The 72,089-nt window shown below is 37.8% G+C and overlaps 1 long non-coding RNA gene across 5 annotated transcripts; it reads right to left on the bottom strand.

Annotated features, from left to right (window-relative positions):
* Positions 1-14,843: 14,843 nt before the first annotated feature.
* Positions 14,844-48,821, bottom strand: LOC138744039 (uncharacterized). 5 transcript variants are annotated; one of them, XR_011345225.1, is made up of 5 exons: positions 48,735-48,821; positions 42,097-42,195; positions 22,095-22,203; positions 19,140-19,289; positions 14,844-16,386 (listed from the first exon to the last, which is right to left on the bottom strand). It is a non-coding gene; the product is annotated as an uncharacterized lncRNA (long non-coding RNA). The 5 variants fall into 5 exon arrangements; XR_011345222.1 differs by having other exon boundaries at positions 19,140-19,256; XR_011345223.1 differs by having other exon boundaries at positions 19,140-19,256; positions 22,100-22,203.
* Between the last annotated feature and the right edge of the window lie 23,268 nt (positions 48,822-72,089).

Raw genomic sequence — 72,089 nt, 5'->3', positions numbered from 1 at the left:
TTGTTTCCCATGGTAGGGGACTCCAGGACAAGAGGGCACAACTTCAGGATTGAAGTGCACCTATTTAAAACAGAGAAGTGGAAGCATTTCTTTATCTAGAGAGTGCTGAACTGTTTGGAATATTTTACCACAATTTGCTGTGGAGGTCAAGTCGTTGGGTGAATTTAAGCCAAAGATTGTTAGCTACCTGAATAGTCAGGATATCAAAGGTCATGGGGAGATGGCAGGGGAATGGGGCCGAGTGGGAGAATGGATCAGTTCATGATGGATTGGCGGAGTGAACTCGATGGACCAAGCTGCCTTCTTTTGCTCCTAAATCTTATAGTCTTACAACAAGTAATTGTTATAATTTTAATTTAAAATGCCTTTGACTTTTGGGAAGTACATATTTCCTAAGGCTCTGGTGGTTGACAATGAGAAGGGAGATCTAGAGTTGCTTTCATTGCGGAAGATTGAATGTACTAAATTTTATTGCTCTGTAGCAACACTATTCTGAAGAAAGGTTGTCAACTTGAAATGCTGAACTTATTTCTTCTTCTCACAGATGCTGCCTGATCTGTTGCATCCTACTTGTATTCCTTGTTTCCACTACAACTTTAAATGATTTTAGTGAGAAAGAGACTATTCAATCAATTGTTTTGAGTAGTATTAGGGGTAGTAGAATTTAAGAATGGAATTCCCCATTTTTTTTGAGTAAAGAAACCAATATTTCATCAAGCACAAGAGCAGATAACAAGACCTGAATCAATGGCATGAAAGAAAATTGATTTCCAGCTATAACTTGAGAAGGAACCCTATGTTTTTACATACAAAACCTCGCCACATGCTCTGTTCCATCACAAAGAGAAGTTGAAGGACAGACCTTTCAACTGGCTGATTATTTCAGTTTCTTATAGAAAAAGGGGCAGGGGTGGGGGTTGCAAGAAGATAACATAGACATTGTATTTATCATCAAACTTATTGGGAGGTAGAATGCCCTGAGCCTATTAAGAATAAACGTAATTGTGCTTGAAACAATATACACCACTGAAATAGTTCTCTGTCAGCTGTACCGTCGAAAATCAGTTTTGCTTTGAGTTCTCAGACCAAAGAGCCCTACAAAATGATGGTTTCACCCAGAAGCACTTTCACTACAGGCAGTAGGTATTTTTAGTCAGTTATCACAAGCCTGTGGCATTACCAAAATAGACTCAGGCAGCAAATCAGTCGACTGCAGATACTGTAATACAATCCCAACAGAGCCCTTTTAACAGCAGCGGGACTGGGATTCTTCATAGGAAACTGGTTCAGGGAAATAGTTGTGCAATATCAACCCCATACATCTCAAGCAGGCACAGTTGGTTGGCCGACGTCCACACTTACATGTGGCACATCCATTCTGAAATAGTACTGGTCCATTAATTTTCATGGTCCACCTTGATTTGTTTTTAATCATTGATTTCTGTAATGTGTAATATTCTCCTAAATATAGTTAAATAAAATTAATTTTCAAAACAATTTTCATAAAACTATCGCACATTTTCTCAGAGTTTCTTGAGTATATAAAAGTCAATACTAGTTGCCAATTTGCATCGTGCTCAAATATTTCCTCAAGGAATACAGAGGTAACCTGATTTAATTTACAGATCTTGAACAGAATAAAAATTAAAGTATGTTAGCAGACAGCTGAGAGAGGGAAAATTCCCTTTTGTTTTATTTACCATAGTTAATGGCAAGGCATGCCCATGAAAAACTTTCTTTGTCTGGAAGACAGTTATACCATTTTAGTTTAATACCGTGCCCTGTATTCTCTTTGAAGCCAATTTTTGAACTCTTATTGGTGACAAATTAAAATAAAACAAGTCTCTGTAGTAGCTGATCGGGGAAATTTATTTGTATTTATTAGTCTATTTTTGTCTGAGATGTCCACCTTGTCTTCATTCCATTTAGCTGTGATTCTAAGCTGGAAGAATAATTTCTCTTCACTTGTATTGCCTATCTTCTTTGGCTTGGCTTCGCGGACGAAGATTTATGGAGGGGGTAAAAAAGTCCACGTCAGCTGCAGGCTCGTTTGTGGCTGACCAGTCCGATGCGGGACAGGCAGACACGATTGCAGCGGTTGCAAGGGAAAATTGGTTGGTTGGGGTTGGGTGTTGGGTTTTTCCTCCTTTGCCTTTTGTCAGTGAGGTGGGCTCTGCGGTCTTCTTCAAAGGAGGCTGCTGCCCGCCAAACTGTGAGGCGCCAAGATGCACGGTTTGAGGCGTTATCAGCCCACTGGCGGTGGTCAATGTGGCAGGCACCAAGAGATTTCTTTAGGCAGTCCTTGTACCTTTTCTTTGGTGCACCTCTGTCACGGTGGCCAGTGGAGAGCTCGCCATATAATACGATCTTGGGAAGGCGATGGTCCTCCATTCTGGAGACGTGACCCATCCAGCGCAGCTGGATCTTCAGCAGCGTGGACTCGATGCTGTCGACCTCTGCCATCTCGAGTACCTCGACGTTAGGGGTGTGAGCGCTCCAATGGATGTTGAGGATGGAGCGGAGACAACGCTGGTGGAAGCGTTCTAGGAGCCGTAGGTGGTGCCGGTAGAGGACCCATGATTCGGAGCCGAACAGGAGTGTGGGTATGACAACGGCTCTGTATACGCTTATCTTTGTGAGGTTTTTCAGTTGGTTGTTTTTCCAGACTCTTTTGTGTAGTCTTCCAAAGGCGCTATTTGCCTTGGCGAGTCTGTTGTCTATCTCATTGTCGATCCTTGCATCTGATGAAATGGTGCAGCCGAGATAGGTAAACTGGTTGACCGTTTTGAGTTTTGTGTGCCCGATGGAGATGTGGGGGGGCTGGTAGTCATGGTGGGGAGCTGGCTGATGGAGGACCTCAGTTTTCTTCAGGCTGACTTCCAGGCCAAACATTTTGGCAGTTTCCGCAAAGCAGGACGTCAAGCGCTGAAGAGCTGGCTCTGAATGGGCAACTAAAGCGGCATCATCTGCAAAGAGTAGTTCACGGACAAGGAAAGGGCTTTGGCAAATACTAGAGCGCATCGGATGTCCCCCAAAGTTCCTCAACATGATTATCCAACTGCACGAAAACCAACAAGGTCGGGTCAGATACAGCAATGAGCTCTCTGAACCCTTCTCCATTAACAATGGCATGAAGCAAGGCTGTGTTCTCGCACCAACCCTCTTTTCAATCTTCTTCAGCATGATGCTGAACCAAGCCATGAAAGACCCCAACAATGAAGACGCTGTTTACATCCGGTACCGCACGGATGGCAGTCTCTTCAATCTGAGGCGCCTGCAAGCTCACACCAAGACACAAGAGAAACTTGTCCGTGTATTGCCTATAAAGAACAAACAATTCCACTGCCTGTGTCCTTAGGTTTCTAAAGATCTACAATTCCAACAGCCTGATCACTTTCATTTTAGAAGCCCAGTGTGTGTATGTATTTTGTTTTTCACCTGTTTTCACTGCTCTTTTCCTCCTGACAGATACGCAATCTATAACTTCACTGATGAGACCACAGTTGTTGACCAAATAATAGTGCACAATGTTTTTACAGCACCAATGAACCAGATTCAAATCCAGTGCTGTTTGTAAGGAGTTTGTACATTTTCCCTCTGTGTGGGTTTCCTCTGGCTCCTCTAATTTCTTCCCACATTCCAAGGACTTTCAGAATTGGAAGGTTAATTGGTCACATGGGCGTAGAGTGTTTGGGCAAGCACAGGCTCGTGGGCCAGAAGGGCCAGTTTCTGTATCTCTAAATTAAATTAAAATGAAACAAATGTAATTGAAATTAAAAATAAAATAGAATGGAAAATGAGGATCTAATTGTTTGGTGCCAGAACAATAACTGTGGTCTCAACATTAGTAAAGACCAAGGAGCTTATTGAGAACTTTTGCAAGAGAGGCTGAAGGACCAGGCACTCAACTCCACTGATGAGTTGGCGGTGGAGGGGGTTAGTACCTTCCAGTTCCTGGGAGTCCACACAAAAACACTTTCTGGCATCCATGAAGAAATAAATCACTTTCTAAGGTGTCTGAGGAGATTTGGCATGTCATCAAATACACTATCGGACTTCTGCAAGTATTTTGTATTACGGAAAGAATACTGACTGGTTGATCATGGTCTGGTATGGAAACTCGAGTGCCCAGGAACACAGAAGGTTGCAGAAAGTGGCAAAGTCCATCAGAGACACTGACATCCTGTCTATTGAACATATCTACATGAGACACTGCCTCAAGAAGGTCGACCGCATCACTAAGGATTTCCATCACCTTGGTTACAATCTCTTTTCACTGCTACCTTCAAGGCAAATGATATAGAAGTCCAGCACCTCAGGACCTTGCACTTCCCTGCACTATCTTAACCCTAACCATAAACTACTCCAGACTCACCTAAAGATCTATCTGCACCATTGAAAAAAGATCACAATTTTCTTTCACTAACTGCAACCGTGAATATTTATTTATCTATCCTTTTGTATTTATTACTACTTTTTATATATTAGCATAATGTGATCGTTTATTTTATACAAAGGAGGAAAAACCCAACACCCAACTCCAACCAACCAATTTTCCCTTGCAACCGCTGCAACTGTGTCTGCGTGTCCCGCATCGGACTTGTCAGCCACAAACGAGCCTGCAGCTGACGTGGACTTTTACCCCTCCATAAATCTTCGTCCGCGAAGGCAAGCCAAAGAATTCATATATCTAATGTTCATGTTTGGCCACAACAAGTAACAATTTTGGTGCATCTGTGCATTATACCTAGATATGAGAATGAACACTCATTTCATCCAACCATGTATATGCATTCATTTTGTAAATTGATGATCTCAATAAGTCTGTTTTGATTTTAATTACTGATTTGACATAATTCTCTGCAATCCTTTAATTCCATCTTTTATTTTTCGTCTTGTGCTCGGTGACCATGTTTCTGCTTAACAAAGCAATTTAAGATTTCTTTCTTGTGTGAGAAATGCTATATAAATGGAGTTAGATGAAAATAATATCATTACTGAATAACTAAGAAAATAAAGTAATGACTAATATGCCAAAATTTTTTTTAAATCCTGTGTATTAACACACCTGCTCAGTTTAAATAATTGAGGATCAATTAAGACATAGACCAACAAAATACAGATGAGCTCTCACAAACTTCCCATCCATTAGATTTACTGTATGAGTAACCTTCTGACGAATGTTATGCATGACAAAGTCTCTTTTTGGGACAAATTACTCTTTTCCAGGAGTGCAGATCCATGGAAATGTACAAATAAATATTTTTCTTCACATTGTCTGCTTTGGTTTGGTTCTTATTATATTGATTCAAACATTTACAACCGTGTACATACAAAGGGAAATACTCAAACTAATTTTTTACTTTATACTGCATATGGATGCAGGAGGTTTTCTTGCAAAGTATCAAAGATTTAAACTGCTTGAATTCAATGAAGAGCTGTGAACCACAGTTTAGTTGATATTGAAAATTGATATAAGGGTCAGGAAATTGCTCATGTGCCCATACAGAAACTTTGGCAAATTATCCTATTTAGTGGATGGATTAGTTTAAATAGGGCACACAAGTTGAACAGGATTCTCAGAGATGAGGGTTAGTTCCACAAGAATTCGGCAATTTTGATTAAAACCGAGTGCATTTCTCGCTTTGTCTAATGAAAAATTGATAATGTCAATTCATTGAAGTGTCCAGTTCGAATGATTACAATACCTTTCAAGCAGCAGAGATAAAATTAATGCATTGAATTCTAAATCCTATCTGATTAATAGTAATATTTCTTTTGACTTGTGCAAGCAGCATATTTATTGCTCAATCTGATGCACTTAACCTCTGAGCTCTTCTGAATTAACAACAAGGTTTCATATGCACACGTTAAAATATATTAAATGCAGACCCTCTCAGTATTTGAATTTAGATGTCTGTTTTGAGAGATTGAGCAAAGAACTACTGGGATTTAAGCAGTCATTGCATTTTGCTGATGACCAACTTTTACCGTTACATTGGTAATGACAACTCCGATTATCCAAAATCAGATGCTCCAAAGTCCTCAGTTATCCAAAAATTTTTTTGGAGCCAAACTGATGTCACAGGTTGAAAATTAAACATTATTTCATGCTTAAAAAGCCTTTCCTTGTTGTTTAAACGCTGTAACCAGTGATTTGCTGTAGCTACTGGGCTGTTTTTAAAAAATGACCAGTTATCCGAAAAGAGTTAATCTGAAATAGGCCCGGTCCCGACCATTTCAGATAAATCAGAGTTGTTCTGTACTTGATTTCTTCATTGACAAAGAATTTTGGAAGCATAACATTTGGCAAAGTTTTCCCAAGCTAGCAGCTGCGGTACATACTTAGCATTAGGAGTTAATCAGAGTATTATTCTTCAGTGAAGCGGCGGCCTATGCGTAACAGATGTCCTCCTGTTATGAAGAAAAACTGAAGGAACTGACTCACTAATGTATATGGCAGATTTGTGGTCCACATGTTAATGGTCAGAATAGATTCCGTGGCTCCACACTCTATTGGCAAATAAAATGTCAATAAGACTGGAATGTTAAGCCAGTTTGAGAAAGGCTGCCCGCGAATACTTCCATTGATCAATTTCCTTATTTTAGTTTATCTTAATAAAATAAGTACCCACATTGGCATCTTTCAGAAGTAACGTTCGTGTTCATGCAGTGCCCTCAGATGGACCTAAAGGAATTACTTTGGTAAAGGCCTCATTATTGGCTTTTTGTTGTGTGCAAATGAGAGACAGGCATCTCATTATTTGTGGATCACTTTAATGCTTTTAAATAAAATGCCAATGCTGGAAGAAGAATAACATGTGCTACTGTATTTTCATAAAGAGTTTATGGGTTTGTTTTCCAGATAATAAACCCTGGGTTTTAAAAGTAACCGTTGTCCATTATGTAATATGAAAGGATTCTAAATACATTTAGAATTTGTTGAATATATTAAGGGCTGATAGGAAATATTAAAATATTAAAAATGTGCTCAAGCAGCTTTGGCAAGTTTAAAGCCAAATTTTGTTTGCCAAAAAAACTGAAATATTATAAATATTACATTACTCCTGTTGAGTACTATAGTCCCCTTAGTCTAGAATGCATACCTAAGTGTCTAGCAGACTACACTCTTATAGGAAAAGCTATTATATAATACCATTTCAGATTAAATGAATGAAACTTTGTGTGGGTTTTTTATATAAATGGTATAAATGGTTTGGTTTATGTGCTGGTTAATAACCATGCATTCATTTAAATTCACTTTTCTAAAAGGTAAGAAAACCTTATGTTCTTAATATGGCAAATTTGGCTTCGAGTCAGTTATCCACATGCAGATTTATTTTCGCATATCAGCTAATTCATTTCTACATTTGTTTATATACTTCAGCAGGGCAAATACATCATGTTCATGCAGGGTAATGAAATGCCCTTGCAGTAGAATGATCCAGTTTATTGATATTAATCCACAATATAAATCAATTCCACAATACAATGACATCTTGGACCTGGTTCTGAATTTAACACAAACAGATGGGGTGAATCAAAGGTACCAGGTGAAGTGCCAAATGAAAAAAGAAAGTGCTTAAAATGCTCAGTTGCATCTGGATGTTAGATTCTTTTCCTTTTTCTGGTGCCTGGAGTGGCCCGGTCTAAGTTTGTGAAGTTGGATTCAAGCACATTAGCAGCACCTCCCAGCACCTTTTCCAGAAAGAACCATGTTCTAAAATAGGTCCTGTCCAGTCACCTCAGGAACTGCTTGACATACTCACTATAACTTCACAGTTGTGTTCACCACTGCTATCAATGACCTGAAAAGGCTCTCTCCTGTCAGTGCATAATACAATGAAAATTAGGAAATATGTGGCGAAGGAAATGGATTGTCTTTTCCTAACTTTCTGGGCATCCTCCATGGAATGTTCTGGCCTGATCAAATCTATCCAATGAGAGGCTCTATGCCCACATGGGATGAGGCAGACCTTGCAGCACACAGCTCATTGATTTTATACCAAATGGCTGTGACCTGTCAAGGGAGAACTCCTGATGCATTTTCGGTGGCTGTGACAAATGAAAACTGAAGTTGGCAGATGCCGTGTGAAAGATAACAAGGAAACAATGGCATCTCATTTTGCTCCTACATTGGCTGTAAACATTTGCCAGGTCTATTGAGCTGAATCCTGTGGAGTAGCCAGTCCAATGTTCAATTAAGTCTGATCACCAGTATGATCTCATCTAGATAAAGTTGATTTCATGGAAACCACACTCAAATGGATGTAATTTCTTGACCTTAGTTTGATATTAATTATGCAGTGAGAAGCAGTTAATGTTTCACATGATCATGGGATTCTGAACAGCTCCAAAAATTTTCTGTTTTAATTTCAGATTTCCAACATCAACAGTTGTTGCCAGTGAAGTGAGTTTTGGCAGTTGTATTCCAGATCTTGGTGGACTGTGTTACAAAAGTGGCCTCTAATTTTGTACAGTTATTGGAATCCAGCAGCATACTTTATAGAATCCAAAAGAAAATGCTATGTTCTGCCAAGGGCATTTCAGTGCAATTTGACAATTTATCAGGAGTTCGACATTACAGATCAGACTCCGATGTTAGAACCATTTGGTAGTTTAAACAAAACTATAATTCTAACAGGTGTTGAAACATGAAACTGAGTCAATAATCTGAGATCATCTCCATTAGGGAGAGAAGTGCAATTGTTTGGAACTTTCTGCCGGCATCATTAGGTTTATATTTCTGGATCAAAGGTATCAATGTCATTAAAGTTCATTTCAACTGGGCCAGCATTGGATCTCACCCTGTTATGACGTCTGAGGGAGTTGGCCAATTAGTGTAAAGTAATGAGATAGTTTTTGGTTTAAACTGGAAATCATTAGGAGTGAAACATGAAGTCTGTGATTGTAGTGAATACACAGAAATGCTGGGGGAACTCAGCAGGTCTTGCATCATCCAGAAGAGGTAAAGATAGTTAGACAAAGAAACTGCTGTTTCCATCAGTTAATTGACGGAAATTGATTTTGTTCTGAACATGGGTGCCTTGTCTTTTCAGACAGTGTGCACGGCAGGCAATGAGGTGAGGGCTGAGGATAATGCACCTCCCAGAGACAACAGTCCTGATTATGGTAGAGATTTGATGATACTCTGAGATCATGAGGGTTCATGGGATTCAATGGCCAGCAGAAGCCAATGATCCAGAGGCCAAGGATACCGCAAACCTACTAGTTCATAGTATCCTTAATCTGTTGATAGACACTCCCTGGTAGACATTTCCTTAAATATAAATTCCCAGAAGTGTTATTTTGAACATAAACACAAGAACCAGAGAGTACTACTGATAGAAATGAACATGTGACCAATGAAGTTTATGGATTGTGACCTTTGGATTCAATGTTAGATTATTTAATGTTAGAGTAAATAATCAAAAAAATTTGACATGTTTATGACATTGTCACAAACAAAAATAATGACCCATGAGTGATATTGTATCAGGGTGAATGATGACCAGAAAACCCTGGCCCATTTACCCAATGACTGGGACTTCTGTTGGATATGAGGCAAATGGTTACTCCTAAACACTCTCGCTACTCTCTTCTGAAGGTTCGGCTGCCCTCTATCTCCTTGACCACATTTTCATCAAGATTCCAACATCCTATTACCTCTCTTAGCTTTCCCCCCCACAATTTTCCACCTTAATATTAACATTTAAGTTTTATTTCTAGCGTAGTAGAAGCCGATTTCAGTATTTAAACTCGTGTCACCCAATGATGCGAATTAACCCCCAACCCCATACATATTGGAGGGTTGGAGGAAACTAGAGCACCCAGATGAAACTTATACAGACACGGGCAGAACATGCAAACTCCTTTCAGACTTTGATTTGAACACAGGATGCTGGTACTGTAATAGTATCGTGCTACTCACTACTCTAACCGTGGCGCCCTTGCTATTTAGGAGATAGACGTGATTTCATCCTTTCCTACTGGAGCCTCATTAAATGGTCATGACCTGAAATATTGCCAGAACATCTCTACCCATGATTGCTGCCTGATCTGCTGAGGGCCTCCGTCTTTTCAATTTATCCTCAAATCTTACAGCAGGAGTGGCATGTTCGATAGATTCAATGTCACACCATTAATGGATCCAGGAAATGATCAAAATGTGTGTTGAGAACTTTGTGATTGACTTATAGTTTTGGGATTCTTCGATCCCAATCTTGGTTTTACAATTTGAAAGTCAAATTTAATGTTAATATTTAATGACTTTGCTTTCAAATGCATATCTATTGTATATCCAAAGAATTTTATTTTGTAACTGGTGAAAGTATCCATTTATAGAGCCATCAATTTCTCCTGGAGACATCCAAATCTCTTGAATAACAATTTTTAAAATATCTGTAAGTCCCAAGTTTTATGTTCCCTTTAACCTCAACAATCTTATAGCATTTAGGAATGTGCACGCATGCACACACGAGAAAGATTTTCAAAAGTTATGCTTTAATCATGGATGTTTCATCTGGAGTTGCATACATTGGTCAGAGTAGTTATTTAAAATGCTTTAAAGCCATTTGTTTCTGATTGTAGCGCAACGTGAAAGATAATGCAATAGTGTCCAGATTTAATTCTTTTCCCCAAACTTCTATTCCTCTCAGTTTCACGCTTTGAATGTGCCCAATGCACAAATTGCCCAGAGAACGTGTAGACTTTTATTAGGCTTTTCTCTTGAGCTAGTCAGTGACCTGTGAAGTGCACAGGAATGAGGCAACGTTCCTAAACCTGTCTCATTTGATGCACTTTTGGGAATTGTCTTGCCATGTACTCGCATGGAGAAACTGAGTGGCACAGAGGATTACCAATTCTGGCACTATGAGGGAAGCTTTTGGTTTTTATCAACTACATGAACACATTTTAGCTGCATGGTGAGAAATGAGAACAAAGAAAGTAGTCAGAAATCGTAATGGTGCTGGCAACATTAACTTGATATTTTTATAATGATTCTTATTCCATTGGCTGAATAAAGTCTGAAATTGCATCCAATACATTGCAATTTTCACAAAAAATATGACATTCCTAAATCCTTGGGGTTAAAGTCTACAGATGCTGAATGTTGCCTTCAATTTGCTCTCATTTGTAAGTGGACTGGGAATTGATATACTTTCCAAATGCCATTTACTTGATAGATTTGTTTAACTGTTATCGTATGAAAATAGCAACAGCTTTGGAATTCTTTATTTCAGTTACAGTATTTTACCTTATTCATAAATATTTGTATACCGTGTTAGATTTATTTTCCTGTTTTCATAACTGAATAGTACCTGCTAGTTCTGTGTGTTTATGGAAACATATCCTGTAGTTTAATCAAATGTTTTACAACGAATATCTTTCCATATTATTATTATTTTTGCAAGGTTCACATTTTCCAATTACATTTAGACATACAGAATCATAACAGGCCTTTCTGACCCAATAGCTCATACCCCCCCCCACAAAACACCAATGAACCTACAAATTGTTGAAGGGTGATAGGAAACCAGGGGATCTAAAGGAAACCCACACAGACATGGGGAGGACTCATTACAGAGAGTTCAGGAATGGAAACCTGGTCATCGACGCTTTCATAGCATTGTGCTAACCGTTCACTAACCAGGTCAGCCTATTAAAAAATAACATTAGATTCCTCCACTGTCCAATCTTTGATAAAGAGAAATATGACTCAGTTCTACATCTTGGAAACAGACCGTTTGGCCCATCTTTTACCTGCTGATGAAACACGTTCCATTTGTCTGTATTCAACATACATCCCTTTAAAACTTTTGTATTCATGTATCTGTCTAAATATTCCAATGGTCCCCACCTCTATCATTCTATTCTACCTGCTCGATAGTATACAAACACCTATTCATCACAATTTGCTGCTGAACTGATCAGACTGGAGCATGATCTACTCATCCAATATTCTTGAATGACTTTGATTTCATTGCATTTTGGTTCCAAGATAAATCTCAAAGACACCAGAATCTTTTTAATTCATCTTTCAAGATCTATTATCAATCCTTAATGGGCATTGCCTACAATGGCCTGCTGGGATATCAAAGGGCTTTTAGAAGTCAACCAAATGATAGATCTGGAGTCACATTTTGGCCAGATCAGATCCTTAAGGATTTCTCTGGTCAACGTTAATAAGGCTAGTTGTTTATACCATACAGAGGATAGTGTTGGTGCAATAATTCCACAGTGAGGGTGACATGTTGTAAAAACAATGAATACTCAAGTGACTATTTGAAAATATATCCCTGGAAATTAGGTTACAGCACCAATTGTTTTTTATGTTAAAAAATCTAACTGAATGAAATAAATGAAATTTTGGAAATTCCAATGGAGATCATGAAGTGCATAATTTCAATTTCTGCTACCTCTGTGCACAAGGATCCCAGGAAAATGCCAATGTCTCATGAGTGGTACCCCTAGATGCCAACCTCATTGAAATAGCTCCATCTCAAACCCAGCTGTGATTCTGAACAACTTATTTCCTTCACACATCCCGCACTGAAGCAGAAAATGAAAGGCCAATTCATTAGCCCCCATCGACATGGATTGGGTTGGTGAGTTTCAAGCACTGAGCTATCAAGCAAACAGGTCATAGGCCATCTGTTTAATTTCAGGTACCAAGGAAATTTTTGGCCATAAAATTGACAAAATTCAATGGCCTGGAATTTTCAGTTAAATAAACCTGTTAATATTAGGAATACCATTACTAAAACATAAATCAGACCCACAGAGACAGAAGGGTTTAGATTTGGAATTGTTATCTATACCTACCTGACTAAATGCAGCAGGAAGCATTCAGGCTGTCCAGTCAACTGTCAGCAATGAGCCCAATTACGACCCCTCAGATGCTGGAAATATCTCTATGCATTGGAGTTTCATTCCTTCCAGATCAACTTCATTCTATTCCAGTTTACATTGTCCAATGAAATGAGAAGTTCTAACGATGTAACCACCATGATTATCAAGCCAACCCAAACATCATTTTTTTTTAAACAATAGTAAGATAGAAGGCTCTTCTGCCTTATGAAACCCATGCCACCCATTTGCACCTAATTAAGCACCAAAGCTATGCATTTTTTTGGAGGGTGGGAGGAAACCGAAGCACCCAGGGGAAATCCACACAGGTCACAGGGAGCGCAGACTAATTTGAACCAAGGTGCTGACAGTTAATAGCATTGAACTAACTATTGCAATTAAGCATACCAACCCATTTTCCCCTGCAACCGTGTCTGCCTGTCCCGCATCGGACTGGTCAGCCACAAACGAGCCTGCAGCTGACGTGGACATTTACCCCTCCATAAATCTTCGTCCGCGAAGCCAAGAGAAAGAGTAATTCCTTCTGATTTTGGACCGTTTGCTAATTTTAACTATTTCCAATGAACCTGAAGACAATTTCAACACAAAATAGTCCTGGAAGTGAATCCAGATATATTGCTGAATGTATGTTGATTATCTGTTTATTGGCCTGTTACTTTTTATAGGATCTTGCTCCACACAACATTGTTACGACATTTCCCGCAATATATTTCAAATGAGTACTTTGTATGACAAATGTACAGGTTCTGCTGAGATTGGAAAATGCTTTGTCAAAAAGTAAAGGTAAAGATTCCATTATTGTCACATAATTACTACATTTAGAATGCAACATAGATGAAATTCTTTAACTTTTTGTCTACCGTAAGGTAGACAGAGAGTCGGCACTTTGTCCAGCGCCCCTCACAGAAACCCTCAGCACCTGGTGTTCCCAGATGGTCTTCCCTCCAAGGACTGAACGGTCCTGAGGCTGCTTAGCTTCCAAGATCAGATTGCCTAGGAACACCAGGTAAAGTAAAACTGTTCCTTCTCTACTTGTAGAAAAATCCCATGATTCACTAATCTTGTTTTGATGAAAACAGAATGGAAACTTGTATTGAGCTTTGTTCTGGATAACAGGCTTTTTTTTTGTACATCAGTTTATTTTTCTGCCAGATAAAATAATTGACCAACATTGCTATGCAGGTAGAAAGCAAGAACATCTAGAAAAGTGACTGAAAGTTAATTGAGATGATTGATGCCTACCTGGGCATCTGTTGGAGGATGATTGATCAGCTCATTTCATGTTTGTCCACATGATTAGCCTATCAACAAGGTTCAATTTTAGTTGGAGGTAAGAGGCCAGTGCATCGGATTTCCTGGTACACAGCTGGTGGAATATGGACACGCAGGAGAGGGGCCAGGTACATTTCAAATCTGATTCCTCAGCATGGAGCTGAGGAAGACACGAGTGTTGATGGTGACTTATTCATTTAAATGTGTGGCTGATCCTGTGGATAAATGTGCAGGATGAAGGTTCACTTTTAATTTATGTTAATATATTCAATAATTTATGATTATTTTGTGGTGTTTGTAATTAAATTAATATTTTAAACATTTTTATATATGTTTTCATTAAAAGCTAATAAATGCATGGGAGTTTTTGCCGAATCTTTTTGACTGTGGGAGATATTTAAATGTGGATCTTAAGCTTTTGAGAGAGGTGAGCTGTGAATGTCAGGAGCTCAACAAATCATTGCCTGATGCCCACTCACTATGCTTCTGGTATACATATTGGGCATGGAGAGACAGCCTACTCAACGCTGGAGAAGGTAAGAGTGGGTGCATTCAGTGGATCCAATTTGACCCAGCTGAATGCCTCAAAAGCACATCTTAAATCCACTCAATGGTTAACAGAAATCAATCACAGTAGGAAACGGCATCTAATGCAAAGCACATTTAAATTTTTATTTGCATAACTTTGCAGTACCCTTCATTTCCAAATTCAAAATGGACGAGTCTATTAATCTCTCTGCAAATATAAACTACTGAGGCACTGATTTAAGCTACTATAATAATTTTGAAGTTCCAAACATACAATTTTAATTTAAGTTAGACAGCATGGTAAAAAGGCCTTCCGGCCCATGATATATAATAAAACAGCATTAAATGATAGCAGAGAGATTAATATCAAATCCACACGTTGATCAATGGATCCTTTACAATAAAAAAAATTTGCACAGGAAGTCCTTGAATTTAAGTTCCCATTCCTCTTCAGTGAACACTAATATTTGGTTTAGTATTTCTTAGAGTTCTGTGTCGTATTACTTGATAAATAACATTTTCTGGCATTTACAGGCATGCTTTCCTTTACACTGGAATTCTAACTTCTTAAATCAACTATGATTTTACTTCCTCCTCACAGACTCCTTCCAAATCAGTCTCTTAAAAAACTTAACATTGTGTCCTTCAATTACCTCTCATTGAAATTACAGAAAATAAACCATTGATATTTACACCTGAGGTTTTTATCTTTCAAAAGACCATTCAATTGATTTTAATTATTCCTAAAACTTTCCATACATGTTGTTAAACCAGCATTAACAGAAATCGAAGATCCTGCCCCATGATAAAACCATGGAGAATTATGGAATAATGGAATGTACTTGAAATTCCCCAGGAAATTGAAAACGAACTGATCAGCTACAGGGAGCACTGAACACTTGTAGAATCAAAGGAATGGACGCTGCAAGTGTTTTGCTTAAACCTTCTACATCTCAGCTTAAGACTGTTACCAACTTGCTAATTAACTAAACTAGGAAAGGTGACTACAAGTTCAAATGGGAATTAGGGAAATACTGTAAAACATTCACTGAATGAGTCAAATGTTTTTCAATGAGTCTGTGGGTAGATTGTTGAATGTCTGTTCTGTTGCATAGATGTCGAAAAAACTGTCTTTCAGAAATAAATATTTCAGTTGTTACTTACTTTCGAAACTAGAAATTCACTAAAATTATCCTTTATACCAGTGGCCTTATGTGTAGTACATTCAGAACTCTGTTATTTCTCCTCAATGTATGATTGAAGACCTAAATGTGCAAAGACAGACTGACGATTGTTACGAGAAGCAAACAAGCAGCTTGATGTTCATTTTAAAGAAGCTGCGGCATTTTGTGAGCCCCTAGATTTCAGTTCCAATTCCTGGGCTAACTGATGGTATCAATGCTCCATTATTAAGTTGGGTCCAGTGTCCGACAGACTATAGTGACGGTATAAAAGATTAGAATGTACAACACGAATAAAGCACATTTGCACAAGATTCATTGATACAGTTGATGGAGAGAATTGTGTGATTTGATACAGGCTAATTCTCCATTAGTGGAGCAGAGGACAAAGAAATATTACAGTTGCAAGTATTAATCACAATAGCAACTTCCAAATTTAATGTTTTCTCATGAACTTTGAATAGTCTGGTGCTCATTTTAAAACACCATGCAGAACTCCACAACACAAGACCTGGAGTTTGTTAATTCTCATCATCTGTGGAATGAATTAAATAATCAAAGTTCATTCTTCATTTCACCTTTATGAACAACATACATCTGATTTTTAATCCTTGCAAAGTCTGCTACTTCCCAATTCAGGTGGGGGAAAAAAAACAAGCATCTTTTCTCCATTAATGAAGACTGCATAATATTTAACAGTTGGATGCTTGAAACAATATTTTAAAATGTAGACATACAGCATGGTTACAGGCCCTTCCGGCCCATGAGCCCATACCACCCAAATAACCTATAACTGCATGCGCTTTGAGAGGTGAGAGGAACCAGAGACACAGGGAGAACGTACAAACTCCTTCGAGACAGCGGTGGATTCAAACCTGGGTCTTTGGTGCTGTAATAGCACTATCCACTAAGCTCTCAATACCTCTCCATTATGACTTGGAAATCAGACTTTTAGATTTATGTGATTTTTTAAAAATTTACTAACTCATGCAATTTATAGTTGATTCTTACATCTAGATGTAGAAAGGTCATTTGATTTCTTTCATCTCACAGGGAGACATGCAGCATGGAAACTGATCCTTCAGTCCACTGGGCTCACCAAGCTTCATGAACCCGTTTATAGTAATCCAATACTAATCCCATTCTATTCTCATCATGTGACCAATTTGAACCAATACAAAAATGAAACTATGATTTTGTGATCACTTTGGCATCCTGAAATTACATGGCTTGGCCTTCAGATGAAAATAAAATTTCAGTTGGGATATGTGTGGCACATTCATGTTGTTAACGGGGTTCCAGAAGACCCCCCTGTGATAGTACAGATTCTATCACCAATGTGTATATGTACATATGTACAGGTGGTAGTGTAGGATGACTGTGATTGGCTGAGAGTGTAGCCACACCTACTGGCAGGTCTTCAAGGATTGCGCCGAGCCAGACCAGGTCATTCTGGACTGGTCGACCTACTTGTGATAGGCTCCAGTCTTTTAGTTAATAAAAGCCTTGGTTTGGATCAACAAGTCTTTGGTTCTTTAGTTGTCTACTCATGATGGCCAATCCATTCCTTGTGTTATTATTATTCTTTGAGAGAAGGGATTGAAACAAAACATTTAGCAATCACAACAACTAAATAATTGGTTAATCTGAACAGTTTAGAAAATTATTCTAAATTCCAATCATTAAAGAAAGAGAAATCTTGTAGCTCTTTCTATTAGGATGGTGCTAATGAGGTCCATAAAGGGGCAGTCATGGAATGGTTCAGGACAGAGGTCTCCAGTCCATTGAAGTTACAATGGTCCTTTGGTTGAATGATTCATTTAAGCCTCTTCCCTATTCTTTCCCAAAACATTGTTTTTCCCTCATTTATCTGAATTACCCCTTCTACTCCTACCATATTTCAAAGCATAATGTTCTAATGGACAGGAAATTATTTTGGAATATATTAATGTAAGATGGGAAATAGTTATTTTGATATTACACATTTTCTATTGTTTGGTGACAGCCTATTTGCTTTTGGGACTAGGCTTCACTGACTGATTACCTCTTTCTCTAACCTCCCCTTCCCCTCTCCCCACCAGCTCTATCTGCCAATCTGATGTTTATCAATCATTGGAAATGGTTTCTTCTTTTTAATCAAATAATTTCGTGATTTTGAAAGCCTTAGCCTGAAATAAATGGCTGGAAATGCTCAACATCTCAGGAAGCATCTGTTGAGGGAGAAAAACAGTTGATATTGTAAACCTTTCATAAAAACCTTTACTCTTAGCCTCCTTCCTCGTGTGCCCAAAAATCAAGTCCCTCTCCTTAGTGATCTTGTTAAGCCATCAACAACTCCTTTAAAATGCATTTTCCATATATTTATTCTTATTTATAAAGTATTATAAATACTAGAACATTACAGCATTGTACTCTCCTTTCGGCCCATGATGTTGCATTAACCTACTCAACAAATAAATCTTCCCTACCTCACACCTACAACCCTCAGAGACTTAGAAGCTCAACATGAGGTTTAAGCATAATGTTTGTTTCTGTTAAATTCAAGACTTTGAATACTTTATAAGGTATTAACCCCCCCCCCCCACTTTTTGATTGCAGTCTATTGTTCCAACAGATTTGTTTCTCATCTTCAGATACAGATAAAAAATCTTCTCATGCAGTATGAGAAATTCAGATCAACATCCTTTTTTAAAAAGAATTTCCTTATTAATTCAAATAAATAATTATAGAATTGATAACTGGTGTTTGGTTATTCTTGATATTTTATTTTATATATATTGGCTCAGGTTCTTTGTCTGGCATTATTTTTCAATTTATAGTCAAATATTGGTATAATCAAATGAATCAGAGAGCAAGTATAATTTGTTGGGCAGTTGTTTAATAAGTATTCAAGATTTGTAGATTTTTTTGTCAGTAATCTCAAAACTAGAACATTTTGAAATTTAGGATGAACTTTAATCTTAATGTAGATACAGAATGCAAGACTAGAACACACATGAAGCAAGATATTCAGCATTTCCACTTGGTCAATGCCATGAAAATCTATGTTTCTTGTAACAGGTTATAGATATCATTTGTTAATAAAGTGATTGTGATTAGGTTTATACGAACACTAATCGCAACATGGTTTTGAGGGGAAGAGTTTCAGTCAAATTCAGCATGGCACCTTTTCCCTGCTGTGCATTTTTGTTTAATAGTCATTTATATGGAGAAAGCAATTAGATAATCATTTTTGCTTATATTGATTGGAAAATAAACACAAATTGAGTGTGAGATCAAAATTCTTACTTTTATTGTTGCTAACCCAGGCCATGGATTAGATTCTGAAGATTACTGGAAATGACAGAGTGGATGGTGTACAATTCTCTTCATTTTAGCAGTGTAAACTCTCCAACTTCAATGTATCTGAATAAAAATCCAAGTTCTTTAACACTACATCTTCAGTAAGAGAAAGGGATATGACATTCAAAATGCAACTTTAATGCATGGCATGAGAAGTTATATATTCCGCACTGCTATGGTTTGCCAACTCATGAACAATTGGCATGTTTTACTTTGGATATTTGGATGAGATGCACCAGTAAATTGGAATTTTTCTTGGCGATCATGTTATTTCTTAATTCATGGAACATTTTAAACAGGGTTGTCAAGCTTATTGAGGAAAAAGTAGACATGTATAGGGTAGAAATTCCAAATAATTTAACATGCTTATTCTAAATTCTAGTATTTCTACTTTTAGTACAAAATGAATCATCACCTCGTATATTAAAATGACATGAACTCTGTAGATTATCAATATTTCAAGGCTGCATTTGATAGCCACAGGCTTGGAAGTCACGTAAACATTGATGGAAAGGGAATGAATAAAGTTTGATACTTTGAAGTACATGGAGGCTTTTTTTGCCCTGAAAAATTGCTCGGAAAGATATCCATGATATAGAGACAATAATGTGGAGTTATGTTTTATATTGCATTGATATTAATTTATGTAATCAATTGAATTACGCGTGTGTGTCCGTGCTTGCGCGTCCGTGTGTCCATGTTTGTATATATATATATATGATACACATATACTGTATATATAGTGTATATATGCATACATGAGTGTTTGCATGTATATCTAGGTAGATAGATTTTATATATATATATATAAAAAGAAAGCTCTAAATAAAATTCAATGTTAATAATGAGTTATTTTGCTAATTATAAAGCAATAGTTCTAAAATAATTCTATATCCAAGTTAATTATGCGATTATTTTTCCACTTCCACCATCTTTACTTTATATGTTTCTCTCCATTTTTATGAAGTTTGTTCTTCATTTTAGAATTTATTTTACACATATTATATCCCTTTGTTATTGCCTTACTTGCACTATTATATTTTCTGGATTCTTTGTGGACTTGCCACAAAACGACCACACAAGAATGTTGAGTGCTGCAATTTGTCATAAAAGGGCAGGTTCACAATGCAGACTTTACTAGTCTGAAGCTTTGAAAATGTGTTCACTTCATAGACATTTCGCTGTAATCCAGATTTCCCTTTTAATTGGAGTTTATTTGCAGAGCATTTAAGTGGGAAGCTCTGCCCTCAATTCATATTGAACTCCAGGTATTTATTTCAGATTATGACAGAGGAAAAACATGCTTATACGACACAGAACAGTTCAAATAGTTCAAGCATTCATGAATTGCTTGGACATTCATCCCTAATCAGCAGGAATATTTGTTCACCATAGTTCTATTAGGATATTATGCTCCATTCTCGGATTTGACTGCACAGCAGTTATTGACTGCAAGTGATTTGCTAGAAACCTGTACCAGACTAACAAGCAATACAAACATACAGTTTTGGAGCTGGTGTACAAAAAGCAAAGCAGGATCCTGTAATCATTTAATGATCAGGGAGCAATTTTTCAGTAGTAATCAGAAGTGGCTTAAATATGATCTTGGGTCTAGGAAGAAGAAAAGAGAAAGAGAGAGAGAAAGAAATTAAAGATGTAAACCAGAAAGGGAAATGTTGAATGGATAGAAAATTTAAAAAATTAAACCATATAAACAAGCAGTAGGGATTCAACTAATTCCATGCTACATTAAATGGTATGGTTTAGGTACTTGAAGATGGGAGGGCACTTTCCTATAGCAAGTTTAAAAGGAAATAGATAAGGAACAAGGCATCTTGATCAAGACTGCTGTGAACCAATACTGGAAAGGCGATGGTGCAGGTGTGCTGCCAATACTTTTGATGGACTCCTTGCATCTCTGTGGAAAGGTTTCAGGTGTCCAGCTCAGGCAGGGGTAATCTCAGGAAAAGCATTTTCCATCATCCTCCCTTTCCTGAGTCTGGTGGCCTTCCCAGCACTTTGATCTAGCTACTTGGCCACTTAGGGTAAATTAAATTACATTATTTCATTAACTTAGTTGGGTTAAATATATTTAGTTATTTCTAAGGGTATGGGTATGTTATTAGATATATATTTAAAATTTGATTTTAATAGTTTAATTTTTTTAAAATGTTCTAATGGTTGCCTGATTTTTTTTTTAAAGTTCTGTGAATGTCGTAATATTTGATTTTAACTGGAGGCACAAAAAAATACTGCTGATTTAAAATGAAGCAAAAACATTCTAGTGGAAGAATTCTGCGCAGATTCTTGTGCTAAAATGTTGACCATCCCTTTGGTTTCTGCTTCCACAGATGCTGCCTGGGCTATGAGGTCCCTCCTGCAGCTTTTATCAAAATTTAGAGACACAGCATGGTAACAGACCCTTCTGTCCCATGAGCCAAAATACACTCACTAACTAACCCTGTACACCTTTGGAATGTCGAAAGAAATTGCAGCACCCAGAGGAAGCCCTCAGAGATGTGGAAAGAACATGCCAACTCCTTACAGACAGCTCAGCATTTGAATCCAGGTCACCGACACTGTAATGGCATTGCGCTAACCATGTACTAACGATGCTGCCCAATTTTATGATTCAGTCTTAATTTCTGTGATAGGTTTGACAGGCCTAGACAGGGAATTACTGGCTGTCAAAACTATTTTGAAAGTTCCAAGCCCAATTCGCGGGCAGATCCATTATGCGTAGAATAATGAGACGAGTTTAAAAAAACACCACACTATCAGGAATATTTTGCAAAATGAATTCTGTTTTAAAAAGCAAGCATCATACAGTGATATTACCAGATCATTGCAAAATTTCAACAAGTTCAAAGGCCAACAGAAAGAGAAATTTTGAATTCTTACCACACCTGGCTGCTTCAGAACCATAGCCGTTGACTCCTTGTTGAAGTGATCTCGTTCCGCATTCCACAGGGAAATTTAGGGGCCTGGCTTTGCCAGGACTGCCTATCTCCTGGGAATGACACAAAATAATTGTCAAACTTATATTGGCAGCTTAACAGCAGGAAGAAAACACATTTGCATACTGAGCTAATTATTGAAACCTGTTAATATTGACTTCCTTTAAGTGTTAAGCCTTTTGAGCTTTTTACCCAATATGGAACCATTTTTTAAATTCACATTCGCACAAAATCTAAAATTCCAAAATCCATGATGACTTTTGAAACTATTAGTATCAAGATTTATAATTTCCATATAAAAATACATTTTTATCCAACATTCACTAATTCTTACGGATTCATTTTAGATTACTATGTCCAATAATTATTTTTGGATGTAGTACAAGTTATGATTTAATTATTATAATTATAGAATGTGATGTCCTCAATTAAACAAGTAATGTAATAATTATGATTCTAATTTACAGTTGATATGTGCCTGATATGATTTGATTGATGTTATCATTAGTTTACCTTGTGTAAAGGGTTTTCATTAAATTCAATAAAAATATTTTAAAAAGAAAAAGATGACTTTGTTCAAGCCATTCTCTTTTCACAACATCAGTCTCAAATAATACATTTCTCTTTCATGTGTGTAAAAGCAATAAAGAGGCTTGTTAGTTTGTTTTACTAAAGGATACATTAATCTGTGGCAGTGACAGGTATAAATGTGTCCCGTATCCATGTGATAACTTAAAGAAATTCAGGTTTTCCTGTCACCGTTGTGATAAGGATAGTGGTGTTTGTTTAACACTGCCCTCCCACACACAGGGTCAAATTATTGAAAGCTCTACATCGTGAAAAGTGACAGTAATTATAATCTATTAACTTTTCTCCTGTTGATCTGCATAGCGCTCAAACAGACAAGTCCAGTATGGCATTGAGCCATGTATGTGTGTTCAAAATACAGTATCTTTTCTCCTCATTCAAACCATGGCATATAGTCCATGTGAAGAAAAACTTGGACAAGTATAAAACGAGTATGCCGAAATAATTAGTGTTATGTGCTCCCAGCCCACAGAGCGCATTTCACAGTGATTGAGGTTTGCACCTTCAACACAAGGAAATGAAACCATCTTGTGCTTTAAAGGTTTAAATAAGGACTTTCAGGCCCTTGTGGCATCCTGAAGCCATGAATATTTTTTTAGCAGGGCTTTGCAATGTGTGAAATATTCCAGTGTAATTCATTCTTTGATTTTGCAACCAGTCAGTAAAGCTTGTTTCTAAAGATATTCCAAGAACTAAAATTATTCTCTTTCTACACAATGTTGTAGAATTTATAATAGCAGTCAGTTCCTTTTTAAGCAGGTAGGTGTTTTCCCTCCAAGAATTGGGCAGCATGGAGAGCGTAGCAGTTAGCTCAACACTGTTACAGCGCTAGCGATCGGGAGCAGGGTTTGAATCCTGCGCTGGCTGTAAGGAGTTAATTGGGTGTTATTTGGGCGGCATGGGCTCATGAGCTGAAATGGCCTGTTATCGTGCTGTATGTCTAAATAATGGTACAGGGTGGGGGTGGAAACAACAGACAAAAGTCCAAAAATCTGGATGCCAGAAATCCAGACCACTCCATAATCCAGATTCTCAAACTTTTAAAATTCATCAGGCTTTTGTGTGCATGTGTAAGTGGCACAGATGCACAGCAGTAACAAGGAACCATGTTTCACACAGGTAATCTTATCACAAAGAAACTATAATGCTCATTTTCAAACATAATTTCAAGCATTACACACTATTATATTTTTAAAACTTACATCTTTGTCAAGTGTTGACTATTTTTCTTTCAAACTGCTCGTTTGGATAAATGAAGCATGCTGTATTTTCTCATGAATAGACTATCAATATTTTCCTGTTCCTTAAATCTGAATTTTAAAAGCACTGCCTGAGAATCCATAAAATCCAGAAATTCGGACTAACTCAATCCCCAAGCATTGTAGATTTTCAGACTTTTACTGTATTGAAATTATAAAGAGTTCAAACAATATGCACTATTTCCTCAAAAAGAAATATGAAATAAAATTGTGTAAGAGAAGCTATTCCCTAGCAGTTGGTCATTAAGTGGAGCGACCTGCACGTCTCAGATCATCAGACATTTTAAAATGATTTCTCTCTTTCAAAGGCCTGCATCTGTCTGCAAACATCTGTGCCTTTGGCTTTACAATTTGATTTATTCTTTCCAGGGGTCATCCAGTTAGACGTGTGGATCCTGTCGTAAAGTGAATGCCTGTCAAATGTTCAATCTTGAAATGTTTACATGGCTTATGATAAACACCTCACAGAACATAGAAAAAATACATCTTGGTATATTTATATTTTCAGCAAATTTTTAACCTGATGTTTCAGAATATGAACTTCATAAAATATGAAACTTGTACTTTTTCCAAAGTGGTGTGAAATTGTTAGCACAGGGGAAAAAATAAGCCATGAGAATAAAAATAACATTTCATTAAGACTGTATTTATAATGAACTCCTCTCGTTTTCTCCCACCCCTCTTCTCTCAGCATAGTTATTGTTTAGTTTATTTTTGGCCAGTTTGAAGAGGTCAATGCTTACTGTAAATCCCAAATAATAGAAAAGAATCAAAGAAATTCTTGATGCACTATGTCCATCTAGGTACATTCAGATATTCATATTAAAATATTCAACTTTCCATTTAGTATTACCTGCATTTGCTGCTGGACAAAACCTGTCATAATGGGCAGGGTGCAGAGTCCAAGGCAAGGATTAGATAGGAAGTTGACAAGATCCAAGTGGATCGTGATCAAGAAAATGTCTTATTGCATCCTCCCATTGACCTAAATATTGTTTAAAATCATGGCCAGTAATTTCAATCATGTCCAAGTAAAAAACCCATGAAGGTAGCCATGTTACAGAAGGTGGCAATTTCTGGAAATGGAAAATTGAAGGCAATATTAATAGTTGTGTTTGTGTATTTATTCTCTCATCTGTTCTTCCCTTTCTGGGCTCTTACATTTTAATAGAAATGGAATTTACCCATGCTGACAAATGATGGGGAATGAGTACCTGAATGAGATGGCAAAGGAGTTCCAGTTTTGCACAACTGCCTCATTTAAAGTACAAGGCAGTCCTACAGAATACGAGTTCAAGCATCTCCTGGAAGATCCTAAGGTAATTTCTCATCACTTTGGGATGGGTCTCCAGCTTACTACTGTGCAGGTAGTGTTAGTTTTGTTTGTGTCAAGGCCTGGGGTACTTCCTTATAAAAAAGACAGTACCAATGACTATGAGAAAAATACTCAAACATAACTCGAACTATTCAATGCTCACCATGGTTTTCAATCATGAGTTTGTGAATCATATCAATGGTTGTGTACGTCCAACAAAATAGAAATAATGATCATAAACTAAAGTTTGATGAATATAAATTGTCATTCATGATGAAAATCAATTTGTTTTATTCCTTCCACTCTATGCTATGACTCAAGTAGTGTAGGGAAGACCAACAGGATGAGCTGATTATGATGTGCAGACCACCCACATTGTCTTTTCCAACGCTGCTTTTTATGGTGCTGGTAAGTAAAACTCTGTGTGGGGATACAGGGTTGGTGGGATAGAACCCTTCCCACAATGTAGAGCAATGAAGAAGGAAAGAGTGGTAGATTTGAGCGCTAACAGTAATATTTGGATATGGATTTGACCAAATACTCAATGTTTTTTCACTTAACCATGGTGTCAACAGAATCCTGTCTTTTACCCCAAATACTCAATGTTCTTCAGCTCCAGAGAAAGCTGGAGAGAATTGTTGCAGTATCTGAATTGTGTCCAATCGTCGTAGTTACCTTGGGATTAATTTTACTTGAATATTACTGTCAGCTTAATAAAATAATCAAGCAAAAAAGACTCCCATCATCTAAGGCATTAAATACACACGAATTGTTGAATGTGAAAAAAGATGCAACTGGCATGTAAACTTGATGCTTTTTGTATTTCAGATCAGTAAAAGATCAAACCTACTGATAATATTTAAAAATTAAAGTTCTAATAAATTACAGTGCAATGTGTGAAATTTACAAGGTTATGTCAGGCATAGTGATTAGTGCCAGCAATCAGGACCTGGGTTCAAATCCCATGCTGTCTGTAAGGAATTGGGCATTCTCCCTGTTGAAATTAAATACACAGGAGCAGAGGCAAGGATATTAGAGTGTACTTCACCAAATAAAGTGTGTTTATTCATATGATGGTTGGAATCCAATAACTTGGGAAGGGGTGTCAGCTGTGAATTGTGTTCCTAACAACGGAGTAAAGATCTGCTCCTCACAGGAAATCAGATATTCTTACTTGGTAAAAGACTAATGATAGGAAATACTTTTAAAACAAATTGGGTTGAAACAACACCAGCAGGCATCTGTGCGGAGGAAATAGATGACCCAACCAAGAACTGCACAGTATACACAGGTTCTGTTTGTTTAATATCACCACTAATATTTTTATCTGTAAAAAGTCACTACTTTATGTTGACCCTTAACAAAGTCAGTTGAAGGATCATAATCAAATTGATACTGAAAACAGGTCAGAAAGAGAAAAAACTGATGCAGAAAATAATTTCAGATGATGTGTTACGATCCAGCTGCAGAGTTCATCAAAGTGACAGGATTATTGTCATACCGTATGGAGCAGATCACTTTGCAATATGGTGCGTGCGTCCCTCCCTTCCCCTGAAATGTGGGGTCAGCAGAATGAGGAGCATGTCGTGGCAAGGAGGCTGCGAGGACAGGTAGGGAAGGTGAAGTAGATGCTGTGGCAAAGGATGGTTGCGGGGTAAAGGGTCGAAGTAAGTTTTAACGGGGGGGGGGGGTGGCTCAGTTTCAGTGCTCGCCATAGGCCCTATTTTCCCTAGATATACCACTCAGGGAAACCCCTTGAAGTATTACTCCTATTCTCTGAGAAGAAAAATGCTTCCAAGGATATTTAAGTATTGATCAGTCAACTATTATCTGATTGAAGAAATAGTCTCTGGATAATGGGAATAGTCTCCAGAAAGCATGTTTCTTCTGTCAATATTTGAAGACTGTAATTTAATAACTTACATAGGAAGTTTTAATCTTGTTCATATTCATTTGTTTAAGATTGTTTGAAAAGAAGCTGTCTTTTCATTTCTGCTCTGAAGAGTTTATTTGCATCCTTTCCCCACAAATATTCCTCAAATTTCCCACAATTAACCTTCTAAATATTGTTTTCTATTAATCAAACATGCAGTAGAATGATAACTGCCATTTTTTAAAGATGAATCTACATGGTGTGCTCTGAATGATTACCATTACGCCTTAGAGTAACAGTTTACTATTAATCTTCTATGAGATACAGGCAAAGACAAGGATTGAGGAAGAAAATAGATGTGATCTGGCTTTGGCCGTTGTCATTTTGTATTGTTGTCAAAGTTTGAAAGGGTGAATAGTCATTTGCTGCTTTGATATCCTGTGTTGCTCAATGAAATACAGAACAATTAGTCAACTGAAATTCAGAAAGCATTTTTGAGTCTATTACCTTGACCACCTGTTTTTTCTGTTAATTTTTAAAATCTCTGGCTAATTTTTTTTCTAATCATTTTTCTTTATCTATTTGTTCAACTTCAAAACTATCAAAAAGCATCATCAGCTAATTCAAAACCTTCACAGATTCTGATGCTGGGAAATGTTATGATTTACCATAATGAACTATAGACAAAACTATTTCGAGCCAGTGACCAGTTTTCCACAGTTATCTGTTTTCTCCCAAAATATTTTTGGTACATTATCAATGTAATTACATGATTATGCTGGGTGGGTCACGTCTTCAGAATGGAGGACCATCGCCTTCCCAAGATCATGTTATAAGGCGAGCTCTCCACTGGCCACCGAGACAGAGGTGCACCAAAGAAGAGGTACAAGGACTACTTAAAGAAATCTCTTGGTGCCTGCCCCACTGACCACCGCCAGTGGGCTGATCTCGCCTCCAACCGTGCATCTTGGCGCCTCACAGTTCGGCGGGCAGCAACCTCCATTGAAGAAGACCGCAGAGCCCACCTCACTGACAAAAGACAAAGGAGGAAAAACCCAACATCCAACCCCAACCAACCAATTTTCCCTTGCAACCGCTGCAACCATGCCTGCCTGTCCCGCATCGGACTTGTCAGTCACCAACGAGCCTGCAGCAGACGTGGACATACCCCTCCATAAATCTTAGTCTGCGAAGCCAAGCCAAAGACATAATATTTTTAATTAAAAATGTACACAACAAAAAATGCTGAATTGTAACTTGATTCAACTAATTTGATCCATCCAGCAACAAATAACACAAATCTAATCAAATAATATTAGCAGGAACTTTCATCTTTCATATTGAAAGAGTTTCATGACGAGTCATTGAAATGAAAAAAGCTGTCGCAGCTGCTACCACACAAAAAACACACCATTGAACTCAGTGGGGTTTCCAGTAGAACTGTATTTGAATTTCAAGGCCAATGGGAGTTCCACCCCACGCAGCAGTGACGTCATCACGTGGCCTGGGGCGTGAACTGTGGCCTAAGCCACGAGACTTTGAGCAAGCCCTAACGGCGCCATCTTCTTCAGCTGCCCTGGCAGCGCGGCGGTACAAACAGGGCTGGTTTGCTCAGAGATGTGCAGCTATAATATTCCTATGGCAATGAATATTGTGGGATACACAAATATTCCCTAGTGTCTTTCAATCTATAAATATCAGTGGCAACTTTTCTTCACACAATTTCATTGCATACGGTTAACATGGACTAAGAATGTTGTAATGATGCCTGTATGGCTGTGTGAATCCCTTGATACACTGCAGGCTCTATATATACACTCTCAATACACAAGTATGTTTATCGAATTGGAAAGCCGGTTTCCATCAGTCAAGATTACCCAAAGTAGATCATTGAGTTATTTTGTTGAGCAGTAATTGGGTCAAAGGAAAGCTGATCCTTCTCGTACATAAAATTGCAAGATGCATATCTGAACTTGAGGTAGTCATAAAGCTTCTGACCAATAACAAGGAAACGCAATACAACAAAATGTCAATCTGCATAAGCTAAACTAAACTAGTTAAGAAGTGCATTCAAATTAATAGCTTATGGCTTTTGAGTCACTATTTGTTTCAATGTAATGACACTCAATTCTTTTTGTACAAATCAAGAAAACTAGTGGAATTCCTCATACCGTTACAATATCTCAAGATTAAAGATTCTTTTATTGTCATGTAACAAAACAGAAAATGTAATATTACATTAAATTTCTTTTAATCTGCTGTAAGGCAAAGAGTCAGCATTAATATTGCCCACTGCCCCTTACAGTAAGAGAAAGGGAAGGAAAAGTGAGTCCCTTCAGAGATACTGAGTGTTTGTGGATTTGTCTCCAGTCACTGCAGCTGCATAGGCTGTAGTTCGATCCTTTGGAAACCCAAGCTCCAGATCCAAAACTCTGATACAATCAGGAAGCCTTCAGCATCCAAGGCCCTTCTTGCCCTCAGCACCCTCTCGAATCACGGTTGCAATGTCTGTTTCCCATGAGCTAGTCTCTGGCAGCTTGAACAGAGGTTGCCAGCAGCCGTAGCCTGTGTGGGTCGATCTGATATCTGACAAGTCAGACATATACCATAACATGCAGGGTATGGTAGTACGATGACTAGGTTACTAAACTAGCATGCAAGGACAGACTACTGTTCTTGAAACCTGCTGCTCCAACTAGAGAATTTAACATTCAATTTCTTTAATGATCCTGGAATAGAATGCTTATATCATGGCCAAGTAACTACTAGATAGATGTGCAAACTTACCTGATATCATTCAAGTTCTCCAGAGAGAGAAATCTGCTGTCCTTCATGTGATTCGGTCAGGGGGCAATTAAGGATGGGCAATGAGTATCTGCTTTGCTAATAATTATTTCTTGACCTATTTTTTGTAAACAAAACCCAACAAGAGCTAATATAACCATTGCAAGGAGGAATTAATATTGATTAAGAAAATGCAGACATTCAAAGAATGATCACAGTTGGTTGATAATCACCTCTGTAATTTCAAAATAAATGTAATCTTAAGAATACTTATAAAACCGAGGAGGAAAAATGGACTGAGAGAATCCATGTTAATTAGCTTGGCTTCGTGGACAAAGATTTATGGAGGGGTATGTCCACGTCTGCTGCAGGCTCGTTGGTGACTGACAAGTCCGATGTGGGACAGCCAGGCACGGTTGCAGCGGTTCCAAGGGAAAATTGGTTGGTTGGGGTTGGGTGTTGGGTTTTTCCTCCTTTGTCTTTTGTCAGTGAGGTGGGCTCTGCGGTCTTCTTCAAAGGAGGTTGCTGCCCGCCGAACTGTGTTCCTTGAATAATAGAAATGTCACAAATATCTTCAGTTGTGCATTTCCAGCACATTTCCAGCACATTTCAATCTTCGGGAGAACTTTGGGTAATCCATCAGACTGAGTGAGTGCGCTTTGAATTTGAGGTATAATCCAGGTGAAGGAGTATTTAGATTAATAATTAGCTTTGTTCTTGAGATTGATAATATTGACTTTCTCAGTTGTATATTTAAATGTATTTAAGTATGAACATGTTCTTTTTCATACTTAACTCATGGTCCTCTTGCAAGCAATAGAGCATCCATTCCATCTCACACACAACTCCTGGAGGTAGAGACACGACCCAAACCCCAAACAGTCAGGAGGTGGTTAGGGCTGCAACAAAGGCTCAGATGACAGAGGTGGCAGCTCCTATCAGCTGTATCTGGGAGCCACGGGGAGAGTTAGTCAGGGGTGCAGAAGTTAACCTCAGGAGCTGTCATTATCCAGTGGGTCGAGTAATGGGGTGGGGGATGAGGACGTGCAAGATGAGGACCAGGCAGCAGGATCTGGGGGCTGGAGTTAACCATCTGGAGGGACAGCAGAGATGGTTATTTAAGAGCATATGGCATGATTCTTCACCACTTTGTCTCTAAAGGGATTTTCTCTCTTCCTTCTCCATTTCCCCCTCTTTTTTTGCAAAATAGTACCAGAGGGTGACACCTATTTGCTTGTCTTAGAACTGCACACAAATGAAGGCTTTTCAGTGTGTATTGGTGAATGAGATTACAATCAATTATGAACACATTGATTAGTCAGGAGAATCATGTGGTCGGTATATCAAAAACAAGGGGAAGAGGTTTAAGATGAGAAAGGAAGTCTGAGAACTGTGTTTTACAGAGTGATTATAATCTGGAACAAGCTGTCAGAGAAGATGGCGGATTCAGATACAATTACTACATTGCAGAGGCATTTAGACAACCACTTGAATAGGCAAGGCATGGAAGGATGTGGTTCTGATACTAATAGGCTAAAGGACTCAAATCCAAACACGTCAACAACTTGATGACTTGTGATTTACTCAAGCAAGTTCAGTCACAAACCTTTGTCACATTTTAAACCTGCTGTTGTCCAAGTTTCAAGAAAATTAAACAGTAGGTTTTAAGTGTGACTTAAATAAAATATTCAAAAAACCTACTGTTGTCAGACTTTTACAAACATTAATGCAAAAAGAATCCACCATGCAACCTCATGAATGCAAGCACTCACCCTTTAGCATTCTGTAAAAATGTGCAACTTTCAGGAGGAAAAATGGACTGAGAGAATCCATGTTATTTTGGAGTAATGTCTTTAGCATCTTGTTGCTCTGTGCAAAGCTTGTTCCAATGTACAATACACACATGTGCAGCTGTCACATGCAAAACTAGAGTGTGGCCATCACCAAAATTAGTTCCCAAAACTCCAAAGAATCAAGCAAAAAAATTGGATAGACTGGAACAATATTGCATTCTTGTGTAACCAGCTAGAGTAATTGGCCAGACAAATACTATGATTATGAATGTATGGTATGTATCATTTCCATAGCCATACAAATAATTGCTTAGGCAGACAAGCAATGGTATCACATAAAACCAAGCTAAGGATTACAAGCAATGTCGATTAACACTTATTCCTGAAGTTAGAAGTACTAAAGATGCTTTCAAAACTGAGCCTTTCCAATCCATAGCCTAATCAAATGTTGACAAAGAGGGCAACATGCAATCAGAAAAACACACAAAGGGGTCTTCTCAATCCCAATGAACTTCAGACTTCACCCAAGATTTTCTCAACCAAGTAGGATACCATCTTCTGAAGAATGGATCATTACTTGTGAAAACAAAAGTGTGTTCATAGCCATGTGATCAGAAGATAATATCTAATTTAAGTCAAGTTGAAGCATCAAAATCCAAACATCTCTGACCAAGAAACAAATTTTTCTGAGGACAGTCAAAATTTGGTTCATGGCCAAAAGCTGGAAGACTAAAAAGGAAATCCAATTACAAGATCAAAACTTATCACTGATTTTAATTTACTGTGTTGATAACTTGCTAGTATCTGTGTTGCTGTCTTAAAACCACAGGACAATGTATTTTTGGCATATTATTATTCCAATGTACTGTATGTAATCATGTAATGATTGCATTTAACAGAAGAGTTAGGTTTCTGCTTCTCAATCATTTAACAATTTCATGAATGTTCAGTCTACCCGTTAAAGGCCTCATCATCTATTTAGTTATGGTGTTCTCTTGTATTTAAAGCTCCACTTCTTTGAACATGTCAATGTACTCATAAAAGCATCACACAAAATACTGAAAATGAGTGTAAATCTGTTTTTTATCATGCATTATTTTCAACTGCAAACAATTCAAATACAATAGATCTCAAACAATCAAGAGATTCATATTCAAAGCTTCTGCATGCAATTCCGAAATAGAATATGGTGTTGTTCGTGAAATAGTTAAAATTGATTAACCCACAGTGGGTTTTCCAATGCACATGACCTTCAAAGCACATTTGTTAACTGTAGATTCCAAGAAAATCATCATCTATGTATTATAATTGGATGCAGCTGATGTGGTCAGTTACATTCCACTCAATTCATTCAAACGAATAGTTTAAACAGAAGGTCACTGAACTGAGTTAAAACTAAAATACAGTGTGCACGGTGTGCAAATGTTACCAGAGTATGTGGAATTTTAAAAAAGGTCACCATTATAGCTCAGGAGGAAAGGATCACTTTGCATTGACAAGGAAAGAAAGAAAAGTGCGGGAGAAATCGATGGCTTTTCTTGTGCTTAATTAGTTAGGGAGCCCTCCTGGAAAATGTATTTATGATAAGACCATGTCAGAAGTTCTTCTCCTCCACAACCAAGATAGTGATTGAAACTCTCTCCATTTACTCAAGATTGCAAGGTTACAAAAAATGTCCTGAAAAAATGATCTTAAATACCTTGTAGACATGAGGAACAATATTTAAAAGATAGTAATGTTGAATCAAATCACAGTCCTCTTAAAATATCCTACTTTATTTACTTTGTTCGCTGAATTAGGTTATTTTCACTTGGAATCATAACATTGTTATAGCACTGAAGATGACTATTTGGTCTACTAGCTTGGTACATACACCTAATAACTATTGCTGTCCTATCTTTTAGCCTTGAAAATCGCCTTCATTCCTCAAAAATCTCCCTTTGAAAACTTTGACTGATCTTTTTCCATCAGTCTTCTGAGCAAAGATTTCTATAGAATCATAAAACATTACAGCACAGAAAACAGTCCCTTCGGCTCTTCTAGTCTGTGCTGAACAATTATTGTGCCCAGTCCCACTGACCTGCACCCAGTCCATTCCCCGCCCATCTCTGTTCCTGTCCAATTTTTTTTCTTAAGTTAAAACTGAGCCCTCATTCACCACTTCAGCTAGCAGCTTGTTCAACACTCCCACTATTCTCTGTCTGAAGATGTTCACCCTAAACTTTTCCCCTTTCATCCTTAACCCATGTCCTTTGGTTTGTATCTCACATTACCTCCATGGAAAAAGCCTCCTTGCATTTACTCTATCTATACCACTCACTTTTGTACACCTCTATCAAATCTCCCCTCATTCTTCTATGCTCCAGGGAATAAAGTCCTAACCTCTAACCTTTCCTTGTAACTCAGTTCCTAAAGTTCACATCATAACCAACTTGCATAAGGAAGCATTTCCTCCACTTCCACTAGGATCTCCATCAAAACTATTTTGAATCATCTTTGCTCTAAGTAGAAAGAAAAATCCATTAAACTTTGAAGTTGAAATCCCTCATATCTGGAATCCATGTTGACTCTTGGATTTGTTTTTTTTTCTTCCTAATCATGGTGATTAGAATTGGATACAAAATCCTGGTTGTGGAATACAGAGTATTTTACCTTTGTTTCCTTTGGAGTAAGAGCAGGAATACAGGGTCTTTGGCTGCAATTGGCCCATATCACTCCCATCCATGTATCCATCCAATTTTTAAAAATTTTAAACATTGCAATAGACCTGCCTCAATTATTTCTTCCAGCAGCCTGTTCCATACACCCACTACTGTTTTTAAAAGTTTTTACCCCCAGTTCCTGTTACATCTCTGCCCCCCATAATATTAAACCCATTTCCTTTGGTTACCAATTCCTCTGCTCTGGGCAAAAGACACTCTGTGTTCACCAGTTTATTCCTCTCATCATTTCGTGCACCTCACCTCACTGAGATCGCCCCTGAGCCTCCCTATTTTTGTGCTCACATCTATTTATAAATTTCAAGACCTCCTCTAATTTATCAATAATTTTCTCAACTTGACCTGCTACTTTCAAAGATTTGTGCATATGTGTAGAGCTCGTTGAAAGAATCAAAGACTTGTTGATCCAAACCAAGGCTTTTATTAGCAAAAGACAGGAGCTATTCACAGGTGGCCGACCAGTCCGGAATGATCCGACCTGGCTAGGGACACAGCCCTTTAAGGCCCAGACAGTAGGTGTGGCTTAGCTCTCAGCCAATCGCTGTAAGCACAGTCATTACATACTCTAGATACTGTAACTATATACATTGGTGATAGGTCTGTACTATCACAATATGTCAAACAGGTTTGCCTGTATCTGGATTCCTTTTCACTTTGCACCATAAAGTGTACATTGTCTCTTATTTTAAACTTTAAATTTAGATAGAGGATGGTATCAGGTCCTTCCAGCCCACGAGCACATGGTGCCCAATTAACCTCCAACTCTGATATGTTCTGAACAGTGGAAGGAAACCGGAGCTCCCTGAGGAAACTGTCAGACACTGGAAGAATGTACAAACTCCTTACAGAGAGCACCTCATTCAAATCCCGGTTGCAGTAACAACGTTGTACTAACCACTTGGCTAACTGTGCTCCACAAATTATTCAATAAAATGATATTGAAATTTCAAGACATAGTAACAGGTAGGTACGTAATTATTTATCCTGTTGCCCTTGAGGATGAAGAACCAGAAGACGACAAGTCATAGGAAGCAAAATCAAACTTGATTTGGATAAACAACTCTGAAAGCAACGTGCAGGAAAAACATTGCAGGATAAGAGTCCTAGTGATGTCTAATAGCTGTACGTTAATACAAATAAATTAGTCCTCATTAGGCAGTTTACCGAATCTGTTTGCCGATGAATTCTATTGATGTATAGAAGGTAAAGGTTCTATTATTGTTATATAATACTATATTTAGAATGCAACATACATGAAGTTTTTTAACTTTGTTTACCATAGGGAAGACGAAGAGTCACCACTTTGTCAAATGCCCCACAAAAATGAGGGGCGCTTGACAAAGGAACAAACTCGTGACCTCTAGATTACAAGACCAGTGCTCTAACTACTGAGCTTCCAGAGCCTATAATAGCTGGACATTAATGCAAATAAATTAGTCCTCATTAAGTGGTATACAGAATCTGTTTGCCAACTGCTTGCAATAGTGTTTGGCCCAATTTCAAACTAAGTGCACTTATAAAGCAGGTAAAAATGGTTGTTGAAAACTTTTCAATAGGCCCTCAAAATATCAAAACTAGAAGTGCTTGAGGGAAGAAAGTAAATATATTCATATAATCCATTAAACACATTCATATAGAGCAACAAACAATCTGCTGGAGGAACTCAAGTCAAGCACCATTGGTGGAAGGAAAATAAATATCAACCTTCATCAGTCTGGTTGTTGCTCCATTTCCCAGCATCTGCAATTTCCCGTGTGTCTCCACATTAATATGGTCACTAAGTTCTCTAGCGCTGTGCAGTGAGCATGAAAGAATAAAAACTAAAACAGAACTACATGCTCTTTCTAACCTCTTCCCATTTCTCTCAATAAAGCAAACAGCAAGCAATTTTTATCTACTATTTTCTGCAGTCAGGAAGCTCATGTTCCATTTCTAAACGTTTGATAGGGTTGGATAAAAAAGTTGCTATTTAGTTTGATTTCCTGTTGCCATTCTATTCATCAGATAAATGGACTCAAACATTTGGTTTCTTAGAATTACCCTGAGCAGACAACAAGGACACAGAAAAGGCAGGTTAAGCAGAGAATATTCTCAGACCTTTTGAGGGGATTCCTTAATAAACTGTCCAAATAGAAGAAGGAAACATGGAATAAACTCTGCACACATTTGAAATCTATAATCAAAAGCTTCCAATTCATTCTAGATGTTTATATCACTTCTTTTATTCCATCATATATAGGATATACTGACATTAGTTCCACTACCAAGCTGGTCATTTTATGTTGCTCCACATCATTGATGTTTCAGTCTCATCTTCTCTCCCACTCCACACAAGTGATCAGTCAGGGGAGATCATGCCAGCCAGCTCCATCAACATCTGCACATGTGTCATTTAAATAGCTTACTTATTCTTTTTATACACCCACATACCTTTGAATGCAGGCAGGTACAGATTATATGGATTCACCCAAAATTGCTGGGGCTGATCAATAATTAAATTGTTTCTCATTTTTTGAACCATTTTCTTCTGCTATGCTGAAGCCACCATTGTCCAAGTTCCTTGAATGCTCTTTCACTTGTCAATATGTTGCTCCATCAAATCTTTAGCAACCTCCAAACTAGGATAGTAAAACCTGAAAGAGAATCCTCTCAGTGCTAATAATGCTAAATAGGACATAGAATATTACAGCACAGTACAGGCCCTTCAGCCCATGATGTTGTGCTGAGCTATATTAACCTACTCAAACAAAACTTTCTCTACCTCACAACCATAAAACTCTATTTTTCTTGCATCTAGATGCCTGACTAAGATATCACTATTTTACCAGCCTCCACCACCACCCCTGCAAAACCATTCCAGGCAATCACTACTCACGGTGTTTAAAAAACTTAACCCTGACATCTCCCTTAAATTTTCCACCCCTCACCTTGCAAACACGTCCTCTGGTATTTTCTACTCCTGTTCTGGGGAAAAGGGGCTGGCTGTCCAGCCTACCTATGCCTCTCCTAATCTTATAGACTTATATTAAGTCAATTCTCATCCTTTACTCTAAAGAGAAAATCCCTAGCTTAATAGCACACAAAAAAACTCTTTGGATAATGAAATACTTCCATTTGATGATAACAAGAACCAAAACAGGCATTGGTAGCTACAACTTGGAGCCACAGCGATGGGAAGATTAACTGGACCAGTTGCCATTGCTGCAGAGGCAGTCAAGAGACTCTGATATGAATGCTTTTCCTTTTCACCATCTACAAGGCCCAAGTCAAGAGAATTAGGAGATTCTCCTCACTTGCCTGAAAGCATCCAGGTCCAAAGAAATGAAAAATCATTAAAGCTAAAGCAACCCTATTCACTGCCTTAAAGGTTCGGTCCTTTATCCTTGGCTCACAACGTGTGCAGTATGTACCAAATATTTTGCAGCAGTTCACCAAGATTTTCAACAGTGTCTATGAAAATAATAATATTTACCATCTAATACAGACCAGCAGGTAGATAGGAATGGCACTCTTTAATTACACCTCACCCACCCACATCTCCGACTTCTAAACTATCTTAATTTAGAAATTGATCCTTCTTTCCATTGCTATTGACCCAGAGTTATGAAATGCCATAGCTAAGTGTCTTCATTACAAGTTCTGTAGTGGTTCACCCACATTTTTGGAGGCATTTTGGGATGGGAAATATATGCTGGTTTTACCAATGCCCACAAACTGTAAATGAACTTAAAGCAATTGGATGTTAAATTTAATATAAATGTTAGAGTTAAACCACCAAATATTTATAGAATATTTCTTATCCATCCAAAGTTCATAACAAGTGTAAACAACTAATTATCTTATTAATTGAAGAAGTGTTACTTACGCAGATTGTAGCTTTAGTTATTTTGGCAGTAAAAGCTGGTGCAATTTCTAATTCAAGATGAGTTTGATCTATTTGCCGACTTTCTCTAATTTTACCACAGGATATGTGGTGATGAGCGCAAGCTGTTTCAATTTGAAAAATTTTTTACAGATGTAGAACATCTTAATGATCTATGGTAATTTTGCATCCTTTTATCCTGCAATTTAAACACTTAATCACCTTTTCTGACTCATGCAGCCATGCAAACAAAAGCATCGCCAATTTTAATATTTGACAAACGCTTGGAAATGCAGGGGCTGGGTGCACTGCACAACAGCTGAGGCAGAACTCAAGACTGAATCAAATAGTGGAAGTATCTTGTGCCCATTGTACACTGTACAGAGGGGATCACTTTGAATGGTTTGTAGGTATCTCCCAGCTGCTTACAGAAAGATTGGAAACAAAGCTGGAAAATCTGAGGTTGGAGATACTGTACTTTCATCTGATTAGATATTTAGCAGAGGACATGAGTTAAGAATTAAGGGGCAGAGGTTTAGAGGTAACATGAGGGGGAACTTCTTTACTCAGAGAGTGGTAGCTGTGTGGAATCATCTTCCGGGAGAAATAGTGGCGGCAGAGTCAATTGTATTATTTAAGAAAAGGTTGGACAGGTATATGGATGAGAAGAAGATGGAGGGTTATGGGCATTGTGCAGGGAGGTGGGACTAGAAAGGGGTGTTTGGTTCGGTGCGGACTAGAAGGGCCTAATGGCCTGTTTCCGTGCTGTAATTGTTATGTTATGTTAACAGTGAAGATTATAAATAAAAGCAAGAGGATTTGAGACTAAAATGATAGCCAATTTATTTTTAGTTGCTCAAGTAAAAGGAGGTGACAATCCTTGCATTAAAATGTTTTCATCTGAAAAAGGGAATAACTTTCCAATTTCTATACTTTGAAAATGATTAACAAGAACAATATTTAGGTCAACTCAAAATTTCTTTCAGCAGCTTTTTAATGTTAGAATGTTCATATTACTGAGAATTAGAGTTTCTGCCTCTCTAGTCCTGCTGGCAACGGTTCCACAGCAATAACCTACATGTTTAGAGTTTACATCACAAAAAACCGAGATTCTTTCTTCTGCAGGTGAGGCAGAATTACTGCTTATCGGTAGTGCAAAAAACTGCAGTCAAGTGTACATACAAATAAAGAAATGTAAATAACCTGACTGCAATACAGAGATAGAGTACCCAAGTAAGAGTTCTTAAATGATTGAGTTTGTGGTTGAGGAATCTGATGGTGGAGGGGGAGCAGGTGTTCCTGAACCTGGTGGTGCGAGTCTTGTGGCACCTACACCCCTCTCCTGATGGCAGCAGCGAGGACAGAGCGTGTGCTGGGTGGTGTGGATCGTTGATGATCGCTGCTGCTCTCCGACAGCAACATTCCCGGTAGATGTTCAACCCAGCATTACATACAGTGTAAAGAAGTGTTCCAAGTCAGTGGACTCGGATGAAGAAAGGAAGGAGTGAAGAAAGTTGAAAGTGGTGACAGGAGGGCTGCTTAATGGAAATGGTTTCAAAAGGTTCTAAATCTGGAAGCCAAATTGAGAAGCAGATAGATTTACAGGAATTAGAGAATCAAGCAACATTTGAAGATTGTTTGAACAAGATAAGCAATGATCAGGAATTATCATAGAATACCAACAGTAATAATTATTGATCCTTTGATAAGATTAGCCATAAATATTATAAGCTTTAATTGGCGTTATCATCTATGTTTTGAATCACAATTCATTTTAAATTTCCAGCTCTAGAGCTTTTGATCTCCATTGACAGCGACACCAGTAATGGAGATTAGTAATATTAGGGAAATCATTGCAATAAAATTGCTTACATTGGTCTCAAAAAAGTCTGGATTTGATATTAAATGAATACAGCCTTAGAAAACACTCACTGTGTAAGTGGGAATACTTATTTACACATCTAAGTAATACCCATTGAATAACCTGTTAACTATTTCCAATAAAGCTGGTGTAGTATCATGTTTAATTAAAAATTACATGGGTGTTTTGAACACACAATTCCTTATTTTATTTTTATTCCCAGTATCAAGTTTCTTTTGATCAATCAAGAGTTGATAAACTGATTGATGTTCCTGCCTGAAACCATATGTGCCCTTCTCTATTTGCATGTTGAATTCTCATAACATCATCGTGAAGAGAGACATGTTACTCTCTATGCAGAGGGACTCAATTTTAACTTGTATTTCATTCTTGCAGTCTAATTCAGATGCTGTCTAAATTCCCTGTTATGGAGAAGAGGCAGAATTTTCTCCTTTGAACGTTCAGAACAATATTATTTCCTCTGAAAGCTCCCCATCCTGTCACTAATTCCATTATTTCACTCATTGTTTGATTCTTTGATTTGTAACCAAGATACAGAATCTTGCTTAATCTAGCATTGAGCCTTATACGTCATCTTTCAGGAGTTAGTGGCACTTCCACAAATTACAATGTTAGTTGCCTCTTCCCATTTCAATATTTTTATTAAATTTTACAACAACATAAGAATAAGTCATATTTATCTAAAGTAGTAATATGAAAAAGATGCACAAAAGAAAGACTGATGTAAGAAAATCTGTTACATACAAACTAAATATCATCAATCCAGCAAAAAGAAATAATCAAGTAATCATCAATTAATTATAACATGTGGCCAACTGAAAAAAAACCAAAATAAACTGATACTATACAACAAATTCTACCCCCTTCCCTTCCAAAATTATTTGGTAAACACATACAATTTCACTACCATAAAAACCCAACTCAAGACAAGATCTAAATGATCTTACAGTTTATGAAAAAAATAAAAGGCCCCACAAGCTTGAAAAGTTTAAATCCATTACATTAGAGGAACATTTTTTTTACCCCCAAAATTAGACATGCCATCATGTCATATTGCCATTAAATGAGAGTAGGAGCATCAGCATCTTTCCATCTCATCAGTATTGATCATCTAGCAATAAGGGAAGCAAAATAATCTACATGGGATTGAGATGCAGTTCATTTCAAATCAATTACCTCTGATGATCCAAAAAGAGCAATTCGAGGATTAGGTATAAGATTTGCATTAAGAACTAAAGATATGGTACAAAAAATCTTCCACAAATTTGGAAATAGAGGAACAAGACCCAATCCTATAAAGTACCCTCTTCAGTCTTACATCTATCACACTCTGAAGAAATGTTAGGATAAAATTTAGCCAATTAAATTTTAGTAAAGTAGGCTTGATGCACTACATTAAATTGTAAAAGTGAATGACGGGCACATAAAGAGGAGAAATTTACCCATTTTAAGATTGAATCCCCTGTAGTATCCAAGAATGAGTGCTGAAGATCTTGCCCCCCATAATTTTTTTTAAATCTTATCTATGTAGTAACCCCAAGCCTCTTGCAGTGCAGCCAAAGTCCTTACTTATCAGGACTTTATTTATCTCAGCTTTGTCGCCATTATTATTTAGTCCTGTTCACCCATTGATGTCAACTTGTACTGAGTAGGCTGGCCTCTAAACATTCTTCAGGATTTTTATCCTTGCTTCTGAGTACATTAAAATGGAATCGTACATTTTCTCTTTCAACAATGTGCCCCATCTGCAGCCTTTTTATCCATTTCAAGACTCCAGAAGACTAACAGTGGCAGAACTTGGCCTGAATTCAATTTCTAAACTCTGCCATCTTGGCGCTCTCTATTAATGTACCACCTTATTTCACCATACCTTTGGTTATCTCATTTAATTTCACCAGCTTTCTCTTGATGAGGTTTCAAAGGTTTAATAGAAGTTGAGAAGATTTTATTTTCCTAGCAATGGAGGAATCTGAAACAAAAGGAAAAGCTTAAAATCAGTTTGTTGCGGACAACAGATAAAAATTATTTCTTTGTGTAAGGGATTATAGAAGGATGTGGCCCTACCATGGAAAGCAGCAGATACAGAGGTATGACTAGTTGTTAGTTATTCATACATCAACTGTTAAAATGATACAGATCCAAGGCAAATGAATGGAATATGCGTACAGTTCTCTTCTGGTCTCATTAGGAGCTGGAACAATCTTAATCAGTGAATGGCTTATTCTGTTCTTATGTTGACCCCTTTAATGCTATAAATTGTTCTGTAAAGTGAGCTGAGAGGGCTGTCACCAACATTATCTGAGCCCATTCATAATCTAAAGCTCAGCACATGAATAAATGGAACGACATTAAATTTTAATACATTGTTCGGGACACAAACATTATTGGCAAGGCCGGTATTATTGGTCATCCATGTTGCCTTGAGAAGATAGTAGCATGCCCCACTCCTCAGGTTTTCAAATTTTGGGTCAGGACTTTCAGGATTTAGAGATTGTGATATGAAATGAATTTGGGGTTCTGTTAAATTATGGAATATTTATCAGTTTTGATAAAATTACTCTTTACCAAAACAGGCATCACAAAAGATCCTTAACTTTTAGCATTGATCCCTTAATCAATCATTTTTATGTCATGTTTTAAAGTTTTAACATATTTACTGATGTTTTGAACTGAATATTGTAACTGTTGAAGAAAGGCCATTCTTTGAAAATTGAATGATGGCTTTGGGATCATGTATAGCTTTATTGCACATTGTTTGATGTCATGCATACTTCTGGCAGAAATTCCCTTCTTGGTGAGAAGCTTAACTGACTACAGCTGTCAACCTAAATATTTGATCGCAAGTTTAAAAATACTACAAGCGCAAAACAAAATTAATAAATCCTAATGGCCATTTGATGGAGAAATGCTATTAGCACAATCCCTATTCAATACAAACATTTGCAGTCTCTTTCCTGTTCAACAGATGACTTCAGGCATATTTTGATTAACAAATGTGAATTGCACATCATAGTGGAAAGGGAAAAAAATGAAGCTGTACACGGTGGTCTCCACAGTCAGAGCACGCGAGGGTAGAATTATAAAAATAAACTATACCTTCTTGCTCTCAGGGTGGGCGATGCCATTCTTGCTCAGGAACTTTGGCTCTGGTGAGTGTTAGCAATGTCACAGAGACCCAATCCCAGCAGAACCTGCTTTAGTAGGTCAGAATGAAGCATTCTCAGCATTCTTGTACTCAGCTCTATCTTGCAAAGAGTCAGCCATTTCTGCTCATGTTGCATCAGGATCTTAAAATTGCGAGCCTATACTTTCATGGGAGTGGGCGATGAACCAAATATATCAATGTGATTTGGTCAAATGATCTTAAAACTGCATTATGAATATTGCACAGCTGTAATATATTCCATTAGTCCTACTCTCAGTGAAATTTGGCAGCTTCTAATAAAGCTGCCCAACTCTTACCATTTTTGAGAAATTATTAGCAAATAGATTTTTACTGCTTTGCTGTTAAAATGTACCAATTTAGTCTGTGCTTAACTAATGCTTTAAGTCTCAACTCAGTGGTTATTATGAGATGAATAGCAGAATGATAAAAGGCCTCCCCATCTGTGACCTGCTGACTCAAATGATATTGCCTTCAATACATAAAAAGACAGTTTGCCTCTGCCAAGAATTCTTGCTTAGTCAAAAAATATTCATCGTTTCTGGTGTTCATAATGTTGGAAAGTTAGTTTAAAATATTTATCTACACTTTAAAAAATGGGGAACAGCAGACTAAGACATTGTGATAAATAAGTAACTGCCCATTTTCCTAAATAGCAATAACTTCAAACTTCATTTGGCTAAATTTTCATCCTCACCAACAAGCAAAATAAAATTGTTTCAGTTCTTCTACCTGTCTCTTGTATGCAAGAACTTTGCTAAGTTTGAAGCATACAAAAGACAGTGGCGTGTAACCTCTTTCAACTCCTCTGCAATTGCTGCAATTTTGTTAGTCAGCTTCTGTCTTTGCAATCAAGTATTATTTTACAAGGAAAATAGTGAATGCGAAACTTGAATCCACAAGATAACAATCTTCCTTTGCTCTACATCAGTGGTTTTCAAACTGCTCCCAGCTCTCCCCCCCCCCCCTCATATTTCCACCTTAAGCAATCCCTATACCACAAGTTATTGGTAAGGTGGGATGTGAGTGGGAAGGGGACGGTTGAGAACCACTGCTCCAGACACAATTGTTGCTGAAATATTTTGCTTGAGAAAAAAATTGTCATTAATGTATTTTTTTAAAAAAGACTGCAATGTCAAGAAAATCACTGAAAAAAATTAACATAATTACTGCCCTTGAGGTCGCTCACACTGGGCACCTTTTTAGACTGCAAGTCCCTGAGTGCAATAGTGCCTGTGGTTGAATATGCAATCGAGTGGATGACCGACCACAAATTTTTCCAGTACAATTTACACTGCAGGCTTCCTCCAAAAAGTTGCAGGGGTCCCGCAGGATAAATCGCGGGGCAGGAAGGGACACAAAATTCCTGCACATTCATTTTTAGACCATTCATGTAACTGCAAAATTCCTTGATTGTGCCATTACATGCCTGGAGTCCAAAGTCCATAATTAACCCATTTTCTTTGGAGTTATGAAATGGTGCACATAACGAGTCAATGAAGTATGATTAAAACAGTGGTTTTCAAACTTTTTCTTTCCACTCACCTACCACTTTAAGCAATCCCTTACTAATCACAGAGCACATGGGATAGGGATTACTTAAAGTGGAATGTGAGTTTAGGTGGGGTCAGTTTACATTAACCATTCTCAACCTTTCTTTTGGCTATGGCCCCCCTTAGGTCTCTGCCTCAAAGCTTATGGGTCCTCTTCCCTTTGAAGCAGTAAAGTTTAATTGGTTTCTTCCATACTTCTCTCCTATAGATTAAATAAACACAAAAATATATTATTTTAGTCTGTTACCTCTCTTACATGTGCTATAGGCCCTCAGTGGTGGGGGGGAGGGGAAAGAGGAGTGTGGCCCCCTTTGAAAGTGGTTGCTCTCCATAAGAGAATAACACCATATTTTAGAAGCAGAGATAGGCTATTCAGCCCATCAGGTTCACTCTGCCAGCGCTGATCCATTTTCCCATTCAGCCACACTCCCCTGCTTTTGATATCTTGACTATTCAGATAGTCATCAATCTCTACCTTAAATACATTTCAATGACCTGACTTCCTCAGGCACACATGGCAAAAAAAAATCCACAGGTTCACCACTCTCTGGCTAATGAAATTCCTCTGTATGTACACCAAAAAAATGATTGTTGAACTAGGGCCAGGATTCTCATTAGGCACATCATAGGGGTTACTGTACAGTATAATATTTTAACTCTGTCACACAGAAACCTGACACTGGACCAGATATAATAATTACATGATAGAATAACTTCTCTCTATTCTGTTTTTGTTACATGAAAATGAAAACTAGAAGCTTGTACACAAGTTCATCAGTTCTAGGGAAACCAACAAGTGAATTTACTTCAAAGAACGACATTACATTTCTGTTTAATGATGAAGTACTTGGAAAATAAGAATCACATAATTAAGTTTCCTAGTTAGTTATGTTTTACTAATGTATTGAAGCATTTCAGACAGGAAACAAAGCATTAAAAATACAATGCATTAGGAGTTAAGACTCGCAACTAATGAGTGATGGCTGGCATTTGTTCATTATAAATGTATAGACCAAACACAAAACAGCTAAATCAAGTCTGTACTGGAAGGAATTTTACTACCTGATTTAATATTTTGGCACATTACCTAAATGATTTCCTATTGCAGCTCTTTTCCAGATATTATCTGGAAAATGGCATTCCATATTCCTTCAATGCAGGAATAAAAGATCATGTGGCAACCCACTTACCAGCAAGTGAACTTGCTCCTAACATGACTGACACACTGTGAGAAAACATAGGAAATTAACCTGCATCCAATACAGGTTTTTATCTGGGCTGATGATATCATGGATGATGTCACTTCCTGTTCAGTGATGTACATAAGCCCAGCATGCCAGTGTAGAGGTGTTAGTCTTGCACTGATGTCTATAGTTGCTCAGTTTAAAATGCTTTCCTATAGTGGTAAGATTTTTATAGTGTAAACTAATTGAAACCTTTTCCACATCTTTTTTGTTAGAAGTTAGCTGGTTATTGAGGTCAACTGTTCAATTTATGGTAGTTCTCTAGTCATCTAGAGACTAAACAGTAAATTGCAAGGCCACTGGTCATCATGAACTTGCGAGGTAAATTCTCTTTGGGAGCCCCTGTTGTTCTTATGTTGCAGATATAGTTTGCAGATTGTGTTCAAAACTTTATGCAAAGCAGATTTTTAGACACTGGTATAGTAGCAGATAACTGCATTGAAGTATATTGTGACTGGATGGACAAACAGACAGATAGATGGATGGATGCATTCAAAGTTAAGCAGAGGAAAAGAAGATGAGCAGGAAACCATATCTTCCCAGAGTGTTTGGGGGAAGATCTGAACCTTGATAAGGAATGAAGTGTTAGCAATTGTATTTTCTCAGAGTTGCCTCTACTTTCATTATGCCAATCATCAACTAATCTCTATAATCATTAATTATCATCTTTAAATAGTGTTAGTTGTTATAGGGTCTGAATGGTGGCAGCTGTTGAGCTAGCTTGCCAGCACACATTTCTTCAGTCATTAAGTGGGTTGTAGTTAGCTCATGAAGTTTCAAAATGGCAGATAAAACAAAAATCAGCATTGTAATCTGATTCACATCATGGTCTGCTTGCTGGCTGTACATAATTCTCACAAGCATTGAGTGTATCTGCACTTGCTACTAGTTCAACATTCAATGCAACTCATCCCAAAATTGTGCATATACATGACAGATGTTGTATTGTAAATTTGAAATGAAGATTGTAACTAACCAGAATGTACTTGACTTCAAAGAATTTCCCTCTTGCATCCTTGTATTTATATACATTATATATATTTTTTAAACCTGAAAAACTTAGTTAGATCTGCAATTTTAAGATTACCATTACATCCCTTTCAGGAGATTGTTAAATATTTTACAACCAGCAAAACCCTTTTTAAGGTGTTATCAATTTGTACCAAGGAAGCTCAAAATGCAATATGATTTGCATCAAGAAAATTTGTTTTTCCTGATGCTGATCCCTAAATAAATATTGGCTGTGACATCAAAGTTCTCTGCTACTCAACAAAATAATTCCAAGGAATCAATTCTTTGTATCTTTCAAAGAATGATATTCTTCAGAATATCAGTTTACATTTTTGATTTTAAGTTTCTGGTTTTAGATTAAAACTATCCATTGAGTTTGAGTAAGGATGGTGCCACCTAAGTTACAAGTGGTGGCTCCTGTTCTTGCAAATCATTTGCTTCTCATTTTTCCTTCTTCAGATGTGAATGAGTGAATGTGGGCTGATGGTAAAACTGGGAAAAGATCCAAACCTATTGATGAGATGGCTACAATCTTGATATCTTCTGGGCTTCAAAGAGCTGGGTGAAGGTTAGGGCACCATTTTATACCCTGGAAGTGTTGCATTTGGTTAAAGAGCTTGGAAGCAGGTGTTAAATAACCCAGTTTTTTGATTTTCAACAGGATTTCCCAGACTTCAGGAAACCCAACAGCTGAAGTGAGGCAACAGCATTTTAAGAAGGTAAGTGCCCTCATTTTATGGACAGAAAGGAACAGAAGTCTTCCCTCTAGCATCCTAATGTAGAGAATTGTATTTCTCTCAAGTCAATGCTTTAGTGAAGAATTGAATCCAACCTCATACCATTAGAGAGAGTCCAGGCAAAAGCTTTGAGAGATATGATTCATTCCATTTATCAGTTCAACTAGTTAACATAGTTCTCTCTGACTGATTGGAAACTAAGACTATCAATTATGCTGGAGAGAGAACATCTCTGTGCCAAAATATGAGGTAGGAAGTTGAAACTTCACAATGTGCTGAGATACCAGACTTCCAAACATCGTCTTCAAAACTCCATCCCACCCATGTCGATTAATGTGGATAAATTTTTCCCAGATCCCAGAGGCATACTAGTTGAGCAGGTTAACAGGTTACACCTGGTAGAGTTGGGTTGCAGGATAATCAGGGTGCAGTTGACAGGCATTTCAGAGAAAATGGGATGCAAGGAAACAAGTAATTGGAATGGGAATGCTTGGAATGCTGCCATAAAGCCAATGGGCTTTCTATTTCGTGAGGTGATACAAAAATTACTCCTGTCAATATCCAATCAAAGCTGCTAGTTGGTGGCTTTAGATACAGGAACTAGTAACTACATAGTTCTCTGCTTCCAAATAGATCTATGTTTTAGATAAGCTGAGGACATGCTTTCCTAGGAATTATTTTGTTAGACTTTTGGTATCGTAATTAGAACTACTTTATCAAAATATTCTTCATCAGTAGCATTTTTTGTAATGATCAACACACTTGCAGATAATCTACTGCCCTGAATCAAAGTCGCTCACCTTACCCAATTCCTTTCTCTTTTGAATAGTTGGTTGGCTTCCTCTAAAATCATATCCTGTTTTATTTTGTGACTTGCTCTCCATGGAAGCCATCCTGGATTCTAATACCTTTAATGAATTTTTCCTAAAATTCCAAATTATTGGAAACAAAGCAACTGAATATATGACATCACAAATGCCAACATTTTCAACCTTTCAAGCCCCTCCATAAATATTTATATCTGCCTTCTGGTGGAAAAATACATGATTTTAGAAGGGGCATTTTGAATTATGATATGAATGAATGGTATCACCTTGTGTTTATCCTGGGACATTCACTCACTAATATGCTCGTGTTAATCTTATGGATCATTACTGCTGTCCTATCATCATGGTCAATCATAAATCGTAACAGACATTGGTTACAAATCAATCATGAAAGCAAATGAAACAAAATTAAATGCTGACTGGAATGTTTAAATCTGCTAGTGAACAAAGCTCTGAGATGGAAGAGCAGTCTTGTGAAATTATTCGCCTCTGCTATTTGAAACAAAGGAAACCAGTTTTGAACTGGTTTTCAAAAGAAAATTGTCTGTGGAGCTTAAGAGTTAAGTTCTCTTTCAGTTTGCTCCTCTACTGCGAGGTATTGCAGAGTTTAACTAGTTCTACAAACAACTGCAGGGTTTCAAACCACTTGATGTATACAACCTCTCAGAATATGATTTTCAGAGAGGAAAAAAATCCAGCACCATATATATTTCCTTCTGTGTTTGTCCTTAGCAGTTCACACAGCTGTCATGTCATTACAGAGGGGATTTTATGTTCCTGTTCCCTCCATGCACATAGAACAAGGAGGGAATGTGAAATTAAAGGAGCAAAGCAAAGGAATTTTCCCAAAGTGCAGCAGTGGATTTCACATGCACTGCAAACACATGTGGGGTTTTAACTTCAGTGAAGACAAAGTTTTATCAGCTCAGTTTCCTTTTGTGGTGAGATCAACACTCATCATTCCAAAGAGATTTTCAAACTGAAATTTCATCAGGTTTTTGTATACATACATCACAAAAGACAGCACTTGAAGATAAGTTGTATTAAAACATTTGGCTTATCACTTCTGAATTTGGTAGCGTTTAATGAACGAGGGCATCCACTTATCAGAAGCTTCATTCCTTTCTTGCACCTCCAATGGTGGTCCACTGTAAACAGTTGGGAGCATGCATGTTCCATTTACCATATGAGCCGCTGCAACTACACAAGTAGAAACAATTGATTCAATAATACTGTTATTTTAATGCATTTTGGCTCATTGAGTATTCTTTTTTAACAGTGCATTGTTAATGTAAAAGCAAGAGCAGCAGCTTTTTATAGACTTTAAACTACTGTAAATGGATATTTTTCTAGTTGGCGTATTCTGCTTTTTTGGAGTTTTGGGATTTCAGATAAGACTCTGAACCCAAATTCCATTTACCAGTTCAATTGTGGATAATATTGTAACGGAATCATTGAGTTTTATGGCATGATAGGTAAGTATGTTTCATCCCAGTCATGCCAAGTTCAAATTTATCGTCAGAGTACACGTGAAATCACACACACCCCTGTGATTCTTTTTCAGGCAGGAGTAGTAGCAGCCTTTGTCATTTAAAACCAGTACGCGGTACATAGTTAAAAACAAAATGAACCCACAATGCTACCCACATAACCACGATTACACATCAGACAACACAAGACACCATTTCTGCTCCAGACAAAAGAAAAGATAAAAACTACACAAAACTAAAACACATCAACACAAAACTACATAGTTAAAAAAAAACCAGTGCTAACAATACAGTAAGAGATGAAAAAACTAGACACTAGGCACAGTGGAGACAATTACTAGATTTTATAAGTCCAGTGGCTTGAAAAGAAGAACCGCCACACACTTCATATCCATACAGGCCCGTCAGCTTCGGCATCTTAATGGTGGAGAAACCCCCATGGCCTCCTCGCCAATCCTACCAACTGCTGCTGGGCCCTGCACTCCAAGATGGCACAGCCTCCTGAACCTCCATGCCAGGCACACAACATGGCCACTTCAGGCTCCTGGACACCACCTCTGCAGATCAACCAGTCAGGCATACACCACCCGTTCTGGTCACCCTGACATAGCTCTGCAGACCTGTCATGGTGTCTCCTCGGCCACCGGCAGCACCCAACATCCAGGAGTGTTGTCCCCACCATAGAGGCCACACCACTTCTTCCGTACTTTCACCTTACTTCACAGCTTCCAGTCTCCATTGTGCTTCTGTCCAATCTTCATCTTTAAACATTGATCACGGCACTCCGCTTGGACAGCATCATGGTCTGGAGAGGCCACTGCAGCCATGCCATGCTGCCATAATCTGGAACCAGAAGACTATCTAGTTGTTGGTAGTGGAAACTGCACTTAACAAAAAGATACAATATAAAAGAATGTGAACAAACTGACTTGGCAAATACAAAAAAAAGTAATAAACAATGTGCAAAGTAAGTATCATCAAATGAGTCCCTAATTGAGTTTGTTGTTGAAGAGTCTGATGGTGGAGCAACTGGACCTGAACCTGGTGTGGTGAGCCTTGTGGCAGCTGTAGGTACTTCCTGATGGCAGCAGTGAGAACAGATCATGTCCTGGGTGGTGTGGATACTTGATGATAATGCTGTCCTCTGTTGGCAGCATTTGATGTAGATTTTGGTGATGGTGGGGAAAGCTTTTGCCAGGGACATACTGGGCTGTGTCCATTATGTTTTGCAGGGCTTTCCAGTCAGAAGTATTGCTGCCCCCAGACCGTAAAGTAGTACGATTGGGAGAAGGATGGAGAAGTTTTCTTCTTTATCAATAACAAGGAAGGAAACCCCAGAGTTACTAATTTTTAGTTATATGGATGCGTGCTATACTTGACAACACACAAATTGGTGTTTGACTGCTCAATGTGATTATATCACATCATACAATGAGTGAAAAGTACTTTAAACCATCTGATGAAAAGGAAAAATGTTGTAATCTTCCATAATAGACAAGATTTACCACAGAACAAAAATTCTATTAATTTTTTAAATCATTTTAGTTTTTAATTTTCAAACAACTTGTCTGCACTCTCTCTAACTTAGAGACAGATAAGAACCAATACTATAATTCTAGTTTTCTTCCTTCAACATGAAGAAATGTTTTATCTCTGTGCATTGATTTTCCTGCATGACCTAGCTGAGATAAGGGACTTCACAAGGTCAGTAATCAGGCTCATAAATCTGCATTCTTGCACTTGGAATCTCTGAATGTTGATAAGACAATGCCACTGGACATTCATATTATTCTGTCTGTCATGTGTAATCTGTTTACGTAGATACGTTACAATCTGGATCTAAAACCTTGGTGAGGAGCACGGTTGACTTCGAAATCTGAATGTTGAATGAAACAAAGGCTGGTCCTTATGTGGAGCTCCAGTTAAATCAATGTTCACCAAACGTTTTCTTTGAGTGGGAAAGCTGCATTCGATGGCCTAAAATAAACACAAGTGCTCTGTAATTCATTCCAGATAAAAGATCGTCGTTGTAGCAGATGCAGCAAAACTTTGAACCTCGGAGCACAAGTTTAAACTTTATACTAATAGAGAAATGCATGAGAATTTTGTTTTTTTCATGGTTGAAATGATCAAAATAATGTATTGGTTATGGCACGCTTCTCCAGGGAGTTAATGGGATGCTTTTCTTTAAATGAAAGCTAACTAGTTAAACCATCAGATCGAAACGTTGATATCCAATTCTGCGATGATATGATAAATCTGTTGTGAACATTTTACTTTGTGCAATCTAAATCGTTGCTCCTGGGCAACTGATTTAATCAGAGCTGCCAGGTTACAGAGACATCAATTTGGCCACAATTTTTGAGTGACTTTGTGGTTGTGAGAATCGAGCTTAAAAAATTGTGTGGCTCTCAATTAGAAAAGAGGCCCTTCAAAGGAAGAGAAAAACCTGCTGAATCACATTGAAGGGCCCATCCTTACCTGAGCTCCTGTTGGATATTCTACCATTGAAGCCAGTCATGAAATCCTCACTGGTGGATCAATTCCACATTCATTGTCAACAGACCCAGTGTGTCCTACTCCTGATATTGGGAAAGTCCAAGCTAAGGACAAAGGATAAGCCATTTAGGACTAAGATGAAGAGTAACTGGATTCAACAATGGTAAAATCCAGAGAGTAGTGATGAATGATTACTTCTCTGACTAGAAACCTGCGACTACAGGTTTTCCTCTGGGATCAGTGCTGGGACCATTGTTGTTTTTAATAAATGATCTGGATGATAATGTGGTAAATTAGAGCAACAAGCTTGAAAAGCTTTATTTATATTTGCACTGCATTTTTGGATTATTTGAGTGTCGGAAAGAAAATTGTTCAGCAAATGATGAATGAATAAAATGTCTGGAAATAGAAAAGAGAATTGAAAGTTGACATTAGCAGAAAGTTCTAGAGTCGTTCATGTTAGAATGTATCTTTTTAACATTACAAAAGGAACCTTATTTCTAACGAGCCATTTGTTGATGCATCATCATATCCCATTCACTTTAGCTAATGATGTTGAAATTGAAAGGCTGATAAGGCACATTTTAAAAGTTTTTTGGCAATAATGCCACTGAAATATTCAATTGCAAATATTCTATTCGAGGAACACTATTATTCTATCTGGGCATTCTCCAACAAGACAGCATTAACACTGACGTCTTCAGCTTCCGTTAAACCCCTCCCCCAGTTCTCTCCCTTTCCCTTTTCTCCAGCTCCCCATCACTTCCTTTCCATTCAGACCGCTATCCCATCCTATCACCTCAGCTTTTCTCATCTACCTTCCCATCTATATCCAACTATGACCTCTTGCCTATTAGCCTATGCTCCTCCCCTGCCCCTTCCTCCCTCCTCTCCTACACCATTTTATTCAGGCATTTGTCTGCTTTTTGTTCATACCTTGTCAAAGAGTGTAGGCCTGGAATGTTTACTTTCCATAGATGCAGTGTGACCTGCTGAGTTTCTCCAGCACGTTTGTGTATAACACTACAACCCCAGCATCTGGAGACATTCGTGTTTAACGCTACTGCAAAGAGCTTTTATTTGTTCTAGTCTAACTGTGAATATTCATTATCTATCTAATTTTGTATTTATTGTCTCATTATTAAATAAATTATTCCATTGTATTTTTAGTTCTTTCTGTCAATATTTTTGCAAAGTACCTATTTGGCTGCTACAAGAGTGAATGTTGGTGCTTCTGTACTTTGCTTAATGCATATAATGACAATAAGTTCATCATTATTATTATCAACATTCAATTAATTTCCAATGGGTCAAGTTTCCTGGTGTGTGTGTCCTGTTAAGAAGATTGTTTCTGATCCAGGCAGAATTTGTCCTCAGTTTGCCTAGTCAGCATACTGGAGATGACCTTAGGGTGACCAGTATTCAATTACATTTGGAACAAAGTTCTATACCTAGGTCTTTCCTAGATGGAAATTGAGTTAATAGATATAACCTCCCGATATTCCATTACATGGGTGCCTAGTTTTTTGCCAGACTCAGTGGAAACAGCTTTTGGATCAAAAAAAGAGTTTCAAACATTTTTCAAGGCCTTTGGAGTTTTGGTTCAAGCTTTCTCTCTTTCACAGGAAATGGCAGAAGACCAAACATTTTTCTGGAAGCTTCTTTAACCAAGATAAGTATCATTTCTAATTCAACATTTCTATCATTGCCCTTAGAGTGACAGTTAAATGTTCTGAGTGCAAATTAAATTTAACTCCGTGAGCTCCACCTGAGAAAGTAATTTTCCTGACTTGCCGATTCTAAGTTTCCATTTTAAGCCTTCAAAGTCAGGGTCACCAAGGTTATGATACTTGCTGGAGTTCAGTAGGAAATGGATCATTGTTTCAGTAAAGATACATAGAGATGCATAAAAGTATTGAGAGTACCTCCGGGACACATTTACAGTGCTAAACTATTGTATTCATTTGGCAGCGAAATATGGGATGTCACCTTTAGCAGGGTTAATCTCGATCAGTGCACCTTCTGTGTAATGTGAATAAACGAAAAGTAACACATGATTTTTTTTGAGTCACCTTGTGCCATTGTTGTAGCAAGAGCAGGATAGAATGAGAAAGTCAGACTGCATTCTTGATATCATTGTGTTGAGATAGCAGAATACACAGATGATTTGCCCTATCAACATTGTTCCCTAATGGATTCCACACTATTTGCAAGGCCCTGAACTAATGCTAATTTTTTAAATCACAGTTGAATAACCAGTAGGTAAAACTTTGAAGAAACAGTCTGGCAAATTTCTCCTTTCAATCCTCCTCTTCCATCTTTCCAATTAAGTAAAATCTTCAGAGATAACAGCCTGTTCTGACAATCCACACGGTTGAACAGCAATGATTGGTGTTCTTCCGATGGCATTCCCACAGGTCTGGAGTCATTAGAAAATAGTTTACCTTTCGGTTACAGTGGAAGATGAACAAAATTTGTTGAACTTGATATACATTTCCAGTTTTAATTTTGATAATTGGTACGTAACGAGAGGTACTTAAAACACTGATAACATATTATACTTTTCAAAAATAATAGTTATACCAATTTAATTTGTCGATTCTTTGTTTTTTATTAAACTGTTATTTTGTCTCATAGTGACAAATAGAACCTAGAACTGTAGAGCATCTGTCCTCAACCTTCTTTTGGCTATGGACTCTGCTTGGTTTATGGGCTCCCTTCTCTGTGAAGCAGCCAAGTTTTGGTTTCTTCCATACTTCTCTCCTAGTGACTAAATAAAAAAACATAAACAATATTTATGTTACATCAGGTGAAAAGCAAACAAGGCTTAAATGTGATGTGGCCCACAGGTTGGCAAAGGCAGGAGATGATGGGTGGAGAAAGGAGGGGACAGCAGCAATAAGGGGGAATGGCTGGGTGGGGTGAGGAACTGGAAAAGGGGGAAGGGGGAAAGAAAAGACGAGCAGGTTTAGTGGAAGGCAGTAAAATCAATGTTAATGCCATCTGGCTGGAGAGTGTACAGAATGAAAGTAAGGTGTTGATCCTCCAATCTGCAGCTGGCCAGGGTGGGAATAGTACATAAGGCCATGGACCGACATGTGAGCGCAGGAGTGTGACTCGCAATTGAAATGGCTGGCCACTGGGAGGTCACTGTGGTTGCGAACAGATCAGAGTGGAGGTGCTGAGTGAAGCAATCTCCCAGACTGAGACTGGTTTCTCTGATGTAGAGAATGCCACAAAGGGTGCACTGGATGCAGTAAGTAAGTCCTCTGGATGTGCAGGTGAAGTGTCTCTTGTTTACTGACCACATTGTGTAGCTCCTCAAGTTCCTGCTTGTATTTGGTATCAGGAGGGATATAAACTCCAGTGAGAATTACTGATGTGAACTCTAGGGGTAGATAGATGTGTTAGCATTTAATTGAGATTTGCTCTAAGGCAGGAGGACAGGAGTTTGATATAACCCAGTATTAACAATAAAGCATACACCACCCCATCTCCCTTTTCCAGAATCCAGTCTATGAATGGTGAAACTGTCGGTCGGATAGTGGTGTCTGGTGTGTTCTCTGTTAGCCAGGTCTCAGTGCAGCAAACAACTGAGGTTTGTCTTGCCTGTCTCTGATAAAGCAGCCTTGCCCTTAGGTCATCAATTTTATTCTCCAGTGACTTGAACTTCAGTCTTGTTTGGATCCTGGCCCTCATTTCCACGTTTCTGACCTTGATCCAGTGTCCACCATCCTTTCTTTACAGTTTATTTCCAATCCCTGCAGTATATGTAAGCTGTATTTCTGCCATTAACCTTGAATCTGTGCCTTCTTTTTAAGGGACCTCAGTCAATGGAAACTGCTCATGTATCAATTCTGATTCCTCCTTAATTTAAATTTTATGGAATTAATTGAATTTTGTTTCCTTTGCTCAATCGGTGGAACTTGAAATAATATGGATCTATTAGTAGTCCGGAATTTTGCCTAATTGTTCCAATAACATGACCAGTGTACTGTTATACAGATGTAGAATGAACATTTTCATTTTGTCATGTTATTTTTCCAGGCAACCTCGGAAGCCACATTCCCAAAGGGACTCAGGGATGTTGGGGCCAGAAATTTACATCGTTTGTTAAACCTTTCACAGCTTCACTGAACAACAATCTTTAAACTTATTTTTAGAACTTTTTTTCCCTCATTCTCTCAGTATTATTCTGTTTGTTGACCCCTGATAATCTGGTAAACCTGGATAAATTAGTTTCACATGAGTTATAACACATTTGAACAATTTGGTCACATTTTGAACAAATTCCTGTTTAATAAATGTAACATTTTACAGTCTTAACTGCAATTTGAGATTAGTTCACTTCCACCTGAAATCAAAGATTAGTTGATGTAATCAGTGAAACAAAATACTCAGATGTTAAGTAGGAAAAACTCAGTTTGCAGGTAATTGGTTGCTGTTAATTTAACAAAGCCAGATTTTCTGGCACCGAGTAATTTATGTTTAATTAAAAATATATTGTCAACTTTATAAATGTTACTTGAGCAGAATGGAAGGAAATTAACTATCAATTGATAATTAGTGATATATTTTTAAACATTGAGTTTACATATTATATATTTCTGTACAGCTGGCTATTCCAATTAAAATCTGAATAAGTTCATTCACAGTACATTGCAAAGCAATTGTTTTAGATTATTTAGTTTCTCCCACTAGACTTGCATTTCAGAAAATCAGTCACATTGTCTCTCGACTTGCCCACTCCCTCCATTACATTCAATCACCACCTCTGCCAGATGACTTTCCACCCAGCCATGAATTAATGTATTCAGTGTGCCTGAACTCTTGCTATTTGTTCTGAGTGTTTCTATCTCTGTGTTAGGAAAGCTAGACCATAATTTGCTCCTGCAGCATTACACGGCACGGGATCAGAGGAATCTTGACTTCTAGATTTTTAAAAAAAAAAATGGCTTGTAGGAGGAAAGCAAAAGAATGGTAATGGAAAGTCGGTGATTAGTGGAGTGCCCTAGGGATCTGTTCTGGTACCCCTGCCTTTGAGATTTTTATAAATGACGTGGATGAAGAAGCGGAAGGATGGGTCAGTAAGTTTGTGGATGACATGAAGGTTGGAGGAATTGTGGATGGTGCTGAAGGTTGGCGAAGGTTACAAAAGGATATAGACAGGATGCAGAGTTGGGCAGAAAAATGGCAGATGGATTTCAATCTGGATAAGTGTGAATTTGTGCATTTTGGAAAGAAAAATGAGAAGGCTGAGTACAGGTTCATGGTTGGGTACTTAAGTGTGAGGATGACCAGAGAGGGACAAGGGTCCAAATCCATACATCCCTAAAGGTCGCCACACAGGTTGATAGGATAGTTAAAAAGGGCTATGGGATGCTGGGATTCATTAATGGGGGGTTTGAATTCAGGAGTAGAGAGGTCATGTGGCAAATCTCTGGTAAGACCAGTATTGTGTTCAGCTCTGGTCACCTCATAAAATGAAAGCTATGGAAGCTCTGGAGAGAGTACAGAGGAGATTTACCAGGATGTTGCTTGGTTTGGGAAACAAGTCCAGGGATTTCCAAGAACTTTTCTCTATGGTGTGTAGAAGGATGAGAGGAGTCTTGGTAGAGGTCTAAAATTTTGAGAGGCATGGAAAGGGTGGACAGCCAACTCTTCTTTCCCAGGGCAGGATCAGCAAACACCAGAGGACATATGTACAAAGTGAAGGGAGGGAAGTTTAGTGGAGACATCAAGGGCTAAGTATTTTTACGCAGAAAGTTGTGGGTGCCTGGAATGCCTTGACGGGGATGATGGTGGAGACTGAAACATTGGGGTCATTTAAGAGACTCTTAGACGCATCGATGAAAGAAAAATAGATTATGGGGTAGGGAGGGTTTAGTACTTTAAGAAGGAGTGTATGGGTTGGCACAACATCAAGGACTGAAGGGCCTGTACTGTGCTGTAAATTAAAAAGAAAACTTGCAATATAAACCAACTGTTTTTTATTTACAAGTTTGTTCTGTTGTTCATAATTCAGATTTTTCACATGTAAAATATGAAGGGCACTGATTCAGATTAAGGGGAAGTATATACAATTAGCAGGTAGCAATGAACAAAGCAAGGAAAAACAATTAATGGGTCTAACCAAGATAACAAAACTGGTTGAAGATTTTCTGAGTTTTTTTTTAAGATTAAAAGATGTTAGGCTTACGAGAGTAGGAATACCCCTGTAGTGTTCTGGAGAAGATGGACATTTTCATGGGTTGTCATGTTTAAGGTACAACATCAGAAAGTTCCTAACACCGAATGCAGAGCTGGATAAATGCTCAGCTCTTTGTGACAAAGGCTGGCCAGGTCAAACATGGAATGGTTTAGTCTGGTGATGGCAGAACTTCAGTCTTCCTGATGCTTTTTTGGATCAGGTTGAGTTGTATTTTGACTCCGTATGCTTAACAGCAGAGCAGGTGGTTGTGGATAAGAGAATAGTTTGAGATTTAGATTGAGTACACAAGCATACCTGTGAAAATTAATGCTTCAGATTTATTGTCAAAGTACATACATGACATCACATACAACCATGAGACTTATTCCTGTGGGCAAGGTAAAATTACCACTAAAAATAAACTGTACACCATGTAAACAAATAAAAGAACTGTAACCAGATAATGAATGTAAACAAACTAGGCAATACAGAGAGAACAAGTGCCTAAGTAAGAGTCCTTAAATGAGTCGGTCGCGTTCAGTGTTGATGTACTCAATAGTGATGAGGGTTTTGCCTGTGATGTCCTGGGCTGTGTTCACTACCGTTTGGAGGGCTTTACATTCAGGGGTATTAGTGTCCCCACACCAAACCGTGATGCAGTCAGTCAGCACACTTTCCACCACACCTCGGCAGAAATTTTCCAGGGTTTCTGATGTCATGCTAAACCTCTGCAAACTCCTGAGGGAGTAAAGGCGCTGTCGTGCTTTCTTCACGATGCCATTGGTGTGTTGGGTCCAGGAAAGGTCCTCTGAGATAGTGACCCCAAGAACTTAAATTTGCTCCCCCTCTCCACCTCTGATCCCCCAATGATCACTAAATTGTAAACCTCTGATTTTCCTTTTCTGAAACCAACAATCATTTCCTTGGTTTTGGAGATACTGAAGCTATTATTGATGCAAGTTTTCAATCTCCATTATGGATGATTATGGATGGAGAAACAACATACAGGCTAGGTGTAGGATGATGGAATATAATTGATTCCATCTGACCGTGATAAATGTGTCAACTGCTCTTGGTTTCTTGTATGTAGATGATTCCACAGATATCAGAATCTGGATCAGAATTTGTTTTCTGGCAGCGTCACAGTGCAAACATTTATATAAACCACCTTGCAAAATAGATATAAAAAATAGTGCAAGACAAAGTCAATGTAGGACCATGTCTTGGGTTCATTGATTACTCAGGAATCTGTGACTGGGGGGAGGAGGCTGCCCTTGCGCCACTGGTTCCTTTTTCCTGATAGTAGTAGGGTGAAGAAGGAATAGTCTGGGTTGTGGGGGTCCTTGAGGATAGAGGCTGCTTTCTTAAGACACCAGCTCTTGTAAATGTCCTCAATGGAATGAAGACTGGTGCCCATGAAGTCACAGGCCAAGTTAACAATCCTCTGGAGTTTTGTCTTTTCCTGAGCATTAGCACCTTCATACTAGACAGCAATGCAACCAGACAGAATGCTCTCCACGGTACACCTGTAGTTTTCAAGAATCTTGCATGACATACCGTATCTCGTTAAACTCCTCACAGCTCTGGATGAGCCTTTTTCATGATTGCATTGATGTGAAGGTCAAATCCTGAGATGTTGATCCTGAATTGATCCTCTTCACTACTGAGCCCTTGATGAGGACTGGGTCATGTTCCCCTGACTTCCTCCTGAAGTCCTCAATCATCTCTTGGGTTTTGCTGACATTGAGTGCAAGGTTTTGGTGTGACGTCGTTCATCGAGCTGATCTGTCTCCCTCTTGTGCGCTTCCTTTTTGCTGTTTGTGAATCTGCTGACAAATGTGGCATCGTCAGGAAATTTGTAGATAGCATTGGAATTGTGCCTGGCCATGCAGTCATGGGTGTGTAGTAACAGAATATATAGAGATGATGTAATGCAGCTCAGTAATCTGCATTATCAAGCTACATCTTAATGTTCGAGTTTTATTTGATCTCTAAATCAAACCATTCATTTTCATCTATACATGATGGCATTATAATTTAGTATTTTATATTATGGAACAACTGAGCTGATTGTGTGAGTTTTAGCAGTTAACAAAATACAAAACATTTTATTGATGGCATTTGGCTAAAACGTGATCCACCACTAATTTAACCACTCTGTGTCCAACCTTGTGAGCCAATGTCACAGAGGGCTTTCTGTCAATAGCAGAAGGTTTGCTAGATTGCCCAGAGAAATACGGAACAGGAAAATAAGTGGCTCTGTCCTGATTAAATCCAGTTTTCAGATAATCAACTGGGACAGTTGCTAATTAACTAAATCTCTAAATGTGTACTTAAAAAGAAAAAATATATTTTAAATCAAGTCACAGATCATTCATAGGTGGTTCATCTAGTTTTATCATCACAGCTGTTTACAAGATTTGGCTTTTATGTCAGTGAGCCTTCCTCAGATGAACCTTAATCCGATGCCTTCCTGTTTAGACCTTGAAGAAGGGCTCAGTTCCGAAATGTTGGTAATATATCTTTGTCTGGTTTGGAAGCTGCAAGACCGGCTGAGATCCTCCCGAATTTCTGTGTGCTTTTACCACAATTACAGTGTCTGCAGACTTTCGTGTTTCACTGTTTAAAGGTTGTCTGGCTTATGAAGGATGGGTTTGCAAAATAATTCACTCCTGGGTGAAGAGGGTTCATGAACCAGAAGGACATGTTATCGTCTACATCTCTAATATTATTCTTTTGTACAAGTAGAATCTCGTATAATTTTGCAATGTGTGTAAAATGAATTGACATCAATGTTCATGGCTCATACTGAAAAGAATGATCTATTATTCATTCCACTAAGTAAAGAGTGCATTATTCTTGAAACTTCTAATCAAGGCTACAAAATATATCGTCCTTAATTGAATAGTCAGAGACATGAGGAGTTTGGCTTGCTATCATTTCCCAGTGCCAACACAACGATTTTGTTCCAAGAGATTGTTCTAGCTCCTGGAGAATGCCCAGTGAGCATTTTAACAGTGTGCGATAAATCTCAGTTGTGCTACATTCCTAACCTTTAAAAATAGGAAATGTGTTCGATGAAAATTATTCCTGTAGTTTTACCTGTCGATTTGCAAGCTAATGCATATTTCTGTTCTCTGGAAGTTGGATTTAGCAGAGCCTAACTTCTATCAACGTTGGATCTTTAACATAGCAAGATGTTCCAAGGCATTTCCCCAAAAGTGAATTACTGCCAAACTAAGTAAGGAGATATTATGGCAGGTAATTGTAAACTTGGCCAAAGAAGTTGGTTTTAAGGAGTCCTGAGCAGGAGGAAAAAGAATAGTGTGCAGTCACCTTTAATTGAGAAGAAGTACCAATTAGGATCATTGCAAACTCCTTGGTTCACAATCTATTTCATTAATGAAAATGGATTAATCTTGAACTGAATGGGAGGGTTTTTTTATTTTTTATTTAATGTCACAATAATTCAAAACTATATGCTTTACATGCATAAACTCATATATATAAATGTATAGTGACATTTTCCATTTTCTCCCCATCCCTCCTCCCCCCAAAATTAACCCCAAATATTAAAAAAGGGGTGCCACCTGGTTATTATCCAATTTTTATTGACTCAATAAATAATATATTCGGTAATGTACATTTAAGAGTTGGAGGTTTGAGGCTGGTGATCACCAATGAATTTTATCTATGGTTCCCAGATTTTTTTTAATTGTCCAAAATTCTCTTAAATTATAGGTAATTTTTTCTAATGGAATACAGTGATCTATTTCGAGATACCAGCACTGTATTTTCAAAGATGTTTCCATTTTCCAAGCTGTCACTGTGCAATTTATTTTACTTCTGCCAAAGCAATCATAATAAATGGTTTTTGAGGTTGATTCAACTTTAACAGTAAGTCTTTATCATTTATATTATTTAATAGAACAATTTTGGTTATTTAGGTGTTTTATTTTTTTTCATTTGATTTAATATTAGATTCAATTCATCCCAGAAAAATGTTACTTTCTCACACGTCCAAGTTGAATCTAATATTGTACCAATTTTTTGTTTTACTACGGAAGCATTTATCTGATAATATAGGATTCCATTCTTTTAATTTTTGAGGTAACAAATTATATTATTATCTGATGATAGTGAGTATTTATTGTATTTACCATAACACCATTACATAGTTCAGACCAAATTTTGTTTTTTATCTGTAGATTTAAATCCTCTTCCCAAGGTTGTTTTGAAACTGAATGGGAGATTATCAATTAATAGGAATAATTTCTAGGTTACTAAATGGAAAGTTGATGCAAATGAACCTTAAACTATAACAGTAACTGTCAGGGCTCCTAAAATTGACCAAAGCCCATTATTAACTTTTCAACAACTTACATTGTTGCACTATTTCACTTTTTCCATCAAGACTGTTGCTCCCCTTCTTGAAAGGATTGCTCATGGTGACGATGTAAAAATCTAAATGTGCACAGTTGACATGAATTTTCCTGCACGCTTTTCCATTTGAAGCTCTTTGAATCACCTCACAGTTCATGTATTCTGCAGATCCGATGGTACATGTGTTCTGGCAGTGCAAGAATTCAGTCCGAATGCATTCCATTATATGCCACAGTTCCATGAAAGCAATATGTAGGTTAGTCATTTGTTTCCTTTGGCTCCATTACTCTCTAAAGTCCATGACAGAAATATCCCAGAGAATATTGCTCATCTCTTTATAAGGAATTAAAATATTAATAGTTGATTCAACTTATGTAGTAAAATCCATAATAACTGTCATGTCTTGTATAATGTAAAAGAGTGCCATAACTTGAATAGCAATTTGTAGATAACTCTTGGTATACCAATGGATTTCAGGCAGAATTTTGAGATGGGATTTCCCAAGTTTGGTCATTAAATATGCACCAGGCTCAGAATGGAACTGCAGGATTCATACAAAGGACATTGGTATCAGAAGGCACGGAGGAAAAGAACTGATGGTTCACTTATCCCTTCACGATCCAAGGTAAACAGATCGAACGTGTGCTCAATGTATGACCACACTCACCCCAATTACACATGTATGTTAAACATCTCTTGTAATAAACATGGAAAGGAGCAAGTCTGGGTGTGGTCTACACCCAGTCTGCATGGGGAAGGAGCTGAGTCTTGAAGCATGTAGCAACCTGGATTGGCCTGCACCAAGCGGTGAGTGAACTAATATGAGGGGTAAAACTTAGACCTCATCCATTCCAATGAACTAGTAGCTGTTGCAGCCATCCATGACATGATTAATAGAAATAATCACGTCACAGCCCTTGTGGCTAATAGCAGGGCTGTGAGAGATGCCATGCAGGTCAGATTGGAATAATAGTGTGGTAAACCACTGTTGCATATAATTGTCTGGTCAGGCACACCTATTGGCCGATTGTAGCTGTGACCCCGCCCCACAGGCTCCTGTATAAAGAATCCACAGCCCCCTCCTCAGTGCAGGATAATCGAACAGAATGGATGTGCCTTTGTTCTCAGTGAATAAAAGCCTATTGGTTTCTCAACAGCAATCTATTGAGTATTTGATGGGGCATTATTGCAGATAGGTGACAGAGGTTTTCTGCAGACAGAATGAAAGAACAGTGGAAAATTTAACATTGCATCTGTATTTTATTATACTGCTTAAGGGTTCCAGCATCTCATTTTTTTTCTTATTTTCTAGTAAAAATGATGATTGACCTTTCCCCCAGTACTCACCCAACAACCATCCCACCCTTCATTCTTCCGCCACCTTGGTGGTGTTTATATTTTAGTGTTGCAAGTGACTGACTGACACAGACGGCTACTGCACAGATCCCCACAATAGAGCAACAACAAGGGCCCAGCAGCAAGATCCTGAAGCCTTTTGTCAGCTGATTTTTAATATTGGAGAGTTAAACTGTTTTTAAATTTTGTACATGATCAGAGAAATTTTTAAAAATATTTGACTGATTAAAGTAATGAAAAGTAGTCTATTTAAAAGAAACAATAAACTGAGTGTAAAACCCTGTCTTATGACCTAAAATAACAAAAACAAATTAACCATTTCTCAGCACCCACTTTTTAATTAAATTGATTGATTTGCAATAGGCAGACGCAAATTTGAAAGACCAAAAAACCTTGAATACTTTGACAGCTGGAATCAATGAGTCCAGCCAGTGTTGCTGCAGAGCAGGTGGAGGGGCTGACTTGCATGGAAGTCAGAGATTAATTGACCCAAACTGAGGACATCACTGGTGGTGCTCAACAGAATCCAATGAGGGTTTCATACGATTCAGCCCATTATCTCTAGCTGTGACCGTGATGCATTATCCCTTCTTGACCTTTGTGGAGTGCTTTATTTTTGAGCTGAACTTCTGACCTCTTATTCTCTCCATCACAAAGACCACCTAGTTGAACCTTCGAACCTTTGCCCACCTCTTCCCCTGTACCACTGAAAGTTTTTTTCTCATTCCTTGCACCTTTAAAGGATATAATCAATACCATAGTTTACCTTTCAGTGAGTAATAACATTCTTCAAGATTCAAAATTGTTCTTTCTAATCTTGAATGTATGTATTTAATGGAGAGTTATTTTACATTAAAATATCTCCTTAAACAATCATCCAAATAAATCAAAATTACATTGAAGTTGAAACCTGAAATTTAACCTTCTATGGTTACATTATGTTGTAAGATTTCTGCTCAAGAATCCCTAACAATGCATTATGTCACAAAATGTACAAAAATGTTTTTGCTAACTCTACACTTTGGACTGAAAAGCATGATGACCCTTTGCTAAGACTGTGTCAAAAAATAAAAATAAAAAAAATTAGTAGTTCTGATATTTTGAGTCCTGATTTTTTTCATTTTCCAAATGACATTCTTGCTTGTATATTCAATACAGAGTTAATGTTATCATGGAATCAAGAAATATCAAATCAAGATAGGAAATTGGAGTTGAGGGGCAGAAAATTTTCAAGAGAATGTTTCAGGGACTAATTGGGTGTGAACTGGAAGAGGGTGGACCACTTGGGACATTTCTCCCTGAAGCATAGGAGGCTAGAGGAGACCTTATAGAGAGGATTTCAAGCCATGAGAGGCACAGATAAAGTAAATAACCTTAGCCTTTTTTCCCAGGGTAGGGAAATCATAGATTTAAGGTGAGAGAGGAAAGGTTTCAAAAGGGGCCTGAGGGGAAACTCCTTCATGCAGCAACTGGTGGATAACGTTCAAATGACTTTTAGGCGGGTACCAAAATTGGAAAAGATGAGAGGAATATGGGGCGAATGCAGGGAAATGGGACCAGCTTAAGCTGCATGGACCAGCTGAGCCGAAGGACCTGTTTCTGTGCTGCAGAACTCAATTGATCATGATTTTATTGAAAATGGTGAAGCAGACATGAGGGGTTAGAAGACCTCCTCCTGCTTCTGTGATTTTTTTTTTGTTCTATGCGTGAAATTGAGTTTCTTTCAGTTTAACAGGCAATTAATTAAAACACTCTGGCACATGCCTGAAGGAAATTCTCGATGAAAAGGTTATTGAGCCGAATTATAAATAGTTAGTAACATTCATTTCTTTGAAACGGTCTGGATATAATTGATTTCAGTAACATAGAATCTGATATTTACAGAAGTGTGCAGGGTATTGAATCAATTTAACAATAGTCTTTCCACAGTTTACAGCTTTTCAAGCTAAATTTAAATGTTTTAAATATGCTCAGTACAGTAGTGACATCCAAAAATGCACAAAGTCATGGAGTCACATACCATAGAAACAAACCCTTTGCATGCTGACCAAGTTGTCTACCTAGGCTAATCCCATTTGCCTCTGTTTGACCCATATCCCTCCAAACCTTTCCTACCAAGAACCTGTCAAAATGTCTTGGAAATTTTGCAACTGTTCCACTTCCTCTGGCTGCTTGTTCCATAAACTCATCACCCTTGCGTCCCTTTGAAATCTTTTCCCTCTCACCTTAATCTTCTGCCTCCTTGGTTTTGACTCCACTGTCCTGGGGAAAAGATGATCACCATTCACCTCTTTTATGCCACAATCTCAAATGTTGTCTATTTTCAATGGAAAATTATTAATTTATTATGTGTGTATATGATTTTAGTCATCCCAAAGTACTTTGCAACCATATGAACCACAGGTCTAAAATGTGTTCATTATTTTATTTAGATGGGTGACAGATACTATTGGGCAGGCCAAGAGTATAACCCATCCCTAATAACCCTCGAGAGGTGGTAGTGGACCAACCTCTTGAACGAATGCAGTTCATATGATGAAGGTCTTCCATAACCACCACTGAACTGGGAGTTCCAAGATTCAGACACACCACTGATGAGTAAGGATACATTTTCTGGGCAGGTTGGTGTGTTACCTGGAGAGAACCTGCAGGCAGTGGTACTCCATGCGTGAACTTCCCCTGTCCTTCTGGATAATGGCGATCTCATGCTTCAGAAGTGCAGATGCCACAGTCTTTCTCCATTAATCTCATAAATTATTTACCAAATTATAAGAACCTTGGACTTGACATAACAATAGCAAACTGAACCTATAAATAAAACAGAAGTATTAATTGTCAATACATCAGGAGTCACAGATTTTTTAGTTTAATTCAAATCCAGAACTATCTTTTGTGTATGTTTTAAAAAAAAGAGTTTATGTCAACTCTTTTTACTGGACGTTGGTTTCTAATGAAGCAAAGTCTCAATGTTAATGGTTGATTTCAAATTCCTTCATGGTCTCTCTTCAATCTCCTTCTGCCCAATAACTCATTGAGATATCAACTCCTGCAATTATTGCTTATTCCTGAATTTAATTGTTCTGCATTAGTTTGGCCTGGTTTTAACTGCTTGGTTTCCAACATCTGGGGTTCCTTCCCACAATATTGGTGCTTCCTATTCTGCCCTTAAAACCAAGCCTCTGGAAATCTTGCTTTATATCACTTTTTGTGGCCTAAGATTAAATAATGTTTGTTAATGGCCCTGTGAAGTGCCTTGGGATGTTTTGCCATGTGGTCATTTCTTTGTAAAAACAACTTTTGCACTACATCTGGTGTCTAATTGCACTATAGACTGTAATTGTGATAAAAGAAATCTTGAGAAGACATTTGAAAAGTGGCAGTTATCCAAAGTCTTTCATGACTTTAGTAAAGATGAAAAAAGATTGTGCCAAATTGCAAATTCTGCTGATGGCAGCTTCTAACACAATTTTTACAACTGAGTTTGGTGCTATATTTGAATCCCAACAGGATATTTTCTGTTGGGCTTTGCAGTTTTATAAATCTCTTTGCACAGCACAAACCTCAGTCAAATAATTACAGTTTAGTTTAAACAGTCGAGGGTGCATGAAGAATAAAAACTTCGTTTATTTCCTTTTGGCTTCTTCAATTATTCAATTTATAGCAGCCTTTCCCTTGTTCCGTCATTTACTTAAGTGCATTATCTTGGCAAAGATATAATTTTGTAATTAGCAACAGGAAGGTGTGTTGTGTGGTGGATTTGAACACTTCAGCAAATATTTTAATATCAGAGGAAACTTAATGCAAACAGATTTTGAATTCTATCCATGATCATAATTTTTTTTATTGAAACCACATTATGGCTACATGTCATTGCATTTGTAGTTATGCATTATATTTTAAATCTCTGTGATAAGTGAAATAAAAATAAAATGTATTTTTAAAAAGTAAACTATATGCGCCTTAATGTAATAATGTGGTTAATATTTCTGATTATTAAAATGCCAATCTCCACACTATCCATATTTATAGGGAGAGATGATTACAAAGCACTGCTCAGGGCATTGTATATGAATGTCAAATAAGCAATTCCATCTGCTGCATAAATGGAATAAATCTGCAAATCATATCGAATGGCTACATTCATTATGTAAAAAAACAGCAATTAGGGAGGGTGAGTGAGTGTATCAAAATATGTATATTTGAAACAGCATTTACTTCTGAATATAAATGTGTTCTTAAAAGAAACATGTCTTGCAACTCAGAATTTGACAAGGAAGACTCCTTGTTCAAGGCTAAATGTACTTTTTTTCATCTCGATTACCTAGAACAGTACAATACAGTACAACTCCAATTATCCGAAATTGGATTCTCCAAAATCCTCATTAATCCAATTTTTTTTTTGGAGCTGAACTGCCCTTGGGCTCGCAGTGACAGTGGAGACCTCAAGCTCATGGGTAGGAGTGGGACCCTTGGGTTCCCAGCATGAGCAGAGCCTCGGTCAGGATGTGTCATTAAACATTATTTTAATGCTTAAAAAGCCTTCCCTTGTTGTTTGTTGTTGCTTAAACACTGTTGAGAGTGATTTGCTGTGGCTACTGGGGTGTTTTTTAAAAAAATGATCAGATCTCTGAAAAAGCCATTTATCTGAAATGGGCCCAGTCTCGACCATCTCAGATAATCAGAGTTGTACTTTTTAAAATTCATACCTTCAACATCGGGACTATATCTTTACCTTCAAAAGATGCTGCATGATCTGCAGAGTTCATCGAACATTTCTGTATTTTTACTACAATCACAGCATCTGCAGACTTTCGTGTTTCACAGTACATCACAGGAACAGGCCTTTCAGTCAGTGATGTCTGCGCCACAGATTATGCCGAATTTAAACTAATCATTTTTTGCTTGCATGTAATACCTATCTCTCTATTCCCTGCAAAATGTGTCTATCCAAAAGCATTTTAGCGCGACTCGCATGACTGCTTTTTGTGTAAAATAAAATCTTGCCCGGCACATCTTTACACTTCCCAAGCATCCCTCCAGTATTTTAGATTTTTATTCTGGGAAAAAGATTCTTATTACCTGCCCTCTCATAATTTTAGAAACTTCCACTACGTCTCCCCGCAGCCTTCAACGCTCTAGAGAAAACAGCACAAGTCTGTCCAGCCTGTACCATCCAGGTAAAGCTCCTCTGTACCCTTTCCAAAGTTTCCACATCCTTTCCTCTCATGGGGCAACTAGAATTGCACACAATGGTCTGAATTATTTCATTCAATACAGAAAATTTCTATGATTATCTGATCATGGCAACACAGACTGGTGGTGTTTTGAATGGTGACGACGGTAAATTTCAGTTGTAGAATGACATTGATTTATTGGCAGATAGAATTTAATCCTGAAAAATAGGAAATGATTCAGGAAGACTAAAATGACTAAAAGTAGACTAAAATGAAACAATCCTTGTATATCCCCTTGAAAGTATTTAATTATTTGTCTGGGGCAAGTCTCAAAAGGAAGAAGATTAATTTTGAACATGGAAGGAAGGCTTTAATCCTGTGGCCCTCTTCAGATATTGAATAAAACTGCTCCCCTATTCTTTTGAAAAGTCTGAATTTTGGACTGAAACAAGGCCAGTTAATTGTTATGCTTTTGCAAATTCATTTAACTGCAGGCAGTAACAAACTCACCTTTAGTGTAAACCTCCACAAATTTTAGACTTGAACTACCAGTTTAAAAAACACACAACAATCATTATGTTAAGCATATTTCCCTCCTGGGCAGTATTATTTATGAAGTGTTACTGGCCACAGTATACGAGTTATTTTAGTTGCTTTCTGTGTGTGTTCTCACTGTTGCTTTCAGCTTCCTCTGTGGCTGGGTGGAAGGAAGCAAATAGTTCAGCATTGGGTTGGAGCTGTTGAATGTTATTGAATTCCCTTTTCCACTGAATTTCTTTGATCTTATTACTAGGACTTTACTTGCTATAAACAGCAAGTATTTTTTGGCACATTACCAAAAATATTTAACATAAAATGGATTGAAATTTCCATTCAAAACCTTTCATATCCAGTCATATTTATTGGCTTTTACCCACTGGACTAAGGGCAAGTTTGAATGCAAGTGGAAATCTAGCTCTCCACTTAGCTGCTCAATGCTCTCTGCCATGAGATGGGGCGCAGACCCTCTTAGTTTTCCCTGCTCCTAGAATGGGGAATCTGGCTGCTGCACCAGACCGGCAGAACCGTTAATTGCAACAGGAGGAAACAGCTGGGAAAAGAATGGTAAATATGTTAATTTCCTTTTCATTTGATGTACTTGAATCAATCTACATTCATTTACATGTTTTATCATTTTTTTGCTTGGAGTGGGAGTAAGGTTGCAGAACCTCACAGAGTACCAAGAAATTGAAGTTAAGCTCAGAGAGACGCTGGTTTATGCTGGGCCATGTCACAGTGTAGGGAGCCTAAATATAGGATCTCCCTAATGTTTTTGGTAGTGGATGAAGGAGCTGGTTGGTAATTGTGCAGAAAGATTTACAGTATTTTTGGCATATTTAATCTTATGCTTTTAAATTTTTTAATTTAAATTTTAAATGTACACATATAACATGATAACAGGTCCTTTCAGACCATGAGTCTGTGCTGCCCCAATTAACCTGGGCACCACGATGGGCGTAGTGGTTAGTGCAACACCTTTACAGCACCTGCGATCGGGACCGGGGTTCGAATCCCGCGCTGTCAGTAAGGAGTTTGTAGGTTCTCTCCACGTCTGCGTGGGGTTTCCCCAGAGGCTCTGGTTTCCTCCCATTATGGTTAATATTGCTTCATCTTGGTAATATGCAGATGAATTTCACTTGTAAGAGGCAGACCTAACCTTAAGACAGGAACATAATTTTCCTGTTGCATTTGTTAATGATCTGTTTGGTGAAAGTATTATCTCAGTTCAAGATTTTTTTTAAACTTAAAAGTCAAAAGGTGGCCTGATTAACACAGCGGTTAGCGCAACGCAATTACAGTACCAGCGACCCAGGTTCAAATCCCATGTCTCCATTGGTTTCCTTCAGGTGCTCCGGTTTCTTCCACCGTTCAAAACGTAAGGGGATGCAGGTTTAGATTTTTAGATTTAGGTATACAGCACGGTAACAGGCCATTCACAAATGCAGTGGGAAAATGATGTCCCTATCTTAAAGTTAGATCTGCCTCTTGCAACAGGAATTCATCTGCAGATTATCAAGATGAAGCAATATTAACCATAATAAGAATTTTATTGCCATCAGAAGCTATTTTGCTATTTTTTATTTTTAAAATATTTTTATTGATTTTAATAAAAAACTTGTATAAACATAAAAGATACCATTCAATAAGATATGGACAGTTACACAAACTAAATAAGACATTCTGCATAACACTAACA

This window comes from Narcine bancroftii, chromosome 10 (genome assembly GCF_036971445.1).
Source record: "Narcine bancroftii isolate sNarBan1 chromosome 10, sNarBan1.hap1, whole genome shotgun sequence".
Lineage (NCBI taxonomy): Eukaryota > Metazoa > Chordata > Chondrichthyes > Torpediniformes > Narcinidae > Narcine > Narcine bancroftii.
The sequence above is the reverse complement of the archived record's forward strand: the minus strand, read 5'-3'. Positions and strand labels throughout refer to the sequence as shown.